General features: G+C 43.1%; 1 protein-coding gene across 1 annotated transcript; it reads left to right on the plus strand.

Moving 5' to 3' along the window:
• Nucleotides 1-28,662: 28,662 nt before the first annotated feature.
• Nucleotides 28,663-42,288, plus strand: LOC126355428 (cuticle protein 19.8-like). Its single transcript, XM_050005735.1, has 2 exons — nt 28,663-28,739; nt 41,301-42,288. The coding sequence occupies exons 1-2, from the start codon at nt 28,725-28,727 to the stop codon at nt 42,132-42,134; spliced, it is 849 nt and encodes a 282-aa protein (XP_049861692.1). The 5' UTR covers nt 28,663-28,724; the 3' UTR covers nt 42,135-42,288.
• Nucleotides 42,289-72,089: the final 29,801 nt, after the last annotated feature.

The following is a 72,089-nucleotide window of genomic DNA, read 5'->3' on the forward strand; positions in this document are numbered from 1 at the left end:
AGCACCTTATTGCTTCCTACTGTTGAAGAGCAATTCGGGTCTGGCGATTGCATCTTTCAACACGACCGAGCACCAGTTCATAATGCACGGCCTGTGGCGGAGTGGTTACACGACAATAACATCCATGTAATGGACTGGCCTGCATAGAGTCCTGATCTGAATTCTATAGAACAGCTTTGGGGTGTATTGGAACCCCGACTTCATCCCAGGCCTCACCGACCGACATCGATACCTCCCCTCAGTGCACCACTCTGTGAAGAATGGGCTGTTATTCCCCAAGAAACCTTCCAGCACCTAATTGAACATATGCCTGCGAGAGTGGAAGCTGTCATCAAGGCTAAGGGTGGGCCAACACCATAGTGAATTCCAGCATTACCGATGGAGGGCGCCACGTCATTTCAGCCAGGTGTCCGGATACTTTTTATCAAATAGTGTGCGTAACTGTCTCTTCATCGGATGATCCAAGCACGAATAGCCATTACTAACGCAGCAAAGAAAGTTTCGTAACATTCGCTGTAACTTGCTCGTCTCGTGCCGTTCTTTCATCCATTTGTTTCTCTCTCTATCTCTTATTGTTAATCTCAAAATACATCTTTCAAATTATCGTTAGAAAATTCTCCATTTTCGAAATGTTTGCTCATTTAACGTCCATGTTTCACTTTTGTTAAGTTAATGCTGGCACTATACAATGGCTATACTTTGGTTGTTACATTAATAACAATTACATTGAAATGTGTTGAGAGGTTTAACGATTATTACCATACTCTAAATAATTGTAATGCAAGTGTGATTATGTGTTCTAATAGAAAATCGCGAATCGAAATAAAAGCACTGGTGTAATTAATTGAGTAATGTACGTTAACTTCTTGCCTATCATATACGAAAACTGAATGTCAACAAATCTGGTGCACCAATGAATACTGATAATTCAATGAAAATGAAGAATTAGTGCGATTGATAAAATAAAATATACACACTACTCCGGAGGAGTAACTGCTCAAGAAGTAGTAACCATAAAACAAATGAATCGTTAGAACTGCTACAGACAGTACAGAGTCTCACACGATATATCACTACATTAGATGAATATGGCAAATGAAACACATCATACAGTGAACAAAAAGAATAACGATGGATTTACTGAGGCAAAATCTTCCATTCATCCGCAGTGTACCGCTGGGCACTGCAGATGGATATCTGTTCCTTAAATTGCCTGGACTGCAGTTTTCCGTGGCCAACTGCCAGAATAGGCCCTAAACTAATTTACTTTAATTCTTCTTCTCAGCAAGACCGTATAAAAATATGCAGCGCTACTTTACATATAGTTACCAATCCCGTAATAACTCATATGTAGGCAGAGTCGGCACGAGATAGTCGTAAATGCGACCACAATAGATCTCGCAGTTGCTTGTTCATACGCGTGATGTAAGCTCCCTCAAGTCTGTGTTTGTGAATTCAACAAGAAGCTGTACGACTCCAGCTGAAACTTGGAGAACATTTGTGTAATTCTTCGAGATATTGGAAAGAGCACATGATTTTATACGTCTGATGTGGAGACAAACCATTTATACAGCTCAGGAACGATAGAATGGACGATGTCTATTAAAATTTCGCCCCAGTTCCATATGAGTGCCGCTAGCAGCGCCAATTTGAGGATGCACACCAGCTTTGCTTAAATACACGTTGGGTTGTGAGCTTCAGTCGCTTTGGAGACTGGACATCGTGAGTTTGACGTTAGTCAAGAATGTTTTTAAGGTTACAAAGATGCGTTATTTACACCTCACTTAGTTTGAATGAGGTCGTGTGATAGGACTACGAGAAGCGGGATGCTGCTTCTGCGAAACTGCAGAAAGACTTGGCAGGCAAGGTGAGGTCTTATGGGACCAAACTGCTGAGCTCATCGGTCACTTGGCAGGGATGTAGCCACTGTACACGAGTAATGGCAGCGGTGGTCACGAGAACGCAGGCTCACAAGAAAACCGTGCTCTGGATGGGAACATGGGACTACCGCAGGAAAGACCATCGTGTTCGGAGTATGGCTCTTGCACCTTGCACTGCATCTGCATCAGCAATTTGAGCGACATGACTCAAGGAACCGTTACAAATGGGTTACTTCAAGAACAGCTCCTAGCCAGAAGCCCTGTACCATGCATTCCACTGACCCCCAAACCACTGCCATGTGTGACATCAGTGGTGTGAAGCGAGAGCTCGTTGGGTAGCAGGGTGGGCGTCTGTTGTGTTTACCGATGGAAACTGGCTATGCCTCGGTGTCAGTGATAGCCGTGTGTTGGTTAGAAGGAGCCCAGTTGAGGACCTACACCCAACCTGTTTGCGTGCATGACCCACTGGATGTACAAGTGGAGTTATGGTCAGTGGTGCGATTTTGTATGACTACAGCAGCACTCTAATGGTTATGCTACGCTCCCTGACTGCTAAATTGTACGTCAAATTGGGAATTCGACCTTTTGTGCTGCCATTCATGAACAGTGTTTCAGGGAGTGTTTTCCAACAGGATATTGCGGTTGTAACACAACATGCTCTACTGAGTATCGACATGTTGTCTTGGCCTGCTCGATCAGCACATCTGTCTCCAATCGAGCACATGCGGGACATGATCGGAAGACAATTCCAGCGTCATCCACAAACAGCACCAACAGTCCCTGTACTGACGATCCAAGTGCGGCAGGCACGGGACTCCATTCTACAACTGACCTCTCGCATCTAGGCATACACATTTACATGCTTGCAGTCAACTTTCTGGCGGTTTCATCTGTCATTAATGCACCAGAATTTCACATCTATAATGGCTTATCTCGGGTGACCTTCCACTGTTAATCACTAAAATATGTTACCTAGAAAAATGTATTCTCCTAAATTTCATTACTGTACATTAATTAGTTTATGGTGTTGCGATTTTTTTCCGACAATGTATTCTGAATATTTGGATCCCGTCGGGTATCCACCAAAACGTACTAAAATTTGTTATTTTATACTTTAACTCGTTATATCTTTAATATTTAGAATAAACTTAATGATTTAAAATCAAAATTTGTACATTTAAGTTTAGTTAAACAATAACCAGTCAATATCTTTGACCATTATTTAAGCAACTTTGCTTTAAGTGTTATGGTTCTTCTCTGTGAATACTTGGCGGTAAGTTGTGGGGTAATGGAGTGAATTCATTTGTGTCATGAGGTAGAAAGCAGACAATGTAATTGAGACTGATAACTCATGAAAGCGTTTGAACGTTATATTTTGTTATTCCGTCGTTTGAAGAGGTAAAACACAAATACTATAAGTGCAGATGATTTTTCATTCCTTAGTTAGTGTTACACCAGGTTTTCAGAATCCCATCATCAGTGGACAGCCTTTGTGTAACGCAAATCTGCGGTATTATCCTACGTCTACAGAAACACAACGAAGCCAACTTCAGGACAATGAGCTAAGTAAAAACTATATTTTAGTAACATTATTCTACCCTTCAATGAAACTCCACCCAGAATAACAAACGTCTGATCGATGGACAAGTCGTCGTGTAACCAGTTATGAGTCAGCATGTTACAGGCTTCTTTTGGTGTTGGTGGCGATGTTGAGGTTTGAATAACATACAGAAACTTTACGGAATGTATGCGTATTTTTCACTTACAACACAAAGCAAACAGAAGCCTTCAGTGGTGGCGCCGTACCGTTGCTCATACATAGCGCCGTCAGAAGCGACACGCTTGCTGTCGATGTTCTGCCTCTCAGTCCACACCACAACCTGAAGTGGATAGTGACGTCACTGTTAAGGCATCATCAAAACTAAATATAAAAATAACAATATGTCTTTCAGTTCAAATTATCTTTCGTGTAATTTGAAATGGCGCTGAAAATAAAAGTCGCAGATCCTCGCAGAGTGCTGTTTCAGTCCGCAAGCAAATTGCATTGTGTTGACTGACTCGAGTTGACGTAAGGACACAAGGGCTAAAAACATGTGAAAACAAAACTCACTACAAATTTTTTAAAATTAAAACCGTAGCATTTTATTCATTGGGTTTGATTAGGAGAGTACAAATGTGAAATAGGATTTTTGTAAGGCTGTGAGTTTTGAGAGTTATCGATGCATTTTTACTAGTGTTTTGGTTAATTGTAGTTACCTGACACTGTCACCGTAGATACAGCGATCTGTTATTTCAGTGAATACAAAATTGTTAAGGCTTTCGTGGCCACTTGTTGACAAACTGCCTGTTGGCTTCTGTCTCGGGTTCTTCGGCCGACGTCCATCTGATGATTTTACTGACGTTTCGTCAGCACGAGTGGCTGGCATTGTCAGAGCTTCAGCCTCCATTGCCGGTGGTGAACTGGAGGCGAGCTCGCGGCCGCAGACTATATGTACCTGGCGCATGTGATAGTGCTTTTCTACAGCCAGAGCTTCCGTGTCAGCGAATTTCAGTAAATGTTGATTCTTCGTAAAATCTTTATTCCCCAAACTCCCATACAGGATAATAAGTAGTTTCAACCGTTTCTGGTCAACTTCAGTTCAGAATATAAAAAGCAGCGTCTAAGATAAGAGATCACTTAGCGTTATTAATAACCAATTAAGAAAAAGCCCTCTTATACTCTGAACTGAAGATGGTTGGACACAGCAGAAACTAGTTATCTATTATCTTACATGCGATCTTGGCTAGTAATTACCCTCTAAGACAAAAAAAGCAGCGAAGGAATTATTCGAAAGGGACGGAAATCGGTATATGTGTGTGCATGTGCAGCAAACGAATGGTTACAGTTTCAGAAAGAACTTAATGGTTTGTTCAAGACAAAGAGCTTCACAAATTGAGTTGGTCCTCTCATGCTGGCGCAAGCAGTTATTCGGCTTAGCATTAATTGAAAGAGTTGTTGGCTCTCCTGCTGAGGTTTATCGAGCCACATTCTGTCGAATTGGCACGTTAGATCTAACGTTAGTTGGACAAAATGTGGCTCGATATCCCCCAGGAGAGCATACAACTCTTTCAATCAATGCCAAGCCGAATAACTTCTGGCGTAAAGGTCAGAGGTAGACCAACGCGCTGATGAATTTCTTAGTTTGTGAGCCTCTTTTTCTCGAATAAATCACCCAATTCTTCTGAAATTGTAATAATTTTTTTTTCTTTACATTTACATCACATCTACCGATTTCTTCCCATTCGTATAATTCCTTCGTGATGTGTCTTTTTCCTCTTAGAGTGTATTTTACAAAAAAGTCAAGATTTATTGCAATTAATGTTAGTAAATGTATCGTCTTTTACATAAAATTAATAATTTCGCGTGGCTCAGTCGACGAGTGCAAGTCATTCAATAAGAAGGTCCTTCGACGGCTTGCGTGTCAGTAAACTACCCACATATCCAACCGGGAAAGGGGACCCAAAGTTTAACGAGGAATCCGAACCACACGTCGTTACAGGCGACTCTTCACATCGTTGAGAGGTGAACGCTACATTAACTCTAGACTGAAAATCTGCGCCGTCTGCCCGGTATTCGAAACCGCGACGTCTCGGTTTCTAGGCTAGCCCTTTTTCGGCAGACATTTTTTAGATGAAACTACTTATCAGAACCGAAGTATGTTGTTCTCGTACTTAGGTTGTGATGCCTCAGTTGCCTGAAAAATATTTTTTAAATGAAAGTCTTAAATATGAGGTGCAGAGTACTCTCGTTTCAGGCTTGGTGGGATTGTTTCATGGAAGAGATTATTCACAAAAGCTATCTACACTACCAAATATATATATATATATATATATATATATATATATATATATATATATATATATCCTGTAGTGTATATGGAATAGATGAAGTGATTGCATTTACAGATAAATAGCACAAGCCTTTCCGAGGTACCAGGTATCAATGATGACGATAATGATGATGATGATGTTTGGTGTGTGGGACGCTCAACTGCGCGGTTATCAGCGCCCGAACAAATTCCCAACCATTGCTCAGTCCAAACTCGCCACTTTCATGAATGATGATGAAATGATGAGGACAACAGAAACACCCAGTCATCTCGAGGCAGGTGAAAATCCCTGACCCTCACCGGGACCCCGTGCTCGGGAAGCGTGAACGCGACCGCGAGACCACGAGCTGCGGACTCGACCCATGCTGAAACACCCGTATTAGTACTTGGTTTAGCCTCCAAGGGCGGCACTGCAGTCGCTGACATCTAGTCAGACGCACAAATGAAGAATACTGCCCTGGGATACGATGTGTTACAACTGTTCGACTTCTTCCCGTAGCTCTGTAAGAGCTGTTGGTTGATGAGTCGCAGGAGTCATTTCTCGTCCCATAATATCTCTCACATGCTCGATTGAAGACAAGTCCGGAGATCGTCAGCACGTTTCATGGTCAGTGTGTGGACGAACGTTATCTTGTTGGAACAACACACCAAGTTCCTGTTGCAAGAACGGCAAAAGAACGGGTCTAACAACATACCGAGCCCTGCTAAGCTTTCCCTTCAGAAACGCCAAAGGTGAAAGAGGGTCCTTACCGCATCCCAGACCATAAGGTCTGGGGTAGACTAAGGCACTCTACGAGACAGCGCTCTCCAGGTCTAAGTCTTACACGCAAGCGACCATCACTTACGTGCAGGCAGAATCTGCTTTCATTGCTGAAGACCATCGCGCGCCATTCCATGTTTCAAGTGATCCTATGACTACACCTGGCGAGCTTTACACGTCGATACTGTGTGGCATGACAAGAAGACGGGCTTTCAGGTGTGCATTCCCGTAGTCCCACTGCTAATAACCGGTTCCCAACAGTTTATGTTGACATCTCTGGACTGACCATCCGTCTTATGCTTGCTGTCGTATCTGTACGGTCTGCCACTGCTGCCCTTACAATATGACGATCATGGGGGGCGTCTGTGCTGCGTGGACGTCCAGAATCTACGGGTGTGAGAATGTTCACGTGACCACTGATATCAGCATCGTTACGTAAGTGACGCAGCAGGTGTGACTTGTGTGACATTTCTCCGAAAGGATTATCGCGCCAATCGGAAGGCCACCATATGATACTTTTCAACCTCGCTCAGTTGTTTGTAGGAAGTACAAGTGCGTCTCTGTGGCATGGTTTCCTGCTACCTTCACACGTTTCCACCACACTGAGCCTTCCGGCTGCGAATATTCCGTATTACAGGGTGGACACAGGTGGCGCTCTGGTAGCTGTGCCACTACGGAATCTGTTGGGAGACGGCGTTGAAGTCGTCATCAGATCCGTACCCAAAGACTGGAAAGTTGCACAGATATCCAAGAAAGGTAGTAGGAGTAATCCACTAAATTACAGACCCATATAGTTTATGTCGATATGCAGCATGGTTTTAGAACATATATTTTGTTCGAAAAATATGAATTACCTCGAAGGAAACGGTCTATTGGCACACAGTCAACATAGGTTTAGAAAACGTAGTTCCTGCGAAACACAACTAGCTCTTTATTCACATGGAGGGCTGAGTGCTACTGACAAGGGATTTCAGATCGATTCCGTATTCCTGGATCTCTGGAAGGCTTTTCACACTGTACCACACAACCGGCTCGTAGTAAAATTGCGTGCTTATGTCAAATCGTCTCAGTTATGTGACTGGATTTGCGATTTCCTGTCAGAGAGGTTACTATTCGTAGTAATTGACGGAAAGTCATAGAGTGAAACACAAGTGATTTCAGGCGTTCCGCAAGGTAGTGTTATAGGGCCGTTGCTGTTCCTTATCTATATAAACGATTTGGGAGACAATCTGAGCAGCCGTCTTCGGTTGTTTGCAGATGACGCTGTCGTTTATCGACTAATACAGTCATCAAAAGATCAAAAGAAACTGCAAAACGATTTATAAAAATATCTGAGTGGTGCGAAAAGTTGTAGTTGACCCTAAATAACGAAAAGTGTGAGGTCATCTACATGAGTGCTAAAAGGAACTAGTTCAACTTCGGCTGCACGATAAATCAGTCTAATCTAAAAGCCGGAAATTCAACTAAATACCTAGGTATTACAATTAAGAACAACATAAATTGGAATGAACACATAGAAAATGTTGTGGGGAGGGCTAATCAAAGACTGCGTTTTATTGGCAGGACACTTAGAAAATGTAACAGACCTACTAAGGAGACTGCCTACACTACGCTTGTCCGTCCTCTTTTAGAATAGTACTGCGCGATGTGGGGTCCTTACCAGGTAGGACTGACGGAGTACATCGAGAAAGTTCAAAGAAAGGCAGCACGTTTTGTATTATCGCTAATATGAGAGAGAGTGTCACAGAAATGATACAGGATTTGGGCTGGAAATCATTAAAAGAAAGGCGTTTTTCGTTGCGACGGAATCTTTTCACCAAATTCCAATCACCAACTTTTTCCTCCGAATGCGAAAATATTTTGTTGACACCGTCATACATAGGGCGGAACGATCACCACGATAAAGTAAGGGAAATCAGAGCTCGTACGGAAAGATATAGGTGTTCATTCTTTTCCGCGCGCTATACGAGATTGGAATAATAGAGAATTGTGAAGGTGGTTCGATGAAGCCTCTGCCAGGCACTTAAATTTGATTTGCAGAGTATCCATGTAGATGTAGATGTAGATCAGTACATTTAGTATCCCACAGGTGCCATATGGCGCCATCGGATCGAAATCGACGTCGTCTCTCTAGGTGTACTAATTTTCTTTCCGGCAGTATATTATGATACTGCGGATGAGAGGCGGTTCTCACTTTCAATAGTGATACTAATGCTGGGTACAATATCTGAAAAGGGAAACAGAAGTGAAAACTTGGTGACAGGATGAAAGCTGATGGAGTAAGTGTAATTTTACAGTAGACGGATGTGTCTGTTCTCTTAAATCAGACCCAGCTTTTATTACGTAAACATTTTGTTGTTGTGATGAGTAAGTAATCAATTCAGTAGCTGTAAATGAGTCATGGAAATAGGTCTTCGATTTACGAGAAGCGGAGAATTCAACAGAAGTATACCTCAGTGCTCAAAACGAAAAATATGTCCTTGGACACTAAGGTAGAAGTAGGGAGCAGTAACTCGGCTTTATTCTTTACGGGACGCTAATTAATATTTCAGTGGTTTTTCAAGTAGCTGGCCGATGGTACCGATGATTTAAGAGTCACGTCGTCTGAGAGCCTCCCTAATGAAATTCTCGCTGCAGACTACGAAAGCGCCAACTGGTTTTACAGCCAAAAGAAAACACGGCCATCAATTCTAGAATTAAAGTGGCCGAAAGAGAGCGAAACTTTGGAGACAGCAGTTCGTTATCCAGAGGAGCAGCTGCCCCGACCGGTACGAAGCAGCTAACGGGTCCTGTCCCATGGAGGTTGCTTCGTCTGCCTGTATAACAAGTCGGGAAGTCCGTTGGCGAAATCTGTCTGGTCGCTAAATAATAGGCGTTCTCCTGAATGGTAAAGCGAGATATAGAAAGGAATACTGCAAGAAAGCAAGAAGAGACTACGTTCCAGCCGCAGTTCTGTTATCATTAGCAAATTAATCAAGATGAATGTGTCGCAGATAAAACGAGTGATAAGTTTTGAAGCCTTCTCGGTTATAGATACTTTCGTGGTTGTAGATACTTTCTCAGTTGTAGATACTTGATGATCATGACGAAGAAATGAAAAAAAATTAAAAATGAACCAGCAACAAATCAACAAAGACTGTTAAAAGTGAAAGGTTTTTGGAGTCCTAAGTCCCAGAAAATTACAAATAGTTTGCGTAGGACATCTAGCATGTATTACGAACAACTTCGATTAATCGAGTTTAAGAAAACTACTAAAATGTTTATTTTAAGAGGCAGTAGTATAATTACCTAAACATGTAAGAAAACATTTATTTGCTTATCGCTTCTACCACTTGTGGCCGAGTTCTATAATGATGGCCAGTGGCATATTCACGTCTTGACGATGGTTTTTATTTGCTCCTGGTCGGATGCCCGTTGTGTTGCTATGAATGCCATTTACCCTAAGTGGCTAAAGTGATGTTCGCTGTCTGCCTGTAACAGTAATAAATGTATTCTGTGTACATCTGCAACTTATATGTTAGTGTTTTGTTTCTAAAGTGATAACAGGGAACCAGCCCAGCTTTTCCGAGATGAGAGAGGAAATCACCTAAGCATCACGTTAAGGTACTGGACCGTCGCCTAATAATCCAGAGACCGTTTCTGATTTCGATCTGATTGACCCCCTGTCTAGAAGCCTAGGACGCGGCGCGTTATGATACATCAGCAGGTAATTACTAAATAAATGATAATTTATGTACTTTAGATTTTTTAACGTATTCCGCTTTAGTTTTTAAAAAGTCAGGGGGAAGGGCTTAGTGACAAAGATTTCTTTGCGATTCACTCACGCTCAAGCCTTTTTTATTCCAACAGCACATTCTGACACAACGTTTTTTTAAACAGTGTTACGCGTCACATCATTCCGTGCGTTTGTAACAAGCGTAGAACAATCCACATCTTTCTCCACGTACGTACTGAGTGATTAAAAGTCGTGGACGAAATGTTAATAGGCGTTCCTCAAAAAGTCTTCAAAACTGCAGTAACATGCTGAGGCAAGGGCTCTACGATGTACTGGAATGGTTCTGAAGAAAGACTGATCCAAGCGTCTCGCAAGTGTTATTGTGTACATTGTGCTGCGTTCAACGAACAAACGCGAGTATCGACTGCGTCCCATAAAAGCTCTACTGGGTTAAGGTAGGGAGAAAAAAATGAGTCAAATGGCTCTGAGCACTATGGGACATAACTTCTGAGGTCTTCACTCCCCTAGGACGTAGAACTACTTAAACCTAACTAACCTAAGGAATCACACACATCCATGCCCGAGGCAGGATTCGAACCTTCGACCGTAGCGGTCTCGCGGTTCCAGACTGTAGTGCCTAGAACCGCTCGGCCACCCCGGCCGACCTAAGGTGGGGTGATATGGGAGTCAAGACATGATCGGAAATTCACTGGAGTGTTTTCCAAGACACTTTCTTGCCACCAAACAGCGGTAACATATCGCGTTGTGCTGTTGAAATATAGCACCTCCGTCAGGGCACTCTAGTACGAGGAAGGGATAAAGCTCATTTGCAAAAATGCCCATATAACGTACTCATATCATTGGTCTCTGACGCCAGACAGTAGAACCTAATTGTAGCCACGTGAAGACAGCTCTGTCGTCTCGAATGATGTGTATACTCGTGGGAAATATGCCACATCCACGCGCTCTCTTCAGCTCGGTACAACTCAAATCGAGATTCATTGCACCAATGTACACGCCGCTATTGCTCCACGGTTCAGTGACGATGTTCACACGTCAATGTCAGTCGTTGAACTCTCTGTCGAACTGTCAACAATAGGTTGTCGGCTGATGTACCCTGTGCGCCTCATTTTTATCCCTACAGTCCTGGTAGGAATTGGTCCTGACACCTCACATTCTAATGGGCGGTGACTGACTCACAGTAAACCGTCGATCGCTCCACATGGCTATTGTCAAACATCTGAGTACATACTGTGCGGCGACGCTGGAATATTGTAGATCCACGCCGTAAACCCAAATTATAGGGCAATCTCCGATATGCTATGACCAACAGGTCTTGTATCACCAATCCACTATCAAAATCAGTTAACTCGCCACGTTCTGCTACGTTCACAACCCAACTGTCTGTAACAGACTGCTCAGATTTCGGGTCGATAGGCTTGTCATTCGCCACATCTATTTCCTACATTCGACCGTCATATACACTGATGAGCCAAAACATTGTGATCACCAACACCACGAGGTTGAATGCCTCTTGGTGGTGTTGGGGGAACATGACACTGTAGGGAAAGAATATAAGCGGAAGAGAGACGAATGGGCAGTCATTGTAGCGAAGATAATGGACCCAAATGCAGAAATCCGCTGATATAAGCGGCTTTGACAAAGGGAACATTGTCCCCTGAGGTTCATCTCTGCTCAAATGAACCGCTGGCTATGAAGACAATATTTTGACACAGACAACGAGCCGCAGTCCAGATTAGAAAATTGTCGAAAAACGGTGGCGGCTGTCTTCTATAACGAGGGAATTGGAAAGCTGGTACAACGCTACGACAGATGTCTAAGTCTGAGAGGCGACTATGTAGAGAAGTAGCAGGAAGGTGTAGCTAACTGTTGCAAATAAAACAGTTTTGATTTTCACTGTGGTTTCCATTTCGCGACCTACCGTTGCTTACTTTCAGAACAGCCCTCGTAACTACCCGGTGTGCTCAGATTTGGACGAGTACAATCAGACGGACATGATCTCAGCAACCAAGAACGAAATTTAACAGGAGCGCATTGAGCATGTCCATGACTGCTCGGACGCTAATGAATCAGGGGATTCTATGGCAGAGTATGAATTTCTCATTAATTAGTAATTTTCCCTAGAAATAATAGCGAGATGGAAGAGTGTGAGCTTATCTTTTCAAAACTGTTACTTCATCGATCTGGCCTTTTATTCCTTTTAAAGTGAGGTCGAAACTAACCTTATCAGAAAAAGTTATCCACGTCTTGAAGTATTCTTGTTGTAGGACACAAGGTAGTTTATTGGTGTATAAAATCTAGAAAGCTTTGATCAATGCAGTGAACAAATTTCCGTCATATAGAAAAACTTTTCGTTCTACTCTGAGGTGGCAACAGTCATGGGCTAGCGATGTGTACATAAACAGATGGTGGTAGTACCGCGTACGCAAACTATAAGAGGGTACTGCATTGACGGAGCTATCATTTGTACTCACGTGATTCTGGCCGCACGATGGGAATTAACAGATTTTGAACGCACCGTGATAGTTGTAGCTAGGAAATTCGGTATTTCGAAATCCAAAGTGTCAAGAGTGTACCCAGAATACCATATTTACCTCTCACCATGGCCAACGCAATGGCAGACGGCCTTCACTTAACGACCGAGAGATACCAGTGCAATCAGACAATCACCACTGCCTGCAGTAACAGCAGAAATCGAAGTGAAAAGTAGGAGGTTACGCCAGTGGAACGAAATTTGACGTTTACGGGCTACAGCAGCAGGACTGGCGCGAGTTGCCTGCAGCGCCTCTCCTGGGCTCGGGACCTTATCGGTTGGACCATAGACGATTGAAAACCGTGGCCTGCTCGGATGACTCCAGATTTCAGTTGGTAAGAGCTAATGGTTGAATTCGAGTTCGGCGCAGACCTCACGAAGTCATCGACCCAAGTTGTCAACAAGGTACTGTGCAAGTTGATGGTGGCTCCATAATGGTGTGGGCTGTGTTTGCATGGCATGGAGTAGGTCCGTTGGTCTAACTGAAGCGATTATTGTCTGGATATGGTCATGTTCGGCTACTTACAGCCATTCATGGACGTCAGTTGGTTAGTTAGTTAGTTGGTTGCGTGTTCCATTGAGCAATCACACGGTATGGTAGCAGTTATGATGTGGAACGTGTCAAGTGCACATGAAATGCATATATGAAACAAGATTTTATATATATATATATATATATATATATATATATATATATATATATATATATATATATATATATAACAATACAGAGTTAAAAATTAATATTTCCATTATTTACCCCATTCCCTTAAATGGCACAAAATGCATATACTATATTTATAGATTTATTTATTCCTATTAAGGAATTCATCTATGGTATAGATGGAGTTGTCAAGGAGATATGATTTCAATTTATTTTTGAAGCTATTACTACTGTCTGTCAGACATTTCATTTCAACTGGTAATTTGTCGAAAATTTTTATAGCAGCATAGTTTACCCCTTTCTGTGCCAAATATGGGTTGAGTAAAGGACAGGGTAAGTCTTTCAATTTTCTGGCGTTATAATGATGAATTTCACTGTTGTTTTCAAACTGGTCCATGTTGTTGAGAGCAAATTTCATTAGTGAGTAAATGTACTGTGACGCTGTTGTAAGAATTCCCAATCTTTTAAAAAGATGCCAACAAGATGTGCCATTATGAACCGCACACACTATTCTAACCACTTTCTTTTGAGCAGTGAATACTCTTTGTCTAAATGTTGAGTTACCCCAAAATATTATCCCATATGACATCAGAGAGCGGAAGTATTCTATATGTGCACCCAAAAACTTAGTATGCTCTACCTTGTCTACTGACTTCTGTTGATTTGTTATATTTTTGAAGGAACTGCACTTTTTGCAGCAGAAAATTGGATGTACTGTGTTTTTTCAAAGATTAGAGCAAGACCATTTGCAGAAAACCAATTAATGACTTTTCAAAAGACCTTATTTGTATCATTTTCAATTAGAGTTTCTTTTACTGGATTAACAATGATGCTTGTATCATCAGCAAACAGTGTCAGTCAGCTTCCTTTTTCAGATAGGAAGGCAGGTCGTTCACATATTTCCAGAACAGAATGGGACCCATGATTGAAACCTGTGGAACACCTAATGTAATTTCACCCCAGTTAGATGAAGTGGCAAACTTATTTAAATCACTTGACCCACATAAAGAAACGTTTTGCTTCATGTTCTGTAGGTATGACTTAAACACTCCATTTATACCATAGAAATGTAATTTCTGTGACATAATGTCATGGTTCACACAATCAAATGCTTTGGACAAGTCATAGAAAATTCCTATTGGTGACATTTTACTATTTAAAGACTTTATTATGTGGACAGTGAAATTGTATATTGCTGTCTCAGTGGAACAGCATTTTTGAAAGCAGAACTGTGATTTACTAAGTATCCCATTACTGTTGAGATGGCTAACCACTCTTGAGTACATTACTTTCTCGAAGATTTTTGAAAATGCTGTAAGCAAGGATACTGGCCGGTAATTTTTGACATCTCTGGTGTCCCTCTTTTTGTAAAGAGGCCTGATAATGACATAATTTAACCTGTCTGGGAAAATACCTTCAGTTGGTGATGCATTACATATGTGACTCAGAATATCAGCTGTAATTGTTCCACATTGTTTTAATATCTTATTAGAGATGTCGTCTACTCCAACAGAACATTTGTTTTTCAAAGACTTCATAATTTTGCTTATATAACAAGCGGTTGTTAGGTGAAACTTAATATGACTATTTTTTTTTCAAAACAGACTCTTCCATGTACTGCCTGCTTTTTCGTTTGAACTGTTCTCGCCAATTTTTTCTTCATCACTTAAGAAATGGTAGTCAAATACAGTAGCTACTTGAGTACTGTTGGTTAGCATGGTCTCGTTCTCTTTAATAGTAATACCCCAGTGGTTACTTGTCCTGTCTCCCTTCTAACAACATTCGATATTGATTTTATTTCACTGTCGGAGTTGTTAATTTCTTCTCTGATATACATATTTATTGATTTCCTTACAGCTTTTTTCAGTATGTTACAATAATTTTTACTGTGTATGACTACTTCTGGAGCTTTACTAGGTCTTGTTGTTTTATACAGTTTTCTTTTTCTGTCTGAAGACACTTTAGTACTTGTAGTAATCCAAGATTTCTTTGAAAAGTGTGTGGCATTACATTTAGCAATTTTATTTGGGAAACAATGTTCAAAAATGGATGTAAATTTATCAAGAAATATGTTGCACTTATCATTAGCATTTGGCTTATTATATACACGTCCCTTATTAACACTTCCTAAGCTTTCTCTGAAGTGTTATATAGATACCGGGTTGAGCGACCTCACACTTTTACTTAATGGTTTCCGAACTGTATACCCTGTTAGGTTTTGTAAGTTAACCCGTTGTGCATCATGGTCTGACAATACATTTACCACAGGGAAAGCATGTGTTTGTTTTATATCCTCTTTCTGTACAAATACATTTTCTATTAGAGTGCTACTGTCTTGAGCTATAAGTGTAGGGAAATTGATCACTGATGTTCCCAAACAACGATTGAATTTGTATGGATGACAATACACCATGTCACAGGGCCACAAATGTTTGCGAGTGATCTGGGAAATTCGGGCGAATGATTGGGCCAACTAGATCGCCCGAATGATTCTCTTCGAACTTTTATGGGATATAATCAAGAGGTCAGTTATTGCACAAATTCTTGCACTGGAAAACGTTTGCAATTAGGAACGGCTATGGAGGTAGGGTGGTCCAGTATTCCTGCAAAGCACTTCCAACGACTTGTTGAGTCCATGCTACTTCGAGCTGTTGCACCAGGCCGGGATAAAGGAAGTCCGACACGATATTAGGAGCCATTGCATGACTTTTGCCAGCCCAGTATTTACACAATTAAAATATTTAATGTGATACATACTTTCAAAGGCATCGCTCATGGTGTTGCTTAGTAACATGATACTTTGCTAATTACGTTGTTACAGAATATCTGAATTTGATGAACTTCTTGTCCCAACTGTTGTCGTAAGAGGCGCCCTACGATCATTTGACGTCACTGATGATCATAAATTTTCCAGTTTGTTCATGTCGTGAGGCGGTACTGATCTCAGGTATGAGATACGAATGGCCTTCTAAGAGCTCCCTCGGGTGGTCATTTGCACGCCTGTAATCGACCTATTTAGAGGCAGTCCTCGACTCTCGCAATCGACTTGTTTACAAGCACTCTGCGTTTTAATCCGGCGATCAGGCACAGTTTCGGCCCACCCAGAGTGCAGCGGATTGTGTATTTTGCATGAATAAGTATTTGCCAATTAACTACAGCGACAGCATCATTGGCAGAAAGCCAAATAATAAGAGAATCAGCCCGATTTTTTCCTTCCATTCTACGGCAAAACTACTGTGTATATATCAAGTGCCTCACTATATAAAAGAATGAAATATTGTTCTAATGCCAGAAAAATCAGTGCAAATAACACAGTGCTTTCCTTTGTTATCATTGAATGAAATATCGCCCCATAATCGAATATATCAGACAGAAACCGATCACTTAAGCTGGACGTGTGGCAAATGCAAAGGTTCATAGTTGTGTGGCCGCAAACAAACGCATAATGGTCTAAATGGTTCAAATGGCTCTGAGCGTTATGGAACTTAACATCTGAGATCATCAGTCCCCTAGAACGTAGAACTACTTAAACATAACCAATCTAAGAACATCACACACATCCATGCCCGAGGCAGGATTCGAACCTGCGACCGTACCGCTCGGCCACAGCAACCGGCCACAATGATCTAAAAGCAGAAGCAGTTTCGTTTGTGTAAAACAACTAATTTTAAATGTTGTAGACGTGTCATTATTAAAAACATATCACGATCTTAACTTTATACACATAGTTTAGTCGCTTCTATCTGAACGACTTGAAGCACTAAAAAGAGACGGTGGTGCAGTCAGAGACGGCGGGGTAGTTAAATGGTTCATTGATGGTATCCTGCGAGAAAAGGTCTTATGTGTACCCTCTTACTGAAATAAGTCATTGTTGATTTCATGGGATTCACGTATATCTACTTATACCTTCTGAAGATGAGCCAAGATCTCAACTAGTCGAGGAAATAAGCCGCGTCAGTAGCATCTTTGCTGCGTATAAATGTTTCATCCATACACTGCATCGTTCATCCTAAAGAAATGCGCCAGTGCGTTTCTAAAGCAATTTTGAGTTGGGTGCAGTCAAGCTACCCAAGCACGACGAAAGGCAAATGTCCCGAGTTCGAGTCTCGGTGCGGCACACAGTTTTAATCTGCCAGGAAGTTTCATATCAGCGCACACTCCGCTGCAGAGTGAAAATTTCATTCTGGAAACATCACCCAGGCTGTGGCTAAGCCATGTCTCCGCAGTGTCCTTTCTTCCAGGAGTGCTAGTTCTGCAAGGTTCGCAGAAGAGCTTCTGTGAAGTTCGGAAGGTAGGATACAAGGTACTGGAAGAATTGAAACTGTGAGGACGGGTCGTGAGTCGTGCTTGGGTAGCTCAGATGGCAGAGCACTTGCCCACCAAAGGCAAAGGTACCGAGCTAAAGTGTCGGTCCGGCACAGTTTTAATCTGCCAGGAAGTTTGACATGTTGGATTGTGTGGGCAAATTCTATAATGTTCTTCCTCCGTTACTATGTTTCCCATCTAGTTCACTCATCTATATTTTGTAGTCTAGTCCCCATCACAAAATGCATACACCAGGCTTTTTGTATGCATTAAAAGAAATGCACATCATCACTTTTATGAAAACCTTGCGAAACGGAAACTTTTGCGATCGAAGTAAAAAACCGGATAATTTTTAGACAGGCTCATATTGTGTTCTGACTTACTGGCTGTACGGCAAAGCAATGTTACTGAATGTTAGGACGCCACATCTAGTATATAATAATGATACTGTTGTAGGGGTCAGTTATATCCCGGTGTGGATTGATATCTACAGTCTGAGCAAGGTGAAGCCGTGTCTCGAATGCAAGACGTATCCGATGTTCTACGGAAAAGCATGTTTTGGTAAAACTACGTTTTGTCTGTCTTGAGTTTAATTTCAGTAAGTGTGCCAGTACCCAGTGTGACCATTCCTTTAGCAGACTTCATGTGACCATTTCTCATTCGTTTATAAAGTAATAAATAAAAGTCTTATAACTTAAGCAAAAAGTTATAGATATGTGATGGGTCGGTGGTCTTTGATTTGGTTACTGACAATGAAACTGTTTATCGTTAGATGCAATTTCACTACTATTATACAAGTAAGTAATTTATTGGACCCAAACTGGTCATCATGAGGAGGATAAATTATTGTAGCTGTCGGAAGTCGTATTTGGCACACCAAATAAGACAGCAGAACGAAGAGCATCTGTCATATCAGCTAATTTTCACATTTAGCACAAACCAGTTCTAGTGTGTGGGATTTAAGAAATCTATATTAAGTATGTTTTCTTTGAATATTAATGCAATTTTGAAGGAAGGAATAGAGTTTAAACAACTCTGTGGAATAAGAGATAATCAGTAAGTCACTTTCCCAGACTTGTCTAATTAGCATTATGTCAGTCTGAACGAGGTTGTTAATGCTGCGTAATCTTCATTGAAGGTTACTTATTTGATATCATTTACCTCTGAAATGAGAGAGCAATTGGTAGTCACAGAGAAGAATCAAGATTACAGTTCTGTCAATCGTGCCGCTGTTCCGCGCTCTGGTATTCATAAAACTCTGCCACTTAAAAATATAAGAAAGAAAAGTAACGCTTGGCAGATTAACTAAAAGTAGCAAGAACATGAATAACAGTCAGTTAAGGAGAAAAATTACGAAAGGTGTGGTACGAGAAGCCAAAAACATCTGCGTTCAAGGAAACGAGATTAGGAAGTTATTCGAGAGAAAGAATATGCAAAATACAACAAATTCGTGTGAAGAAAAGTTTCTTCCGAAGATAGGTTTCTGATACACATCCTAAAATTTATAAATGTTTCTGAAACTGTAGATCTGATTTACTGCAGCACAGTGTGGAACTGAAAAGTGTTGAGTGGGAAGGCTGCGAGATAAAAAAAGCGGAACAACCTGAAGAAAGGAAGGAATCAGTATAGGACTTAACTGTTGTCAACGACAATGTCATTAGAGGCGGACAGAAACCTTGAAAAGAGTAGGAATGGGGGAGGAATTCGGCCTCCTACGTTTTAAAGGCATTCGCCTGAGTCGGTAAGATTCAGGGAGATCACCTGAAACTTGATCTAGTTCAGAGCGTGAATCATTGATCGATGGAGACATTTAGAAACGGATGTTGCAGAAGGAAATAACTATTAGCGGTCAGGTGAAATATGACTCGAAGAAGAAACTACGTCGAAAGCTGTTACTGGAGAACTGCACTAGTTCATTAGAGATAAGCGAGTAGGCCGGGTACAATTTCTATCTGGTAATGGAGGAACCGGTGACAAGCAATAACTGTAAACAACAATAAAAACTGAGTTTGTGTGTGACGTAAGGAGACCACAGAGTGGAATTCCACCGGACAAGAATCTTTAATGCTCTTTGAAATGATAAAATTCTAATTAAAAATGAGCTTCAAATTCTCAAACAGCAACTCATTTGCTGTACGTGACTTCGAGCATCATTCAGAGGGGCATCAAATGTTTCTTTAATCTAATTTTTCTTCTTATTTTCAGAGAAATCTGTTCAAAATCATTTGACTGTTTTTAACTTATTTTTTGTTCAGAAAGTGTCACATGTAATATGTTTAAATATCGATAGGTGTTCTAGCATTATTATGTGTATATGAATGAAGCCGAACGCTGTTGGCAGGCGGGGTGCACTCAGCCCTTGTGAGTCAAACTGAGGAGCAACTTGATTGAGAAGTAGCGGCTCCGGTCTCGTAAATTGGCATATGGTTGGGAGAGCAGTGTGCTGACGGCTTGCCCCTCCATATCAGCATACAGTGAAGCCTATCGGTGGACACGGCGGTCGGTCGGTACCGTCGGGCCTTCCGAACACCCGTTCGGAGGAAATTTTATATGATTAAAGAAGAGCAGTTCCTATTTACGGTGTGGTTTGATATTTTTTGACACTTCATTAACATAGCTGGCAGCTATAAATTTTTCCTGAAATAACGAATGCAGTTTTCCTTATCAGACTCACTAATTCCACTCAGTTATATGTTGTTCAGGATGATCTATTTGTTCATTTGTCCATTACACACTCCTCGTTTGGCTATGAAAATTCAGAAAAAATTCGACACAATTTACAGGGAACCTTGTTTTCTCGCTGCTCTAACATTTGACCAAATACAGCTTCCACAGTTTAACGGGAGGATAATTTTTCGTCTTCCTAACTATGAAATGTATCAGCAATTAATGATGGTGGGTTGTGGTAGATATACAGATATGAAGACACTTGTAGAGAAACCAAAGACATGTAAGGCTGAATGATAGCAGACGGAAGAATAATGCCATGCATAGCAGCTCCAAAAATATGGGGACTCTGAACGAGCCCTGCACTCTCTGTCCGCTTATCGAGGCGCGACTTAGAGTACTGAGTGGGCGTTTTCGTGGGCAAGGGCGTTCCCCGGGTGAGGACACAAATCCCCGTGTACAGGCAAGCTTAGCAGCGCGCGTAAATCCTAGCGTTACAAAAGCGCCAGTAACAAATGGCGAGGACTCACACCTGGTCGAGCATTGTTGTGTGTCTGACGCAACTGTAGAGCTCACTGCAGGGGTCGCCATCATTCCGTCTCATGTGTGAGTTAGTGGGCGTCCGGACGTTCGCACACCTGGCACCGGAACAGCAAGTTCAAGGTCCGTTCTTCGCGTTGGTGCATATCAAATTTCAGTTTCGTTAGGGAAGCTGTTCTAGTACAGCACGTTCCTTGAATTAAAATAGCTACTATCGCGTTCCATACACTTCTCCGACTACGACAGTAGGGCACCAATGTACACTCCTGGAAATTGAAATAAGAACACCGTGAATTCATTGTCCCAGGAAGGGGAAACCTTATTGACACATTCCTGGGGTCAGATACATCACATGATCACACTGACAGAACCACAGGCACATAGACACAGGCAACAGAGCATGCACAATGTCGGCACTAGTACAGTGTATATCCACCTTTCGCAACAATGCAGGGTGCTATTCTCCCATGGAGACGATCGTAGAGATGCTGGATGTAGTCCTGTGGAACGGCTTGCCATGCCATTTCCACCTGGCGCCTCAGTTGGACCAGCGTTCGTGCTGGACGTGCTGACCGCGTGAGACGACGCTTCATCCAGTCCCAAACATGCTCAATGGGGGACAGATCCGGAGATCTTGCTGGCCAGGGTAGTTGACTTACACCTTCTAGAGCACGTTGGGTGGCACGGGATATATGCGGACGTGCATTGTCCTGTTGGAACAGCAAGTTCCCTTGCCGGTCTAGGAATGGTAGAACGATGGGTTCGATGTCGTTTTGGATGTACCGTGCACTATTCAGTGTCCCCTCGACGATCACCAGAGGTGTACGGCCAGTGTAGGAGATCGCTCCCCACACCATGATGCCGGGTGTTGGCCCTGTGTGCCTCGGTCGTGTGCAGTCCTGATTGTGGCACTCACCTGCACGGCGCCATACACGCATACGACTATCATTGGCACCAAGGCAGAAGCGACTCTCATCGCTGAAGACGACACGTCTCCATTCGTCCCTCCATTCACGGCTGTCGCGACACCACTGGAGGTGGGCTGCACGATGTTGGGGCGTGAGCGGAAGACGGCCTAACAGTGTGCGGGACCGTAGCCCAGCTTCATGGAGACGGTTGCGAATGGTCCTCGCCGATACCCCAGGAGCAACAGTGTCCCTAATTTGCTGGGAAGTGGCGGTGCGGTCCCCTACGGCACTGCGTAGGATCCTACGGTCTTGGCGTGCATCCGTGCGTCGCTGCGGTCCGGTCCCAGGTCGACGGGCACGTGCACCTTCCGCCGACCACTGGCGACAACATGGATGTACTGTGGAGACCTCACGCCCCACGTGTTGAGCAATTCGGCGGTACGTCCACTCGGCCTCCCGCATGCCCACTATACGCCCTCGCTCAAAGTCCGTCAACTGCACATACGGTTCACGTCCACGCTGTCGCGGCATGCTACCAGTGTTAAAGACTGCGATGGAGCTCCGTAGGCCACGGCAAACTGGCTGACACTGACGGCGGCGGTGCACAAATGCTGCGCAGCTAGCGCCATTCGACGGCCAACACCGCGGTTCCTGGTGTGTCCGCTGTGCCGTGCGTGTGATCATTGCTTGTACAGCCCTCTCGCAGTGTCCGGAGCAAGTATGGTGGGTCTGACACACCGGTGTCAATGTGTTCTTTTTTCCATTTCCAGGAGTGTAACTCCCTTGAGTCACATTTGTATCTCACCAGGAATGCTCTGTGTTAATCGAACGCGCATCGACACTAGTGTCAATACAGCTCTTTTTCAACTTGCAGTAATTGTCCTGAATATTCTCCTGGAGAAACACCCCTGGCAGGAAGGACATGACGACGAATAGCTTCACTGTGGCTCGCGTATTGTTTGGAGAAAGAATTTTCCTCTTTAGTGAAACTTTCTGTGTGCCAAACAGAGATCTGCGCCAGCGCATTTGGGATACTGGAATATTAAAGTCAGCTGCAACGTGCAATGTGGCGAGAAGTACGTTGCATGTTACGATTCAGGACGTAAAACTTATAGAAGGAGCCGCATAGTGTGTACCTGTAGGTTTTGGCCGGTTCTAAGTTATCACGTGACTTTGAGATACGATTCCAATTAAGCAACTTAGATAGCTAAAAAGTAACAACTCACAGCAACGATACACTGCAACTTCTAGAGGTCTGCATTTCTCTTGTTTATAAGAAAGAAAACTCGATAACAATAGCACTACACCAGACTATCTCCACATTTGTGTTTTCCTAGCCACCGCACGATATGTCGTGGTATAGGTGCACAGCGCTGTCCATGCAAGTAAAAAACGCTTGTAATTTGTGGTACAACTGACCACGTTACACCCTCATGCAACTAAGCATGAAGGAAGCACATTCTCAAAACGCGGAGTAAAAGCTGCAACCTGGCCATTGAAATTGCTACACCAAGATGAACTCAAGTCAGAAAGAGGCCAGTAGACGAAGGCAGTGTCTCTCTGATTTGCAACCTACCCACGGGCTTCGAAAAACAAAAGAGCAACATAGGGCGCCGAGGGCAAACTTCGGGTATAAACAGCAGCACGACACCGACAATACCAGGCAGTCTGGTTGACGCCCAGGCACTGAGTAGATATGATTGTACAACTCGTAGCGTCTTGAATAAACAACGCAGGTGAGCAGCTGAAAGCACTTACTGCAGTTGCACCCACACTCGCAAACTTCAGCGAGGGCGAAATGATGATAATTGTAAAAGGAAGGTAACCGCGAAGAAACCTTGGGTACCAAAAGAAATACTTCAATTGATCGACTAAAGAAGGAAGTACAGAAATGTTCAGATAAATTCTAAAGTACTGATATATAACTCACTTTGGAATGAAATAAATAGGAAGTACAGAGAAGCCTAGGCGAAATGGCTGCGCCGCGCGGAGTGACCGCGCGGTTTGAGGCGTCATGTCACGGATTGCACGGCCCCTCCCGCCGGAGGTCCGAGTCCATCCTCGGGCATGGTCATGTGTCTTGTTCTTAGCATAAGTTAGTTTAAGCAGTGTGCAAGTCTAGGGTCCGATGACCTCAGCAGTTTGGTCCCTTAGGAATTCACGCACATCTGAACATTTTTGAAATGGCTGCAGAAAAGTGTGAAGATATCGAAAAGGAAACGATTGTCTGAATGACCGATTCAGCATAAACGAATTTCGTGGTATCCCTGAATTACTTCTATGTCTTCGTCCACATCCAAAACCCGTATCCGAATGTGAAGTCCTTGGCGGAGTGTACTTGGTACTGTACAACGCATTACGGTTTCTGCTCGCTCCATTCGCGTGTACACCGCGGTAAGTGTGAGTAGTTAAATCTCTCAGTGCACACCGTAATTAGTCTGCTTACGCCTTAGAGATCTCTGTAGTAGAGATACGTAAGAGGCTCTAGAGAATTACTAGATTCCTCACTGAAAGTGCTTGATACTTTGTAAGCCGACTTTCACGGGACAGTTTGCATCTATCTTTGCCAGCTGAGGTTTTTCAGCATCTATGTGACGCTCTCCCGTCGATCAAACAAAACCGATGACCATTCTTACTGCCCTTCTTTGCAATGCGCTCAAGTATGCACTGTTGGTCCAATATAATATGGTTTTCACACATATGAGCAATATTGTAAGATGAAGAACAGAACTGTTACTCGTATTTATTTGTATGAGTTCACTTATTCCAACTGCGAGTCATTGATGTTGTTGTCATACGTTTCTTGCGATTTGTGAGTTGCAGATTTTACCCCACATTTTAAAGGAAGTTGTCGGTGTTTACATTACTTTGACAGACGGTACTTCAGTATACATAAGTGCATTACCTGCAATAAAGTATGAAGTCGTCTGAATTTACTTCTGCATCTGTCGATGACGCTGCATCCAAGACAACATGATGTATCGCACCTGCCAAGACATCCTCAATCCACTCAAAAATTTCATTTCATACGCTATATCTTGGTTGTTGATAAACGTAGGTCTGATACCTAATCAAATTCTTTTCGGAAGTCAACGAATAATGCATCCACCTAACTGCCTCCATCTATGGCCTCAGGAAATCATGAGAGAAATGCGCTTGTTGGTATTGGATGACTGGTTTTTTCGTAATTCGTGTTGTTTGATATGTAGGCGTCATCCAGTTCCAGAGCTTAGACTATGTTCTAAGACTCTCCAACAGACAAATGTCAGTGATACTGAAAGGTAAATTTGTGTGTATTACTTCTGTTACCCTTCTTTAGAAAGGTCGCCCCTGTGCTTCAATTACTGCGCAAAATAGTAGTTGGATGTATCCACAGAACATTACGGGTACAAGAGAACTGAGAAGTATGATATGTATAGAATCTGGTAAGGATTCAATGAGGCTCTGGAACTATGTTGAGTTTGAGTGATATCGGCTATTCTCAGTGCCGCCGGCACCATCTGTGTCACTAGTCTTTTCAGTGACGGAGCAGTGAAGTTGGGGCAGTACACCTGGATTTACGTTCGCTATCATTAAGTTCAGTATTTCTGATTTTGTTTTTCTGGCCTCACTTTCAATTATCATGTCTTCCATGAGTGTCTGGACACTAAATTTGGTACTTCTGAGGAATTCTGTGGCGTTTTCTGTATCGATAACGCTACCACCGATTTCTTACCCCCATCCGCCTACACTGAGCTAGAAACCAGTCTCTAATGACTTCGGCACCGACTTAAGGTTAATGTTACGGAATAAATCGATGGGGGCCTATCTGGAGCTCAATGTGGTATACTTCTGAAGTGATTTAGGCGAAAGTACCAGAATGCGATCTCTCGACATCGTGATATTAGCTGTTTTTGGCTTCATTAAAACAGCAAATAGTTAGCACTTTCAGCCAAAAGGCAAATACTTGTTTATAAAGAATAATTAATGTATAATAAGATGGCGCATAGTGACGGTGGAATATTCTAAATCATGTAATTCGTTGTCTTTGGACGGCAATATAAACAGAAGAATACGGATCGATATGCGATCCTTCACTATTTTGTTTTTTCTTAAGTAAGATGACGCAGATTTATGGCAGTCTGATCTAATTTTTTACTAAATGTATAAAAACGTGTTCCGTCTAAGTTTGAGTGAAGTTTACAAAGAAAAAATGTTATAACTTATCGTGACGACACACGGGCGACTCAAGAGGACAATGGCTATATAAAAGAGCGCTCAATGGAGATGAAACGGACATAAAAATCTACCGTCATTGTAGTACTAAGCATAAGGTACGATATATGTTTTAGTTGTAATAAATATTTGTTCTGGAAATATTGAATCATTTAGCAGTGCTGAATCCTATCATCTCCTCAGTATAATTTTCATTTTAATTAAGCATTTTGCTAAGATTACAAAGATCAGCAGTCCAATGTGCGTGCTACATTGACAAAAAGAAAACTGTTTTTTCATCGTTCTTGCATCAGATTTAATAACTAATTTCCATTTTGTGTGATGTTACAGATGTTCTTGCGCCCTTAAGAACTTCCTGGTCTCTTGGCAAATTTGGTTTGTCGTAACAATCGGGACAGGTTTCATCAGACTGGACGAAAGCAGTAATCATACCAATCTTTAAACATGGAAACAGAAAAGATTGTAACAACTACAGAGGTATCTCTTTAATCAGCGGTGTGCGTAAAATCTTCTAAGGTATTGTTGAAAGGAAAGTGCGAGTATTAGTTGAGGACAAATTGGATGAAAATCAGTGTGGGTTTAGGGCTCTTAGAGGTTGTCAGGACCAGATGTTTAGCTTCCGGCAAATAATGGAGAAGTGTTACGAGTGGAACAAGGAATTGTATCTATTCTTTATAGATCTAGAAAAGGCATATGACCGGGTTCCTAGGAGGAAGGTATTGTCTGTTCTACGAGATTATGGAATAGGAGGCAAACTTTTGCAAGCAGTTAAAGGTCATTACATAGATAGTCAGGCAGCAGTTAAAGTTGATGGTTAATTGAGTTCATGGTTCAGAGTAGTTTCAGGGATAAGACAAGGCTGCAACCTTTCTCCGCTGTTGTTCATACCATTTATGGATCATATGTTGAAAACAACAGACTGGCTGAGTGAGATTAAGATATGTGAACACAAAATAAGCAGTCTCGCATATGCAGATGACTTAGTTGTGATGGCAGATTCGATTGAAAGTTTGTAAAGTAATATTTCAGAGCTAGATCAGAAAAGTAAGGACTATGGTGTGAAGATTAGCATCTCCAAAGCGAAAGTAATGACAGTGGGAAAGAGATATAAACGGATTGAGTGCCCAATAGGAGGAACAAAGTTAGAACAGGTGGACGGTTTCAAGTACTTAGGATGCATATTCTCACAGGATGGCAACATAGTGAAAGAACTGGAAGCAAAGTGTAGCAAAGCCAATGCAGTGAGCGCTCAGCTACGATCTACTCTCTTCTGCAAGAAGGAAGTCAGTACCAAGACTAAGTTGTCTGTGCACCGTTCAATCTGTCGACCAACATTGTTGTATGGGACCGAAAGCTGGGTGGATTCAGGTTACCTTATTAGTAAGGTTGAGGTTACGGATATGAAAGTAGCTAGGATGATTGCAGGTGCTAGTAGGTGGGAACAATGGCAGGAGGGTGTCCACAATGAGGAAATCAAAGAAAAACTGGGAATGAACTCTATAGATGTAGCAGTCAGGGCGAACAGGCTTAGATGGTGGGGTCATGTTACACGCATGGGAGAAGCAAGGTTCCCCCTAGACTCATGGGTTCAGCAGTAGAGGGTAGGGGGAGTCGGGGTAGGCCAAGGACAAGATACCTAGATTCGGTTAAGAATGATTTTGAAGTAATAGGCTTAACTTGAGAAGAGGCACCAATGTTAGCACTGAGTAGGGGATCATGGAGGAATTTTATAAGGGGGACTCCAGACTGAACACTGAAAGGCATAATTAGTTTTAATTGATGATGATGATGATGATAACAATAACTTCACGACCGGGTATGATCGTATCTACGATCATGAAGTAATTAGAAAGACGATAATGCTATTTCTTAATCAATAGCACGCTAGCTGTGACTGCTTCAAACTGCGCGAAACTGCAAGTAAAGACTATTCACATTTCATAATGCAATATTTTATGACAGTGGTCAATCTATGATTCTTACACCAATTGTGATTGATAAAACAGTAAGAGAAATGTCAAATTCCAACTTTTCCAGTGAATAACAAGATCATTTTTATTTTGTTACATCACAACATGGACCTGAACTCGCTAGTCCCGAATTTCATGCCGATTGCATCATATCGCATACTACAATAGCGAGCGACTTTGTGCCACAAAGGAGATGCTTGCTCTGGGAAGAGACAATGTCTCGTAGGGTCACTGACTTCAGAGGGAGAGTAAGCTACACCGTCCTTTGGCTTTGTGCTGCCACGGGTTGGTGACGGTCAGCTTATCGAATTACGAAGCCCGGAAGCTCGAGGTTTATGCACGGTAAACCGATCAAAGTATATTTATGCAGCCAGTTTATAATCCGTTGAGGCCATCCTCGAGCTGGAGGACACCGCCTGCGGCTAGTGGGCCGATCCGGAGAAATTGATGCCAAAAGTTGGTGTGTGCGGTCGGAGGCGGCGACCTTGGCGGCGGCGGCGGCGGCGGCTGTGGGGACGGCGCTCCACGCTCCGCCCTGCAGACCGCCGCATCCCGAGCCCGCGTCCCGCCGGCGCCGCCCCAGACTATAAAAGGGGCGGTCCGGCTCTGGGACGGCACTCTTCCGCAGCAGCGAGTACTGGGACGGTCTCAGCAGCGCCGCTCACATCACCTCACACATGGCCAAGCTCCTGGTGAGTCGTCTCTTCCAGCTGGACAGCGCCTTTGGCTTGACACCACAATGTCTCTTTGGACATGTTTCGGCTCCAAAATTTCATCATCAGCACAGTAACAGAATGAGCCTGACTCACTATCATTTTTTACATCCATTAGTATTTATCGATGTTCGATGCCATTCTGCTACTCTACCTATCTTTTATTTTACTGATTCACTTAGCCACTGCACTCAGAATTTCAGATACAATCTTTGCTGCTTCTACTATTTTCTGATACTCTACCTATCTTTTATTTTACTGATTCACTTACCCACTGCACTCAGAATTTCATATACAATCTTTGCTGCTTCTACTATTTTCTGCTACTCTACCTATCTTTTATTTTACTGCTTCAGTTACCCACTGCACTCAGAATTTCATATACAATCTTTGCTGCTTCTGTTATTTTCTGCTACTCTACCTATCTTTTATTTTACTGATTCACTTACCCACTGCACTCAGAATTTCATATACAATCTTTGCTGCCTCTACTATTTTGTAATTCTACGACCTTTACTGTACCAAGGAACTGCTCTTACTACTCTACGTATCTTGTAGCGATTCACTTACCCACAGCACTCAGAATTTCATATACAATCTTTGCTGCCTCTACAATTTTGTAATTCTACGTCCTCTACTGTACCAAATAACTGTTCTTACTGCTCTATATTTCTTGTACTGATCCACTTACTCATTGGACTCCAAATTTCATATACAATCTTTGCCGCCTCTACAATTTTGCAATTCTACGACCTTCACTGTACCAAGTAAATATTCTTGACTACCTCAAAAGGTCTCACTAAAGTCTTCTGATGATGATTGCTCAGAACCTCTTCATTTGATACTTCTCATTAATTTTAAACATGTTTCTACAACTACGTCTACTCTCCTCAAGCCACCTTATGGAGTGTATGCTACCACTATCTTTTCCCTGCAGGCCCGAGTGACCGTGCGGTTCTAGGCGCTACAGTCTGGAGCCGAGCGACCGCTACGGTCGTAGGTTCGAATTCTGCCTCGGGCATGGATGTGTGTGATGTCCTTAGGTTAGTTAGGTTTAATTAGATCTAAGTTCTAGACAACTGATGACCTCAGACGTTAAGTTGCGTAGTGCTCAGAGCCATTTGAACTATCTTTTCCTCACTTTGCTGTTCCATTGGGGACAGACCCGAGTGGAGGAAGACTGTCTCTACAGCTCGGCCTGAGCTCTGTTTTCTCTATTCTGGCCACGATCATTTCGTGAGATGTATTCGGGCGGAAGTATGTGTTGTCTGGCTCTTCTTAGAACGTACGTTCTCGAAATTTCATCAGTAAACACTCCGTTGATGCACAACGACTCTCTTGGAGTGTCCGCCATTGGAGTTTGTTGAGCCGGCCGTTGTGGCGGAGGGGTTCTAGGCGCTTCAGTCCGGAACCACGCTGCTGCTACGGTCGCAGGTTCCAATCCTGCCTCGGGCATGGATATGTTATGTCCTTAGGTTAGATAAGTTTAAGTACTTCTAAGTTCTAGGAGACTGATGACCTCAGAAATTAAGTCCCTCAGTGCTCAGAGCCATTTGAACCATTTGAGTTTGTTGAGCATCTCCGTAACGCCCTCGCACCGACTACACGATCACTGACGGAAGGCGCCACTCTTCTCTCCCTATCTTTACCATTAATCGAATTTGGTAACGCTCCCAGACTGATGAATAATACTCAACAATCGGTCGAACGAGTGTTTGATAAGGCATCTCTTTCGTGGATTACTTACATTTTCCAAAAGAATCTCAGTATGGCACCTGTCGACTGTTTACGAGCAGTACATTTATAATTTACCTTACATTTACGATTATTTATATTTCTGTCACATCAAGTTTAAAATTTTCCCCGGTTTCTTGTGCTCTACCTGTGCCCCGAATATACTTGAGCCGGACGCTGTGGCCGAGCGGTTCTAGGCGCTTCAGTCCGGAACCGCGCTGCTGCTACGGTCGCACGTTCGAATCCTGCCTCGGGCATGGATGTGTGTGATGTCCTTAGGTTAGTCAGGTTTAAGTGGTTCTACGTTCTAGGGGACTGATGACCTCAGATGTTAAGTCCCATAGTGCTCAGAGCCATATGAACCGAGTTTACTTTTTCAGAAACATCTTCCCCAATTCAATGCAATATTTTATTGAAGGAGGATACAGAGCAGGATAGTTTACAGTTCATCTTCCATTCGAATTCAAAGTCCGTTACAGACTGAGCACAACGTCTGATTGGACAGACACCAGAACTGAAATTGGCTGAAACTTTAATTCACATCGAGAAGTTTCGTAAAACCTGGGGAAATATTGTCAAGATGAAAGGAGGCATTTTAACAGCAGCAATACATCGCTAAGTTCGCGTTCTGACCCCTAATGTGAAATCTTTGTTCACGGACGAAAAACGTATACCTGATCTATAGGCTTCTAGCATTTCTTTCTACCGCACTAACATAACAATTTCATGCGCAGTTACCAAATATGATTTATTGTGTCGTTCGTCCTACGATGTGTCGAATGTTGTTGTGTCATACGATACAGAGTTGTGGAAGAAGTACCTGCCTTCCTTTTGCTCAGATTTGCGTCTATGTACTCCTCACAATCAGTGTGTATATTAATGCAGCAAACTTAGTAGTTTCATTAAGAAAAACTTCCTGCTTACTTGATTCGGAGATAATAAACTGATGGGTGAGCTCCCTCCATTTTTCGAAAAGGTATCAACAGACTCGTCGGGGACTTGTTCGTTTTCTAATATAGGTTTTTTCAAATTATCCAGTAGTTTTTAAAATCTCTAAGTAAAGTACAGTAAATAGGGCAAAGTGCATCTATGGATCAGTGTTATACCATAATTTCTCCTTTGCATTCACTTTCGTTGCATTCGCCAGCTCACACCAAATTATCACTTTCCAGCATAACCTACACATCGGGCTACGCTACAGATCAGGATTAAATGGGGCGCCAGTATCACACTCTAGCAGATAATGGTCAGGTGTAACACTAAAGGAGTTTCATGACCTGAGCTTACATGTTATATATCCATATACTCTTCGTAGCCTATGAAAGATCTTTAAGTTCGGTAGGGAAAAATAGTTTCGTAGGTTCCTAGCATTCAACGGCAGATGTAATGACAGAAGAACGTCTTGTAACAATGAGGCCAGTGTAATTCCATATACGAGCTATCACTGGATCGCAAATGAAACCATTTTCTTTCGAGAAGTTTTATTTTCCAAGAAATGGATGTTATCAATCCCAGTAAGGTGGTGTAGTAAATAACGACAACGTGCTGTTTATTTGGTGATGCTGACTACTAACTAGCTTCACAACCGGCATACATTGATCTCAGGTGCCTGACGATTGAAACCAAGCTATCTTTGTCGGTTACTGGATACAAGTTTATTCAAGCTGTATGCACTAAGTAGATTCTTCAGCTTTTAAGTTTAAGGTAACATTGTCAGCAAATCGAAGGTTGGTTTGAAAATAATAGTGATTTCGTAGGCATTGTCCTATTGGACGTGATATGCCGTTGTCTTGCTGGGACGTTTGAACCGATTAGCAGAGCCAGTTATAGCGAGGTTCAAAAAATGGTTCAAATGGCTCTGAGCACTATGGTAATCAACTGCTGTGGTCATCTGTCCCCTAGAACTTAGAACTACTTAAACCTAACTAACCTAAGGACATCACGCACATCCATGCCCGAGGCAGGATTCGAACCTGCGACCGTAGCAGTCGCACGGTTCCTTCCGGACTGCGCGCCTAGAACCGCGAGACCACCGCGGCCGGCGTTATAGAGAGATCCTACAGTTTAACATGGACTCTGAAATACAGTAGCATTCAAATATGTTCTGACTGTTTCATATACTCAACTTCTATAATTTATACTAGCAATTTATACTGTCTTGCTGCGTCACATCAAGATTACCATTATTTTTTCTGTCGCCCTCTGTAAAATTTTGAAATACTGGGTGATCCGGTTGTGCTCGTGATCATTAATCGACCGTTTTGAGTTACAGGAACCATCTGTACTTTTCTTTATTAACGCGTATGTGTATTATTCACCTAAGAAAATTATTTTTTGGCTGGATATCGGGAAAGGACTTTTTTGTGAAAAGGAGATAATAGGGAACCGTGTAAAAGTCCACTATAGCAGACTCATTTGGGGACACTCAAGATACCCGATTCAGCATTCGCCCACATTAATATAGATCATGGATAGCTACACCGTAATGTATTTGTTACGCAATCGTGGGCGAAGATCTGAATACATCCTTGCACTCAATACACGGGTTAAAAACCAGGCAAGGTTGACTACAGTAGTCGGTGCTCCAGTGAAGGACGTCTGAACACATATTTAGTTGTTTTTCTGTAGGTGGGGCTAAGCTCCACTGCAGACGTGCCAGAGGATCTTTCAAGAAATTTATCGCTGCATGAGTCATGGCCGTCAGCCATTCTGGAACGTATTTTAGATGAGGAATTCGCCCATTATAAATATTGTACTGACAGGTCAGCCAGTCCATTAAGGAAAAGTTTGATTATTATTACAGTTGTGGAACGCGTTCTTCTGCGTGGTACAAGGTAGTCGGCTGGTATTCGTAAGCATAGTTTAGAAAGTTACAATAAATATCCAAGTAACAAAAACATCTGTAACGTTCGCTGTCACAACATTAGAAGATGGTTAGTTTTCTATGACAGTGTAATACTCATTCACATTTAGCGTCTGACAAAGTTATTCTTGATAGAGGCAGCCAATTGGGGAATCGAATGATACTCCTGAATGGAGAAGACAAGACTGTAGTGTTTTTGATAGCCTCATGTGGTTTATCGAGTTTTCTAAATTGGTTTATGGGGAACAAATTGTTAGGTTTTCTCTATTATTCTTATTTGTATGTTATACCACAGTAGTCGTGGAAAAAACTGTGAATCTCTGCAACTACTGCCAAAGTGTATATCATCCGTAGGAGTAGCAATTCAACCTGAGTACACTAATGAATTTGCTTTTGGAACTTTACTCACAAGAAGAAAATGTTTTGCAATTTACACAGTAGAGTAAATTTTCCAGATTTGAATTACCTCTGAGGCGTCATAGGTACAACAGGTAAATAAAAATATTAAAGCTTCTGAACATAAGTAAGGGGCTTCTGAAGTAGGGGCGGTTGAAAATGGTTCCTTCATGAAACAGAAATTTAGATGTTCAGTGTTAAGAGACTTATTGTACTTTCTGTGCAGCGCTAATTTCACTACTTCTACGTTATGAAACAAAAACTTCTTCATTTTCCAGAAGTAGGAAATATGAGAACTATGTGCAGACACTTTGCAAGAGTTGACTTCACAAAGGCTGCTCTAAGCAATTGACATCAATCGGCATGTGACGAGCAAGAAGTCTACGACGGATCAAGCTTGCAGTTAACGCAGAGAAGCCATGACACGAAGTCTTCTTCTCGCTGGAATAGAGAGCATGATAGAGGCTACGGAGTATTCTCACAGCGGCCATTAGAGACGGTTCACAAAATCAGCTGGATAAATTCAGGGAGTCAGTTCTTGGTGAAGATATCAACACAGTATTCGCTTTCACTTATTTACTGAAAACACCGAAAATGTGTTATATGTAAAGGGGTAAGAAGGTAAACTCGTTCTTTTTGAAAACATGTAGACTTTGTCGTCCTCTGTACGTACGCTCCAGCCCAAGTCCAAAATTGTATCTGTACTTTTTTTGATGCAGCTGGTTGGGCAGAGTTGACAGATAAAATAGTAAAAAAAAACAGAAAGGTGTTCTTTTATTAAAAGAAATGGTACTTTGTTTTCCCGTCAATGGGTTTCCACGGATACCGATGTACTTGAAATGCTTGGGTGAAGGTTTAAAAAAATCGGAAGTACATAACGCAGATTCAATAGTGCTAGAACGTGCCTAAGCTGCCAACACACTAGTATCTAGAATGAAATTTTCACTCTACAGCGGAGTGTGCGCTTTAAAGTTTGTAAGGTAGGAGACGAGGTACTGGCGAAATTAAAGCTGTGAGGACGGGGCGTGAGCCGTGCTTGGGTAGTTCAGTCGGTAGAGCACTTGCCCGCGAAAGGCAAAGGTCCCGAGTTCGAGTCTCGGTCCGGCGCACAGTTTTAATCTGCCAGGAAGTTTCACACTAGTATCTGATTCAAAATTGTCTCAATGTAGAAAAACCGTGATAGCTACCGAAAGAAGAGGTGTGCGGTGTGGTGGAGGGAGACAAGTGGGTGGAGGGAGCGGGGACCCAGACCTGCAGACAGCCGTGGTTCGCTGGAGCGTGTCGTCGCCTTTGCCGGGCGGTCGGGGCTATTTCTGCCGCTCCCGCTGTAACGGAGCAGGGCGGCTGCGACCGCTCGGGTGGCCGGCCGTCTCCCTTCGCGTCCCGGTAGCTCCGAGAAGTCGTAACGCGATTCTGTGTTACGGAAGCGCCTGCGTCTCCGCTTCAAGGTCGCGGCGTCAGCGGTGTCCGAGGCTACCTTGCGGACAGTGGCATTGTCGCCTTACTCGCGTTATCCCATATCTCACCTAAAGCGTGTTTCTCCACTCTGCCAAAATTCAATTATTTTTACATTTCAAAGATAGTATTGAATTTGCAGTTAAGGGTTCGCCTTTTTAATTTTCTTCAATTTTGTTGCACAATCAAGAACCAAAACCAGCTTTTCTTCCCGAAGGGCGAACAATTCCAATGTAGGAATAAAAATGGTTCCCGGAAGCACGGAACGCTTGTGTTCATCCTAAGATCCAAAAGGCTGTACATGGCAGAACTCAGACTGATATCGCGTCTCTTGACTTCCAGAACCTTCCGATACAATTCCAAACCGCCGCTGATGATTCCCCAAAAGGGCTAATCGCGTCATTTCCTGTAAATAAAAAAGATTTTGCAATCGAGACTGTCTTATTTCAAGTGAACCCTTTTAGTTCTGATCGTACCAGTTTCTCGCAGCCGTTAGGGCATGTGATCTATTTAATTACAACAGTGACTGACGAAAGCGTCTTATTATCGTTTTAGTGTGTGCATCGTGAAGCCAGAGATCTGAAACAGATTCGATCTTCAAGCTTATTTTATATCCAAACGGTGCATTTCCCGTCATGAGTTCCTTGTCCAAACATCACGTAGTAAGTACCTTGTAGAACGGGTAGAAGCCTATAATAGGAATTACAAAAATCCTGTATATTCCACATTAGTATGAATGTGGAAACATTGTCTGTGGAATACTAAAGCTCCACCCCAGATACTGCTGACATTGGAATCCCGAATTACTGTGTGGTCTCCAGTACGCCATGACCTATGCGTTTTCCAGCGATTACCACTCCACGTCCAAAGTCGGTTAACTCGCCATGTACAGTCATGTTCACTAAAAAGCTGTCAGTAACAGACCGCTCAGACATCGCGTGTACGCAGTGCCGTAAGCTGCACCAAACATTCGCGCGTCACACACAGCACATTTCAAAAGGGACAACCCTGCGAGTGACCTTTGCAAAATGTGCACTGATGTGATGTCTTTAAACATCTACATCTACGTGATTACCCTGTTATTCACAATTAAGTGTCTGGCAGAGGGTTCAATGAACCACCTTCAAGCTGTCTCTCTACGGATCCACTCTCGAACGGCACGCGGGAAAAACGAGCACTTAAATTTTTCTGTGCGAGCCCTGATTTCTCTTATTTTATTCTGATGATCATTTCTCCCTATGCAGGTGGGTGCCATCACAATGTTTTCGCAATCGGAGGAGAGAACTGTTTTAATGATTGCCACTCCAATTCACGGATCATGTCTGTGCCACTATCTCCCACACTTAACGATAGTATAAAACGAGATCCCCTTCTTTGCACTTTTACGATGTCATCTGTCAGTCCCATTTGATGCGAATCCCACACCGCACAGCAGTACTCCAGAATAGGGAGGTCAAGTGTGGTGTGAGCAGTCTCTTTAGTAGATTTGTTGCATCTTTTAAGTGTTTGCTCTACCCACAACATTATATTTGTGATCGTTCCAATTTAGGGTATTTGTAATTGTAATCCCTAAGTTTTTAATTGAATTTAAAGCCTTCAGATTTGTGTGACTTATCGAGTAATCGAAATTTAGCTGATTTCTTTTAGTAGCCATGTGAATAACTTCACACTTTTCTTTATTCAGGGTCAACTTCCACTTTTAGCACCACACAGATATCTTAACTAAATCATTTTGCAATTCGTTTTGGTCATGTGATGACTTTACAAGACGGTAAATGACAGCATCATCTGCAAACAATCCAAGACGGCTACTGAGATCTTCCCCTATGTCGTTAATATGGATCAGGAACAATAGAGGCACTACAACACTTCATTGGGGAACTTCTGGTTCTACTCCATAACTTTCCGTTTATTACTACGTACTGTGACCTTTCTGACAGGAAATCACGAATCCAATCGCACAACTGAGGCGATATTCCGAAGGCACACAACTTGGTTAGAAGACGCTTGTCAGGAACGGTGTCGTAAGGCTTCTGGAAATCTAAAAATATGGACCCAATTTGACATCTCCTGCCTATAGCACTTATTACTTCATGAATATAAAGAGCTAGTTATGTTTCGCAAGAACGATATTTTCTGAATCGGTGCTGACTAAGTGTCAATAAATCGTTTTCTTCGAGGTCCTTCATAATGTTCGAATACAGAAAATGTTCCAAAACACTATTGGAAATAGACGTTAGTAATATGGGCCTGTAATTCAACGGATTACTCCTATTCCCCTTTTAGGGTATTGGTGTTACTTGAGCAGTTTGCCAGCCTTTAAGTACGGTTGTATATAACTGCTAATTATGGAGCTATTGCATCAGCATACCTTGAAACGAACCTGACTGGTATACAGTTTGGACCGGCGGCCTTGACTTTATTAAGTGATTTAAGCTACTTTGCTACACCGAGCATATCTACTTCTATGTTTCTAATTTTCGCAGTTGTTCTTGATTGGAATTCGGGAATATTTACTTCGTCTTCTTTGGTGAAGGAGTTTCTGAAAACCATGTTCCATAAATCTGCTTTAGTGGCATTGTCGTTTCTAAGTGCACAGAGACTCGCACGTGATCAGATCTTGGTTCAAAGACGGTTGACAGACTTTAAACGTTAAAAAAAAATGTAGCATAACGCGCGTAATGAGACGAAAAGAACAGCGATTGTAATGTCTCATCTTTTAAGAATGCACGAGTATCTGTCTTTAGAGACAATGTGTAATGAGCACGTAAATCTTGAAGGCAGATGCCCGATTCAGCACCGTTAGGAAAGCGATTTTTTTAAAACATTTTGTGAAACATCAGTCTCCTGTCCTGTACTAACCTTTTCATCTCAGAGTACCAATTACAACCTGCGCCCTCCATTATTTGTTGGACATATTCTTGTCTCTGTTTCCCATGCAGTTGTTACCTGCTACAACTCCTTCTAGTACGAACGAGGATAATCCTTGACTTCAGAGATGTCCTATCATCCTGTCCATTCTTCTTGTCTGTGTTGTCCGTGTATTCCTTTCCTCACTGATTCTGCAGAGAAGCTCCTCATTCTTTACCTTATCAGTCCACTTAATTTCCAACAGTCATCTGTATCACCCCGTCTCAAATGCTTCGATTCTCTTCTGTTCCGGTCATCCCATAGTCCATCTTTTGCTACTATACAAAGCCGGGTTGAAAACGTACATTTTCAGAAACTTCTTTCCCAAATTAAGGCCTGCGTTTGATAATACTAGACTTTTATTGGACAGGAATGCCCTTTTTGCCAGTGCTAGTTTGTTTTTGGTGTTCTTCTTGCTCCTTCCGTCATTGGTTATTTTTCTGCCTAGGTAGCAGCTTGCCTTAACTTTGTCCACTTCGGGACCACCAATTCTGATGTTCTCATTTCTGCTACGTCTCATCACTTCCGTCTTTCATTTTCGCACTCATTAGACTGTTCATTCCACTCAGCAGATTCTGTAATTCTTTCTCGCGTCCATTGAGGATAGCAATATCATCAGCGAATTTTGTCATTGATATCCTTTCACTTTGAATTTTTATTCTACTCTTGAACCGTTCTTTTATTTGTGTCATTTCTTCTTCCATATATAGATTGAACAGAAGGAACAAAAGACTGCATCCCTGTCTTACACCCTTTTTAATCCGAGAACATCATTCTGGGTCTTCCAGTCTTATTGTTACCACCTGGTTCTTGTACATATTAGATATTACTCGGCTTCCACTATGGTGTACCCCTATGTTTCTCAGACTTTCGAACAGTTGCACCATTTGACATTCTCGAACGCTGAACGCTTTTTCGAGATCGACGAAACCTATGAACGTGTTCTGATTTTTATCCAATTTTGGTTCCATTATCAACCACACCACAAAACCTTCATCTTAACTGACTCTGGCCTCGGGTGGCTATGCAGTTATACAATTCTTGATAGTTTCTCGTCTTACCAAGCGAAGTAACAAAAAGAGACAGAAAAGATTTCAATAACAGCGGCACGGTTCGTCAAGGGACGTGTTTGACTAGTACGAGAGGTTCACAGAGATCCTCACAGACTGCACTAAAAATATTCAACGCTGCAGGCAGCACTCGTCTTATTTTCTTCACTCTTCCGGCGAACTGACATAAAAATCGCGAGTTTACAGTTAGAGTTTCGATAAGTGGTTTGTGTTGAGAAGCCCCAGGGAAACCCTAAAATGGAAGGAAAGCTTTTGGGAACTCACGTTTTCTATGACTTTCAAGCACGGATTCCGTGTCTACGTTAACTAGTTAGGTGATGACTGACCTGGTGGTCGTCTGTTTCAGTCAGTTGCCAGTATTTGGACTGATAAATGAGAAGTGATGATGTATAGTTTGTAATCGCTATACTGTATGTCAGTATGGCAGGTTAGCTCTCCAACCCCTGCGTAGTATCTCACATTACGAGAGCATATGACAGTAATCATTGATTATTCAGAGGAGTATCTTTCTCTCGGGTGCTCCAATGGCGAACACATTACTTGTTGGAACTGAGCTTCACCCTCTCCGTTCTTTTGATCCATTGTCATCTAGGGAGCTTGGTGGCGCAGTGATTACACCACTGAGCTCTTACTTGAGAGGAGCAGGATTCCAATCCACGTCACATGCAAATTTAACTTTTCTATGGTTTCCCTAACTCACCAACCAAAATGTAGGGTAGTTATTGTCATGAGATAACAGTCGATTTATTTTGACAGTTCAGGTTTTATCGGCGATACTTTTTAGTGGTCTGCTTTCTGGTTTTCAGCCGAGTTGATGATCCTGTCCTTATTCACATTGTTTCTAACAAATGTCCACTCAGTGAGTGCAGATAACAATAAAGCTCGTAGTACCGTTCGACCGCTACGGTCGCAGCTTCTAATCCTGCCTCGGGCATCGATGTATGTGATGTCCTTAGCTTAGTTAGGTTTAAGTAGTTCTGAGTTCTAGGAGACTGATACCTCAGAAGTTGAGTCCCATAGTGCCCAGAGGCATTTGAACAATTTGAAGCACATGAAGAATACCTGTGGGTCAGTTCTAGAAAGGGTCGTCCGTCTCCGGTAGCTGAGTGGTCAGCGCGTCAGACTGTCAATCCTAAGGGCCCGGGTTCGATTCCCGGCTGGGTCGGAGATTTTCTCCGCTCAGGGACTGGATGTTGTGTTGTCCTAATCATCGTCATTTCATCCTCATTGACGCGCAAGTCGCCGAAGTGGCGTCAACTCGAAAGACTTGCACCTGGCGAGCAGTATACCCGACGGGAGGCCCTCGTCACACGCCATCATCATCATCTAGAAATGGTGGGCGTAAAGCTGGCATAAACAGCTCGGCTGAACAGCAGAAAACATATCATTACTAGATTTCTTTCCCCATTTTTGCCCAATCAGAGCTTCACTTGTGATCTTATTATCGACTGTATCTAAATCCTAGCCACCTTTCTACGTACTCATGTGCAACAACGCACTCACCGGTCGACAAGTTACACACTGAACAAACTAAATTGAAGAATGCTACCGTTTCAACACAATCCTCCGAACACTGTCGGACTGTAAGACAGTGTTTACCTGCTTTTTTAAAAAAAATCTTTATTTCCAAATCTTAATAATTGTACAATTTTAACCCACTACCTTATATGATTAGTGGGTCCATATGATGATACAATGGTTACAATTGCAGCTAAAGCCTGAGTTATATTTAAGTAACTAGTTAGTAAAGTGAGCTATGGGATAACTGCAATGGGCAAAGTTAGTTGATTTTGATTGTATGTGACTTACTTAATTAACTAGTTACTAATGCCTACAGCGTTACATACGTGTCAGTCAAATGTATAAACCTACTTATAGAGCCTTGCACTGGGATGGCCAAGATGTTAGTCACTGCAGGTTCCTAGAAATAGTAACTAATCTAAGTCGTACAACCAATCCTATCCTAAAGTCAAGTTCGGTGCTTGTCCATGATCGGTAATGGTGCACCCCACTCCCCATAAGTCCCTAACGCGGCGGATTTCCAGACTGTTTTGTGTAAACGTTCAGCCTCAAGTTGTCCAGTCGGTACGTGTGTTCGTTCTCCGGTCGCAGGTTGTACTCAGCGCCCTGGTGGCCGTGGCGGTGGCGAGGCCCGGCTTCCTGCACGGCGCCCTGCCCTACTCGGCCATCCACGCCCCCATCGCCTACGCCGCCGCCCCCGTCGCGCTGACGTCGCAGTACCACGCGCAGGACGAGCTGGGCCAGTACAGCTACGGCTACCACGGCGGCCTCTCCGCCAAGTCGGAGGCGCGCGCCTTCGACGGCTCCGTCGCCGGCGGCTACTCGTACGTGGACGAGAAGGGCGAGCTGCAGAGCGTGCGCTACACGGCCGACGCCGTCAACGGCTTCCGCGTCGCCGCCTCCAACCTGCCCGTCGCCCCCGCCGCCCCCGAGGCCCCCGCCCTCGAGGCCCCCAAGCCCGTCGAAGACACCCCCGAGGTGGCCGAGGCTAAGGCCGCCCACGCCGCCGCCGTGGCCGACGCCGCCGCGCGCGCCGCCGCCGCCCCCGAGGAGCCCGAGCCCGCCCCCGTGGCCGTGCCCGCCGCCCCCGCCGTCATCCCCGCCGCGCCGGCCGCCACCGTCGCCTACTCCGCCCCCGCCGTGGTGGCCGTCAACCCGGCCAAGTCGTTCGCCTACTCGACGGTGGCCGCCGCCCCCTTCGGCCACCTGGCGCCCATCAGCTACGGCTACCACGCCGTGGCTGCCGGCCCCGCCATCAGCTACTCGGTGGGCGCCGCCGCCCCCGTCGCCATCGCCGCCGCCCCCGCTGAGGCCAACATCGTCATCAACGACAAGGGCGTGCCCGAGTACACACCCGAGGTGGCCGCCGCGCGCGCCGCCGACGCCATTGCCCACCTGCAGGCCAAAGCCCGCATCTTCGGCTGAGCCCCCACCACCGCCACTCTGCTGCTAGTCCCGCGATCGCCACGGCTCACCATACCTACAACGGACCAGGCATCATAATACTCCTGGCGACATTCTAGCCGCCGACTTACTCTGTACAAAGTTAGGCAGATTAAATTTATTTTCGCAAACACAATCACAGTTTCGTTATTTCTGCATCGATCCTTCCTTCTGACTTAAGTGTTGAAATAAATGAAATGATCATATGGCATTTAATGGCCGGGGTATCCCCTGCGGGGTTCGGCCGCAGTATTGCAAGTTCTTTTAGTTCACGCCACTTCGGCGACTTGCGTGTCAACGATGATGAAAATGATGATGGGCACACAACACCCAGTCCTCTGCTGGGAATCGAACCTGGTGACCCCTTCATGTGATACACTGTAAGGCTACCGCTGCGCTACGCAGGTGGACGAGTTAAGTGTTTATACAGGGTTATTCGTATGTACCTCCAGTGTTTCAGAAGATGACTTCGCGACAACTACAAGACATAAAAACAAATAGAAACATACGAAGGGTGTCCAGAAAGTCCCTATTGGTCGCGAAATTAAAAACACAGTGAAAATCCGATGAAGCTTGGTAGATCTACATCTACATCTGCTTATATACTCCACAAGCCACCCAACGGTGTGGCGGAGGGCACTTTACGTGCCACTGTCATTGCCTCCCTTTTCTGTTCCAGTCGCGTATGGTTCGCGGGAAGAACGACTGTCTGAAAGCCTCCGTGCGCTTTCGAATCTCTCTAATTTTACATTCGTGATCTCCTCGGGAGGTATAAGTAGGGGGAAGTAATATATTCGATACCTCATCCAGAAACGCGCCCTCTCGAAACCTGAACAGCAAGCTACAACGCGATGCAGAGCGCCTCTCTTGCAGAGTCTGCCACTTGAGTTTCCTAAACATCTCCGTAACGCTATCACGGTTACCAAATAGCCCTGTGACGAAAGGCACCCCTCTTCTTTGGATCTTCTCTATCTCCTCTGTCAACCCGGTCTGGTACGGATCCCACACTGATGAGCAATACTCAAGTATAGGTCGAACGTGTGTTTTGTAAGCCACCTCCTTTGTTGAAGGACTACATTTTCTAAGGACTCTCCCAATGAATCTCAACCTGGTACCCGCCTTTCCCAACAATTAATTTTATATGATCATTCCATTTCAAATCGTTCCGCACGCATACACCCAGATATTTTACAGAAGTAACTGCTACCAGTGTTTGTTCCGCTATCATATAATCATACAATAAAGGATCCTTCTTTCTGTGTATTCGCAATACCTTACATTTCTCTATGTTAAGGGTCAGTTGCCACTCCCTACACCAAGTGACTATCCGCTGCAGATCTTCCTGTATTTCGCTACAATTTTCTAATGTTGCAACTTCTCTGTATACTACAGCATCATCCGCGAAAAGTCACATGGATCTTCCGACACTATCTACTAGGTCATTTAGATATATTGTGAAAAGCAATGGTCCCATAACACTCCCCTGTGGCACGCCAGAGGTTACTTTAACGTCTGTAGACGTCTCTCCATTGATAAAAACATGCTGTGTTCTGTTTGCTAAAAACTCTTTAATCCAGCCAGGCGACAGTGCGGAACTGTTTCGAACGCCTTCCGGAAGTCAAGGAAAATAGCCTCTACTTGGGAGCCTGTATCTAATATTTTCTGGGTCTCATGAACAAATAAAGCGAGTTGGGTCTCACACGATCGCTGTTTCCGGAATCCATGTTGATTCCTACAGAGTAGATGACACGCGAGCAAAAAACATGTACTATAATTCTACAACAGATCGACGTCAGAGATATAGGTCTATAGTTTTGCGCATCTTCTCGACTACCCTTCTTGAACACTGGGACTACCTGTGCTCTATTCCAATCATTTGGAACCTTCCGTTCCTCTAGAGACTTGCGGTACACGGATGTTAGAAGGGGGGCAAGTTCATTCGCGTACTCTGTGTAGAATAAAATTGGTATCTCGTCAGGTCCAGTGGACTTTGTTGAGTGATTCCAGTTGCTTTTCTATTCCTTGGACACTTATATCGATGTCAGCCATTTTTTCGTTTGTGCGAGGATTTAGAGAAGGGACTGCAGTGCGGTCTTCCTCTGTGAAGCAGCTTTGGAAAAACGTGATTAGTATTTCAGCTTTACTCGTGTCATCCTCTGTTTCAATGCCATCATCATCCCGGAGTGTCTGGATATGCTGTTTCGAGCCACTTACTAGGATTTTCTGTCAAGTTGGTACATAGAATTTTACTCTCGAATTCACTGAACGCTTCACGCATAGCCCTCCTTACGGTAACTTTGACATCGTTTAGCTTCTGTTTGTCTGAGAGGTTTTGGCTGCGTTTACACTTGGAGTGAAGCTCTCTTTGCTTTCGCAGTAGTTTCCTAACTTTGTTGTTGAACTACGGTGGTTTTTTCCCGTCCCTCACAGTTTTAATAGGGGCATACCTGTCTAAAACGCATTTTACAATTGCCTTGAACTTTCTCCATAAACGCTCAACATTGTCAGTGTCGGAACAGAAATTTTCGTTTCTTCTGTTAGGTAGTCTGAAATGTGCCTTCTATTACTCTTGCTAAACAGATAAATCTTCCTCCCTTTTTATATTCCTATTAACTTCCATATTCAGGGAAGCTGCAAGGGCCTTATGATCACTGATTCCCTGTTCTGCGCTTACAGAGTCGAAAAGTTTGGGTCTGTTTGTTATCAGTAGGTCCAAGATGTTATATCCACGAGTCGGTTCTCTGTTTAATTGCTCGAGGTAATTTTCGGATAGTGCACTCAGTATAACGTCACTCGATGCTCTGTCCCTACCACCCATCCTAAACATCTGAGTGTCCCAGTCTATATCTGGTAAATTGAAATCTCCACCTAAGACTATAACATGCTGAGAAAATTTATGTGAAATGTATTCCAAATTTTCTCTCAGTTGTTCTGCCACTAATGCTGCTGAGTCGGGAGGTCGGTAAAAGGAGCCAATTACTAACCTAGCTCGGTTGTTGAGTGTAACCTCCACCCATAATAATTCACAGGAACTATCCACTTCTACTTCACTACAGGATAAACTACTACTAACAGCGACAAACACGCCACCACCGGTTGCATGCAATCTATCCTTTCTAAACACCGTTTGTGCCTTTGTAAAAATTTCGGCAGAATTTATCTCTGGCTTCAGCCAGCTTTCTGTACCTATAACGATTTCAGCTTCGGTGCTTTCTATCAGCGCTTGAAGTTCCGGTACTTTACCAATGCAGCTTCGACAGTTTACAATTACAATACCGATTGCTGCTTGGTCCCCGCATGTCCTGACTTTGCCCCGCACCCTTTGAGGCTGTTGCCCTTTCTGTACTTGCCCGAGGCCATCTAACCTAAAAAAAACGCCCAGTCCACGCCACAAAACTCCTGCTACCCGTGTAGCCGCTTGCTGCGTGTAGTGGACTCCTGACCTATCCAGCGGAACAAGAAACCCTACCACCCTATGGCGTAAGTCGAGGAATCTGCAGCCCACAGGTCGCAGAACCGTCTCAGCCTCTGATTCAGACCCTCCACTCGGCTCTGTACCAAAGGTCCGCAGTCAGTCTTGTCGACGATGCTGCAGATGGTGAGCTCTGCTTTCATCCCGCTAGCGAGACTGGCAGGCTTCACCAAATCAGATAGGCGCCGGAAGCCAGAGAGGATTTCCTCCGATCCATAGCGACACACATCACTGGTGCCGACATGAGCGACCGTCTGCAGATGGATGCACCCTGTACCCTTCATGGCTTCTGGAAGGACCCTTTCCACATCTGGAATGACTCCCCCCGGTATGCACGCGGAGTGCACATTGGTTTTCTTCCCCTCTCTTGCTGCCATATCCCTAAGGGGCCCCATTACGCTCCTGACTTGGAGCTCCCAATTAGCAGTAAGCCCACCCTCTGCGACCGCCCGGATCTTGCAGACTGAGGGGCAACCTCTGGAACAGGACAAGCAGCCATGTCCGGCCGAAGATCGGTATCAGCCTGAGACAAAGCCTAAAACCGGTTCGTCAGACAAACTGGAGAGGCCTTCCGTTCAGCCCTCTGGAATGTCTTTCGCCCCCTGCCACACCTCGAGGCGACCTCCCACTCTACCACAGGTGAGGGATCAGCCTCATTGTGGGCAGTATCCCGGGCAGCCACAGTAGTAGTCCGATCGGGGGATGCGTGGGACGAGCTGGCCGTCCCCGACAAACCCCCAATCCGGACCCCCACAGTGATGCCCATTGGCAACAGCCTCAAGCTGTGTGACTGAAGCCAACACTGCATGAAGCTGGGAGCAAAGGGATGCCAACTCAGCCTGCATCCGCACACAGCAGTTGCAGTCCCTATCCATGCTAAAAACGCACGTCAACAGAGAGCACAATTATTTCGACACAAAATTTAAACGTCATTAAAATACAAGATTTTACACTATTCAGGTACTGAAATGCGATGTTGCAACTCTCAAATACTATAATACGACCGAAATTTATGAATTAAACAATGCAAATACCAAAAAACACGCAAAGAAATTAAGAGTTAAACTATGTAACATATAAGTGAGCTAAGAGTATACGACTTGCTGCTGCAGCTGCTTATCCAACGGCGTCAGGGAGCAGATATTTTGGGCTGTGTTTCTAGTATGCCCCTCGAACGCGTCACGTCGCTCTTTGCAGTTCTGAGCGCACAGAACCACGAGAGACAATATATATCGTCTCCCGTAAAGTATGTGTACTTGCAAGAGATTTCCATTGATTTCATACATCTACATCTGCATGATTAAACTGCAGTTCACAATTAACGGCCTAGCGGAGAGTTTATGCAACCACCGTCGCCGGCCGCTGTGGCCGAGCGGTTCTGGGCGCTTCAGTCCGAAACCGCGGGACGGCTACGGTCGCAGGTTCGAATCCTGCCTCGGACATGGATGTTTGCGATGTCCTTAGGTTAGTTAGGTTTAAATAGTTCTAAGTTCTAGGGGACTGATGGCCTCAGATGTTAAGTCCCAAAGCGCTCAGAGCCATTTGAACCATTTGAACCACCGTCAAGTTATTTATCTAGTGTTGCGCTCTCTCACGCCGTGTAGCAAAAACGAACACTTAAATTTTTCTGTCCGAGCTCTGATTTCTCTAACTTCAGTACGATGATCATTTCTCCATATGTACGTAGGTGCCAACAGAATATTTTCACAATCGGAGGAGAAAGTTGGTAATTGAAACTTCACCAGAAGACCCTGCCGCATAGATGAACACCTTTATTTTAATGATTGCAACCCAGTTCAAGTATCATGTTCGTAGTATTCTCTCAGCTATTTTGCGATACATAGCTAACACTTGGTTTAAGAATCATGAAAGAAGGTTGTATACGTGGAAGAACCCTGGAGATACTAAAAGGTATCAGATAGATTATATAATGGTAAGACAGAGATTTAGGAACCAGGTTTTAAGTTGTAAGGGATTTCCAGGGGCAGATGTGGACTCTGACCACAATCTATTGGTTATGACCTGTAGATTAAAACTGAAGAAACTGCAAAAATGTGAGAAATTAAGGAGATGTGACCTGGATAAACTGAAAGAACCAGAGGTTGTACAGAGTTTCAGAGAGAGCATAAGGGAACAATTGACAGGAATAGGGAAAAGAAATACAGTAGAAGAAGAATGGGTAACTCTGAGGGATGTAGTAGTGAAGGCAGCAGAGGATAAAGTAGGTACAAAGACGAGGGCTGCTAGAAATCCTTGGGTAACAGAAGAAATATTGAATTTAATTGATGAAAGGAGAAAATATAAAAATGCAGTAAATGAAGCAGGCGAAAAGGAATACAAACGTCTCAAAAATGAGATCGACAGGAAGTGCAAAATGGCTAAACAGGGATGGCTAGAGGACAAATGTAAGGATGTAGAAGCTTATCTCACTAGGGGTAAGATAGATACTGCCTACAGGAAAATTAGAGAGACCTTTGGAGAGAAGAGAACCACGTGTATGAATATCAAGAGCTCAGATGGCAGCCCAGTTCTAAGCAAAGAATGGAAGGCAGAAAGGTGGAAGGAGTATATAGAAGGTTTATACAAGGGCGATGTACTTGAGGACAATATTATGGAAATAGAAGAGGATGTAGATGAAGACGAAATGGGAGATACGATACTGCGTGAAGAGTTTGACAGAGCACTGAAAGACCTGAGTCGAAACAAGGCCTTCGGAGTAGACAACATTCCATTAGAACTACTGACGGCCTTGGGAGAGCCAGTCATGACAAAACTCTACCAGCTGGTGAGCAAGATGTATGAGACAGGCGAAATACCCTCAGATTTCAAGAAGAATATAATAATTCCAATCCCAAAGAAAGCAGGTGCTGACAGATGTGAAAATTACCGAACTATCAGTTTAATAAGCCACGGCTGCAAAATACTAACGCGAATTCTTTACAGACGAATGGAAAAACTGGTAGATGCAGACCTCGGGGAGGATCAGTTTGGATTCCGTCGAAATGTTGGAACACGTGAGGCAATACTGACCTTACGACTTATCTTAGAAGAAAGATTAAGAAAAGGCAAACCTACGTTTCTAGCATTTGTAGACTTAGAGAAAGCTTTTGACAATATTGACTTGAATACTCTTTTTCAAATTCTGAAGGTGGCAGGGGTAAAATACATGGAGCGAAAGGCTATTTGCAATTTGTACAGAAACCAGATGGCAGTTATAAGAGTCGAGGGGTATGAAAGGGAAGCAGTAGTTGGGAAGGGAGTGAGACAGGGCTGTAGTCTCTCCCCGATTTTATTCAATCTGTATATTGAGCAAGCAGTGAAGGAAACAAAAGAAAAATTTGGAGAAGAAATAAAAACTTTGAGGTTCGCCGATGACATTGTAATTCTGTCAGAGACAGCAAAGGACTTGGAAGAGCAGTTGAATGGAATGGATAGTGTCTTGAAAGGAGGATATAAAATGAACATCAACAAAAGCAAAACGAGGATAATGGAATGTAGTCGAATTAAGTCGGGTGATGCTGAGGGAATTAGATTAGGAAGCGAGACACATAAAGTAGTAAGGGATCGGGTGATGCTGAGGGAATTAGATTAGGAAGCGAGACACATAAAGTAGTAAGGGAGTTTTGCTATTTGGGGAGCAAAATAACTGATGATGGTCGAAGTAGAGAGGATATAAAATGTAGACTGGCAATGGCAAGGAAAGCGTTTCTGAAGAAGAGAAATTTGTTAACATCGAGTATAGATTTAAGTGTCAGGAAGTCATTTCTGAAAGTATTTGTATGGAGTGTAGCCATGTATGGAAGTGAATCATGGACGATTACTAGTTTGGACAAGAAGAGAATAGAAGCTTTCGAAATGTGGTGCTACAGAAGAATGCTGAAGATTAGATGGGTAGATCACATAACTAATGAGGAAGTATTGAATCGGATTGGGGAGAAGAGAAGTTTGTGGCACAACTTGACCAGAAGAAGAGATCGGTTGGTAGGACATGTTCTGAGGCATCAAGGGATCACAAATTTAGCATTGGAGGGCAGCGTGGAGGGTAAAAATCGTAGAGGGAGACCGAGAGATGAGTACACTAAGCAGATTCAGAAGGATGTAGGTTGCAGTAGGTACTGGGAGATGAAGCAGCTTGCACAGGATAGAGTAGCATGGAGAGCTGCATCAAACCAGTCTCAGGACTGAAGACAACAACAACAACAAAAAGTGTTGCGCTTCTTTGATTTCTTTCAATGTCCTCCGTCAGTCCCATCGGATTCGGACCCCACACTGCACTGCAATACACCAGAAGAGGGAGGACAAGAGTGGTTTGAGCATATTCCTTAGTAGATCTGTTTTAGTTTCTAAGTACTCTGCCAATAAATCGTTCTCTTGCTCTGCATTATCTATGTGATCGCTCCGATTTCAAATACTCGTAATTGTACTCCCAAAGTATTTACAGCGTTTAGATTTTTGTGATTTATCGTGTAACCGACATTCACCGGATTTCCTTTAGTATTCATCTGCATGACTTCACACGTTTCATTATTTAGAGTCAGCTTTCGCTTTTCGCACTGTACGTACATGTTATCTAAATCGTTTTTTAGTTGGATATGATCATTTGACGACTTTACAAGACGATAAATTACAACATCTGCAAACAATCGAATGGCGCTCAGTTTGTCACCCATGTTGTTTATGTACAGCAGGAACAGCAGATCGCCTATAACAAAATGGTTCAAATGGCTCTGGCCACTATGGGACTTAACTTCTGACGTCATCAGTCCCCTAGAACTTAGAACTACTTAAACCTAACTAACCTAACGACACCACACACATCCATGCCCGAGGCTGAATTCGAGCTTGCGACCGTGGCGGTTGCGCGGTTCCAGACTGTAGCGCCTAGAACCGCTCGGCCACTCCTGCCGGCACGCCTACAACAGTTTCTTGGCGAACACTAGATATTTTTTCTGTTTTACGCCATGACTTTTCGCCATTTACTACGAACTGTGACTCTTCTGAGAGGAACCCTCGTATCCAGTCGCAAAAGTGATGCAATACTCTATAGGTACTCAATTTGATTACAAGAAGTTTGTGTAGAACAGTGTCAACAGCCCCTAGAAATCTCAAAATATGGAATCTATTTGACGTCTCCTGTCGATAGCACTCATTACTTCTCGAGAACAAAGGGATAGTTGTATTTAAAGACAATGTTTTCAGAATCCGTGTTGACTATTAATAAATCGTTTTCTTCGAAGTAATTCATAATGTTCGCCTACCGTGTATGTTCCAAAATCCCACTGCAAACTTATCTTCTGTATTTCGCAGTGTCCTGAAAGAGTGCTGACAAGGAGTATTCTTTGATGTCACTTGTTATACTCCTTGAGCTACAAGTCTACTACCTTGCGTTCAACTATTTATCTTGAAACTAATTGATTCTATTTCAAATGCTTCAAATGGCTCTGATCTCTATGGGACTTAACATCTATGGTCATCAGTCCCTAGAACTTAGAACTACTTAAACCTAACTAACCTAAGGACATCACACAACACCCAGTCATCACGAGGCAGAGAAAATCCCTGACCTCGCCGGGAATCGAACATGGGAACCCGGGCAAATCCCACTGCAAATCAACAACAATGCAGCGCAACCACACATAATGTAACTGGCATGCGTTTCCTTCTTCGTGGCAGTTCTCAGCTGCGCACTGCAGGGGAAATTATAGCGACCCTACGGCGTTTTCAAATAGAAGTGTTTGACCACCCACCATACAACCCAGTCGTGGTTATGAAGGCAACATTTTAGCACAGACAACGATGGGCTGCGTAGAGCATTGGTACAAAGCAGTGGCTGCTGCCTTCTCTGTCGAGGGTATGGGAATGTTAGTACAACGCTACGACGAATACCTTAGGCCGTATCTTGCATAAGCGACGGAAGCGACCGACAGCAAACGACTTCTGGATTCGCGACACTCCAGTGACAAGCAGCAGGATCGGGCGAAAAGCTCGGGTGTCCTGCGTGCGAGCGACCATGTCGCGCTACAAGATGGCTGCTTAGAGCCAACCATCTGTTTTTATAAAACGGCGTCCTTAACCTGTAGAATAGTGTAGGTGGAGAGTAAGGCTACACAATTAGGTTTAGTTAAGAAAATAAAGCGAAAAGAAATGTGTGCATGAAATTTACAAAGGGAGGAATCTCCATGGAGAATTTCATAAATATCACCAACTACGAAGATCACCAGACAAAATCTTCCAATACACATGAATGAGCAGAGGAGCATTCGACTATCTCATCAATAAATTAAAGACGAATGTTTTCTACATGATCAAGAACTTTTAACAGCCGATAAATGTGGAGGAATGACTGACTACATAACTGACTACTCTAAATACACAGATATACACATTACCAATGGTAAACAATAGTTAGCTGTGCTGTAACTGTAGCGTTACACTTTGAGATTACAGCTTCAAAAATGTCCCGGTTCGATGCCAGGTTCCTATATTTTAACTGACTCAGTTACAATTATGTATACTAAGTTTTATGTCTACTGTTTACACTGCATCGCTAAGTACATTTTAAAGGTCTTTCCAAAGAACTTGATCTTTAAGTATATACACACTTATCCCAGTATATCACCCACACTAAATTCCTAATAAATTACAATGAATCATGAAATTTTAAAGATATTTGGTGTTGTGAACGTAATTCGTCAGCAGTCAGTGTTAAGGCCAAGCGTTTTAATTAACCTAAATAGTCTGTAAAAGTAAAGCGTACAAAATTTTTGAAAAGAAAGTACACATTTTTTGAAGTGATTTATCTAAAAGTATGAAATAAAAAAATATTAGGGAAACCTTTGGTGCATCTCATTTTCTGTTCATGATTTCGATAATCATTCATTTGCTGATCTACTTACTTCTTTTACACAAATCATTTCATAAAATATTTGACCAATTTCTTTCATTTTTCATTTTCAAGATTTATTCAGAAAGCATGATCCTACTGACTCCTCGTTTTGCCTTCCTAACGTACTTGATTCGAAGGAAGCCTTTTTGACATTAAAATACCGCACCAATGTATCTTTTTATGTGCAAAATAGCTAGCCTTTGAAATCATGAAATTTTTGACACTTCATTTACATAGCTTGGCAGCAGCTTTTCGTGAACTATATCAATTTTTCCTCAACTCGTTAATTAAATTTCCGTTAATTACCCTGATGACTTTCAAACAGTTAAATATTTTCATACAAAACTAGATCTCACGCTGGTAAGTTTTATACCCCATTTAAATGTTTCTCTCTCTTTGTTTGGTTATGAAAATTTGGACAAAACCTCATGGTGTAATTTATAGGGATTCTTGTTTCCTCTCTGCTCACGCGTTTACAAAAACCATATAGAGTGTTAATCATACGATAAAATACTCCTTTCTGCATGGTGTCATTTCCAAAAATCATCGTTTCGATATCTTGGACTGTTTATGAGATACGACGATTTTTACGACCACTCGATACCTGAAGCGCATGAAAGGTTCGGACGCGCCTCGAGGGATCCGTCCGCGGATATAACAACCAATATTTCAAAAACAAAATGATATATCATTCCGCTCTCAACTTTAAATAGAATTGAGGTCATACAGGGTGTTTCAAAAAGTATCTACGTATTACAAAGTATTATTTTGTCCAAAGTATCGATCGCTGCGCGTCGGCTCGGCTGTTGGAGAAACGAATACAGAGTCTAATTTATATTAATAGCCGCTAAATGTCAGTTGTCTTCTGTTTTGTTTGGTTACCGTCATATGTTTCAAATGGCTACTCCGCAGCAGCAGTTACTTTGTGCTTCCGAGTTCGCGAGGTGCATTTCTGTGATTATAGTGCAAAGACGTTTCAGGTTGAGGTACCAAATTGATCCTCCGAATTAGTGGAACATTCGCAGATGGTATCGACAGTTTCTAGCTACAGGATGTGTATGTAAAGGAAAGAGTTGTGGCCGCCCGCGTGTTCCTGAAGGAAATGTTGCAGGAATTCAAACTGCTTTCCATCGTAGTCCTTCAAAATCAACTCATCGTGCCAGTAGAGAGTTACAACTGCCTGCAACAACAGTTTGGCGTGGTTTGAGCCGTAGGTTGGTTATGAAGCGTACAACTTACAGCCGTTAAAAGCTGTACAAACACAAACGTATGGCATTTTCTAACAAAAGTCTTTCGCACAAAGCATTGTGTTCAGTGATGAAGTGACTTTCCATGTTAGTGGTCAGGTAGACAAACACAATGTTCGAATTTGGTGCCTTCAGAACCCATATGCAGCCATTGAAAATGTACGAGATTCACCTAAAGTCAATGTGTTTTGTGCGATATCCCGATCATCTGTTTACAGCCTATTCTTCTTTGATAGAAACACGGTTAACGATCGGCAGTATCTGGCTATGTTACAAAACTGGTTGTTTCCGAGGCTGCACGAAGACAACTTCATCCTTCAACAAGACGGGGCGCCCCCTCAATGGAGTCACCAAGTGCGTGAATATGTGAATGAAACTCCACCGAACCGTTGGATTGGTCGTCAAGGAGCTGGCGACTCAGCATGACTCAGCTGGGCTCCACGGTCACCGAATTTGACACCCTCTGACTTCTTACTGCGGGGGTTTCGTTAAAAACGACGTTTGTATAGCACCACTCCCACAGAATCTGGAAGAGTTGAAGAACTGGATCCGCCATAACATCAATGACGAAGGACATGCTTGCTCGAGTATGAGAAGAATTTGAGTATCGATGTGATATTGTTCGTGTCGCTGATGGAGGACATACTGAATATCTGTAATCTGAACTTGAGAAGTTAGTTAACATGTGTGTAAAGTTTCATATTCGTGTGTCTTAAAGTTTAGTAAATATGTGCATTCGAAATATGTAATTCTTTTTGAAACACCCTGTACTTCATACTCAGTGATGTATGGCTTTCAGTGACTACACGGAAAGTCTACACAATGTGATTTTACCTCTGCAAATTCTTAAAAATTTCGTGCAGCCATTTACTCAATTTCGTGCAGCACATTAAGTATGACGAATAACGATAATAAATTCTGGCCTTTATCGAGCAAAGATATGAAGCTGTAGGATGGGGAAGAATCAAAATTTTTTCACCGAATACTTTTCTTAAAATCGGATGATAAGTAATTCATAGCTGTCGTCGCGTCCGGTCCACTGCTTTGCCGTGAAGACACGTGGCTGCCAGTCTCTGTCGCGCATGCCGCAGCGACAAGATTCAAACGCGTTTGAATTCAAATTTCACCAGTTGCAGCGGAAGACAGGCAGCGACACAGATGTCGCTCACGTAGGACACTTCTGCAGCTATACCTACGGTTGTGTTTTGTCGCCTGAAGCTGTCTCACGCTGTCGGTCTCTTCTATCGCTTACGCAGGACGCGGCCTTAGTCGGAGCGGGGACTATGTACAGAAGAAGCTGGAAGATGTAGCTAATGGTCACAAATAGAACATTTCTGATTTTTACTGTGGTTTACATTTCGCTACCGATCAGAACAGACTTTCAGGGCAATCCTCGTACCATTGAATAGAGCATTTCCTAAGTATTATTTCACATTGCAGTTGCTCAATAGACGCCCCATTCGTGACGCAGCAAACGTTAATAAGCGCTCTGCAAACACACCACGTCGCACATTATGAACTGAAACTTGGAGAGATGCGGCATATACTGATATGTGTCTTTTTCGGTATATCTTGTTATTTCAGTACAGTCGTCTTCCGAAACCCCGGAGGTACTTACGGAAAACGTTGTATTGATAAGAAGATGAAATGGAAGTCACATAGTGCAGAGTTTCTTAAGCGTGTCAGGTTAGCAAATTCAGAGGTGTGAATAATATCAAATTTTGCACACTATAATATCAAACAGTTATTCAGGAATGTCTTGTGATGTGATATTCTGGAGAAATCGCCACTGAGGTAAAAAGCGTTTGTTGCACAGGAACTTGTAATAAGGGTAATATGTGGCGTCCACTCTAGAATCTCTTCTTAACAGTTCTCTAAACAGTTGTGTGTATCTGCAACAATCTCATAGTTCATTAAGTCTCTTATGTATTTGTTGTCAACCATGAATCATAGTTTGAAAACAACAGTATCAAGCATAAATTTAATAGCAGAAGGAGAAATGATTTATACTGCCCATCATCCGCTTTAGTGTAGCACAGAAAGGAGTGAGCATTTCAGCCATAAAAGTCTCAAACCACCTATACGGTAACATAAAGTATCTAATGGATAATATAATCAACTTCAAGCACATGGTGGTATCATATCTGCTTGACAACTCCTACTCAACAGAAGATTTTTTGAATGAGTGTGTGTGTTTAAGAGATGATGGAACAGACTGAACATACACTCCTGGAAATTGAAATAAGAACACCGTGAATTCATTGTCCCAGGAAGGGGAAACTTTATTGACACATTCCTGGGGTCAGATACATCACATGATCACACTGACAGAACCACAGGCACATAGACACAGGCAACAGAGCATGCACAATGTCGGCACTAGTACAGTGTATATCCACCTTTCGCAGCAATGCAGGCTGCTATTCTCCCATGGAGACGATCGTAGAGATGCTGGATGTAGTCCTGTGGAACGGCTTGCCATGCCATTTCCACCTGGCGCCTCAGTTGGACCAGCGTTCGTGCTGGACGTGCAGACCGCGTGAGACGACGCTTCATCCAGTCCCAAATATGCTCAATGGGGCACAGGTCCGGAGATCTTGCTGGCCAGGGTAGTTGACTTACACCTTCTAGAGCACGTTGGGTGGCACGGGATACATGCGGACGTGCATTGTCCTGTTGGAACAGCAAGTTCCCTTGCCGGTCTAGGAATGGTAGAACGATGGGTTCGATGACGGTTTGGATGTACCGTGCACTATTCAGTGTCCCCTCGACGATCACCAGAGGTGTACGGCCAGTGTAGGAGATCGCTCCCCACACCATGATGCCGGGTGTTGGCCCTGTGTGTCTCGATTGTATGCAGTCCTGATTGTGGCGCTCACCTGCACGGCGCCAAACACGCATACGATCATCATTGGCACCAAGGCAGAAGCGACTCTCATCGCTGAAGACGACACGTCTCCATTCGTCCCTCCATTCACGCCTGTCGCGACACCACTGGAGGCGGGCTGCACGATGTTGGGGCGTGAGCGGAAGACGGCCTAACGGTGTGCGGGACCGTAGCCCAGCTTCATGGAGACGGTTGCGAATGGTCCTCGCCGATACCCCAGGAGCAACAGTGTCCCTAATTTTCTGGGAAGTGGCGGTGCAGTCCCCTACGGCACTGCGTAGGATCCTACGGTCTTGGCGTGCATCCGTGCGTCGCTGCGGTCCGGTCCCAGGTCGGCGGGCACGTGCACCTTCCGCCGACCACTGGCGACAACATCGATGTACTGTGGAGACCTCACGCCCCACGTGTTGAGCAATTCAGCGGTACGTCCACCCGGCCTCCCGCAGTCCCACTATACGCCCTCGCTCAAAGTTTGTCAACTGCACATACGGTTCACGTCCACGCTGTCGCGGCATACTACCAGTGTTAAAGACTGCGATGGAGCTCCGTAGGCCACGGCAAACTGGCTGACACTGACGGCGGCGGTGCACAAATGCTGCGCAGCTAGCGCCATTCGACGGCCAACACCGCGGTTCCTGGTGTGTCCGCTGTGCCGTGCGTGTGATCATTGCTTGTACAGCCCTCTCGCAGTGTCCGGAGCAAGTATGGTGGGTCTGACACACCGGTGTCAATGTGTTCTTTTTTCCATTTCCAGGAGTGTATTTAGCTGTCTCACTCTATGCATGTAAAAAATACTACTTAGGAAGTCACGTAAATGTTAACATGTTGAACATTTCTCACTGAGATAATGTAGTATGATGGTAAAGCCAGACTACATTGCTTTGTCGAAACTTAGGGACGAGATAAACTAAGGTGACATGTTAACTACCAGGCGGATATGAAAGAAAGCGCGGTGTTATGTTGCCAGAAGTCTCCCAGGTGTGCATAGAAAGTTTGACGTCGTATGACAAGACACTGTAGCGCCAAATGGGCCTGTCCCCGAAACTTGAGGAGGAAACGGGAAAGACAGTGCTTTTCTATTAGCGAGCAGTTGCGGTACGTTATGGTGATGTTCTTCATTACAACATGGACCGTAGAAAACATCTAGATAACTCCAAACATGCAAGAATCATCGGGTATCTGGAAGAGGGACCAAATGTGACGAGCTTAACCTGCGAGTTTGATGTGTGACAGCAACATTGTGCTACAGGTGAAAAGGAACCCACAGCAAACAGCGAGTGCAGTTGTAGCCTCGTTAAACAGGATTGAAAGGCACGCAATCTCGTACTCCATAGTGGCACGAGGACTACATAGGAGTGGTTCAAAATGGTTCAAATGGCTCTGAGCTCTATGGGGTTTAACTTCTGAGGTCATCACTCCCCTAGAACTTAGAACTACTTAAACCTACCTAAGGACATTACACACATCCATGACCGAGGAAGGATTCGAACCTGCGACCGTAGCGGTCGCGCGGTTCCAGACTGTAGCGCCTACATGGGAGTGGTCTCTTTATTTAACGACGAGCACGTTGTGTTCCATTGACACTCGCACATCGGCACCATCGTTTGCAATGGTGCCAAAAGGAGAGAGAAGTGCTGTTCTCGCATGAGATCAGATTCTGCCTGAGTAGTTATTCAGGTACCCTCATATGGCGAGAGGTTGGGACGCATGATGCACCCAGGAACATTGTCGAACATAATTGTTTGGTTGTACAGGTGTTATGGTGTGGTGAGGTGTAATATTGAGCCGGTCGTGGTGACCGAGCGGTTCTAGGTGCTACATTCTGGAACCGCGCGACTGCTACTGTCGCAGGTTCGAGTCCTGCCTCGGGCATGGATGTGTGTGATGTTCTTAGGTTAGTTAGGTTTACGTAGTTCTAAGTTCTAGGGGACTGATGACCACAGCAGTTGAGTCCCACAGTGCTCAGAGCCATTTGAACCATTTTGTAATATTGAGTGGGCGTACTGACCCCCAACTCTCTGAACACGTTACATTGACTAGTCAACGTTATTGCGACATTGTACTCCTACCTTATGTGCATCTTTTCTGGGGCGCGTTTTGGTGTGACTTAATTTTATGGATAACAATACGCGACCACGTCGAAGAGCGAAGGTGGAGGAGTTCTTGGAACGACAGGATGCTCGGCGAATGGAGTGGCCTACTCTCCCCCCCCCCCCCCCCCCCTCCCTCTGCCGTTTTTAATCTCATCGAGCACGTCTGGGATGCTTTGGGGTGACGTAACACAGCACGCCCCGCTCCACGAACGACCATCCAGGACTCGTTAGCCACGCTGGTGGAGAAATGGAAAACCCTGCCACGAGAACTCTCCATCAACCTTGTGGCCAGCGTCGGAGCACTTTTCAGAGCATCCTCTGACGTTTGAGGTGATCGCGCACTGTATGAAGAACCATGCCATGCCCTTTATAATGTCCAAGGGACCATCATAAATTGCGATGACTTCATTGTGATTATTGTCTCTGAATAAGAGCTCATTTCTGTTCGACTTGAATGCGTATTTCTTTCATTTTTCTTCGTTGCTCTACTGTAGCAGTTCTTCCCATTTATGCTCGAAGTTTCATCGAGCTATATTACCTGGCAGTGACACATCATGAGAAAGTTACTGTCGTGCTTACGCTTTGCGCACCCAGTATAGCTTAACATCGTCCGCCCCCGGTAGCTGAGGGGTCAGCGCGACAGAATGTCAATCCTAAGGGCTCGGGTTCGTTTCCCGGCTAGATCAGAGACTTTCTCCGCTCAGGGAGTAGGTGTTGTCCTAATGACAATGAAGTGGCGTCCAATCGAAACACTTACACCTGGCGAACGGTCTACCCGACGGGAGGCCGGAGACCCTAGTCACACGACGAGGGAGCCGTAGAAGGTAAAAAATAGGAGGAACACTGAGATTGAAATACGTCAAGCAAATAATTGAGGACGTAGGTTGCAAGCGCTATTCGAAGATGAAGAGGTTATCACAGGAGAGGAATTCGTGGGGGGCTGCATCAAAACAGCCAGAAGACTGATGACACCCCCCCCCCCAAAAAAAAAGGCTGAAGAGGTAGACAGCATTCCTAGAGATGTCTATTTCCATTCAACTGAATTGGTTGCTGAAGCGTTCATTATAACAGTATCTGTAGCTTTAGAGAACCTGAAATTCATCTCATCATTCCTCTGTATTTCTGTATTCCACTTCTTTACGCAATGGTTCCTCTGAATAGTCTCTGACATTGGGAACAATGGCGACAAACTAAGACAGAAGGGATAGAGTGCACTGTTTCGGAATTTCGGAAGGAGGGGGGGGGGGGGGGGGAGTGGGGAGAGTGTCAACCATGCGACATGCGGCTTTTCAACTTGGTGTGTAGAATGTATGAGTCTGTGGTACGTAGGGTCTGCGGCACACTTGAAATCTACTGTCAGCTCTTACCACTTGAGTCTACCAGGGGTATGTGAGTCAGCCGTTCGGAGTAAACGTTTTCCACACAATCACTAGGATAGAAATGACAGATAAATGCGAGAACTATCGCACGTTCGGATTAACGTTTTCTGCATTAAAGATTTTAACAAGACTAATGCACAGTACAGTGAAAAAAAATTGAGGATGTGTTAGATGATGATCAGTTTAGCTTTAGGAGAGGGAAAAGCACCAGAGAGGCGTTTCTGACATTGCGCTTGGTAATGGAAGCAAGACTTTAGAAAAATCAAGACATGTTCACGGGATTTGTCAAGCAGGAAAAAGCGTTAGGCGATATAAGATAGTGCAAGATGTTCTAAATTCTAAGAAAAACAGAAGCAACCTACAGCGAATGATGGATAATATGCAATACCCTAAGATGACAAAAGTCATGGGATACCTCCTGATATCATGTCTAACTTCCTTCTGCCCGGAGTAATGCACCAACGCGACGTGCCATGGTCTCAACAAGTCGTTGGAAGTTCCATGCAGCAAAAATGAGCGATGCTGCCTCTATAGTCGTCCACAACTGCGAAAGTGTTGCCGCCGCAGGATTTTGTTGTGCATAAACTGACGTCTCGCTTATATCCCACAAATTTTCGATGCCATTTATATCGGACGATCTGGATAGCCGAACCGTTCGTTCGAACTATCCAGAATGCTCTCAAAACCAATCGCGGACAATATTCTGGCCCACTGACATGGCACACTGTCATCCATAAAAATTCCGTTGTTGTTTGGGAAAATGAAGTTAATGAACAGTCTCCAAGTAACCAATGATGGGTTCAGTTGGACTAGAGGACCTCTCCGATTCCATGTAAACGCAGCCTACAACTTGTGGGGCCACGACCAGCTCTCACAGTGCTCTGTTAACAACTTGGGCCCATGGCTTCGCGCGATCTGTGCCACACTTGAAATCTACCAGCAGCTCGTACCAACTGAAATCAGGATTCATTTGACCAGACTATTGTCCAACTGATAAGGCCACGAACCCAGGAGAGGCGCTGCAGTCACTGTTAACAAGCGCACTCCTGTCGGTCGTCTGGTACCATAGCCAATTAACGCCATATTTCTCCGCACTGTCCTAAGGAATACGTTCTTCCTACGTCCCCGATTGATTTTTTCTGCTTTTTCTCGCAGTTTTGCTTGTCTATTAGCGCCGACAACAACCCCCGCTGATCTCGATAGTTAAGCGAACGCTGTCGGCCACTGCGTTATCCGTGATGAGAGGCAACGCCTGAAATTTGGTATTCTCAGCATATTCTTGACACTGTGGATCTCGGAATATCGAATTCTCTAACGTTAACTGAATCTTCCGTCGGTTTTTGATAAAACAACATTATAATAAATGACAAGCACTAGTTTGCTATTGTTCTGCATTAAAACAAATGAAAAAAATTATTTTAATTCCCTAACGATTCCTTAAATGGAATATCTCACGTGTCTAGCTGCAAATAACACTCCGTATTCAAAGTCTGTCAATTCCCGTCGAGCGGTCACAATCACGTCGGAAAATTTTTCACATTAATTACTTGAATACAAATGACAACTCCGCCAATGCACTCCCCTTTTTTACCTTGTGTACGCTATACTACTGAGATCGGTATATGTGCATATGCTGTCCTATGACCAAGAAGGAATAACACGAATAGAACACTAAGAACACAGTGCTCGGATCAAAAAGGGGGTAACACAATTTTATAGTCTTTTGCTCCTACTGTTCAATCGTTATAACGAAGAAGCAATGATTGAAATACAGAAAAGGTTGAAGAATGGGATTAAAATTCAGAGTGAGAAGATATGAATGATAAGTTTCGCTGATGACATAGCTACCCTCAGTGAAACTGTAGAACAATGATAGAACGTGTTGAATAGAATGAACGGTCTTCAGTGTAAACCGAAATCAGACGACAGTAATGAGGTGTAGGAAAATGGAGATTAGTGATAAACATGACATAAAAATTGGTGACCGCGATCTAGACGAGGCTAACGAATTCTCCTGCCTTGGAAAAGTAAATGAATTCTTCTACCTTGGCAACAAAATAACAGTAACAAGCGAAACAAGGACATAAAAAGCAGACTGGCATAGGCAAGGAGGGAATTTCCAAAACAGAAATCTGTTACTATGAAACATCGTCCATAATCTGAGGGCGACATTTGTGAGAATGTACATTTAAAGCGCAGCATTTCATAGTTGAGAACGGTGGTCTGTGTGAAAACAGCTAAAGAAGGGAATACAAGCTTTTGAGATGCGATGCTGTAGCAGGATGTTGAAAATTAGCTGGACTGATAACACACGAATGAGGAGGCAGGAGGGTAGGAGATGTGTTGGGGCAGCAGAGAATAACTTTCTGGTATTAGAGGTAGAAGGAGTTGTAGGGGGTAAAAATTGTAGAGGAAGATAGAGATTGGAATATGTCCAATTAATAATGGAGGACTTAGAGTGAAATGAAGTTAGCACAAGAAAGAAATTCGTAGCAGGTCGCATCAGATCAGACAGAAGACTAATGACACAAAAAAGTCGACCAAAAGCTTTAGTCGTACCTACCTTTGACGTGTTGCTATACTAAGATTCACTGCTGGTACTTCAGAGTGTTCGAAAAATTCAGTGTCAGAATCCTAAAGTGAGTTTTCTGATAAGGTAATCCAATGGTCTGAAGTGGATATATCAGGTGGCACGACATATTGTATGAGTAAACGCATATTGGGTAAGTATTTACAAACTGCTTGTTGTTGTTGTGGTCTTCAGTCCTGAGACTGGTTTGATGCAGCTCTCCATGCTACTCTCTCCTGTGCTAGCTTCTTCAACTCCCAGTACCTACTGCAACCTACATCCTTCTGAATCTGCTTAGTGTATTCATCTCTTGGTCTCCCTCTACGATTTTTACCCTCCAGGCCGCCCTCCAATACGAAATTGGTGATCCCTTGATGCCTCAGAACATGTCCTACCAACCGATCTCTTCTTCTGGTCAAGTTGTGCCACAAACTTCTCTTCTCCCCAATCCGATTCAATACTTCCTCATTAGTTATGTGATCTACCCATCTAATCTTCAGCATTCTTCTGTAGCACCACATTTCGAAAGCTTCTATTCTCTTCTTGTCCAAACTATTTATCGTCCATGATTCACTTCCATACATGGCTACACTCCATACAAATACTTTCAGAAATGACTTCCTGACACTTAAATCTATATTCGATGTTAACAAATTTCTCTTCTTCAGAAACGCTTTCCTTGCCATTGCCAGTCTACATTTTATATCCTCTCTACTTCGACCATCATCAGTTATTTTGCTCCCCAAATAGCAAAACTCCCTTACTACTTTATGTGTCTCGCTTCCTAATCTCATTCCCTCAGCATCACCCGACTTTATTCGACTACATTCCATTATCCTCGTTTTGCTTTTGTTGATGTTCATTTTATATCCTCCTTTCAAGACACTATCCATTCCATTCAACTGCTCTTCCAAGTCCTTTGCTGTCTCTGACAGAATTACGATGTCATAGGCGAACCTCAAAGTTTTTATTTCTTCTCCAAATTTTTCTTTTGTTTCCTTCACTGCTTGCTCAATATACAGATTGAATAAAATCGTGGAGAGACTACAGCCCTGTCTCACTCCCTTCCCAACTACTGCTTCCCTTTCATACCCCTCGACTCTTATAACTGCCATCTGGTTTCTGTACAAATTGCAAATAGCCTTTCGCTCCATGTATTTTACCCCTGCCACCTTCAGAATTTGAAAAAGAGTATTCAAGTCAATATTGTCAAAAGCTTTCTCTAAGTCTACAAATGCTAGAAACGTAGGTTGCCCTTCCTTAATCTAGCTTCTAAGATAAGTCGTAGGGTCAGTATTGCCTCACGTGTTCCAACATTTCTACGGAATCCAAATTGATCATCCCCGAGGTCGGCTTCTACTAGTTTTTCCATTCGTCTGTAAAGAATTCGCGTTAGTTTTTTGCAGCTGTGACTTGTTAAACTGATAGTTCGGTAATTTTCACATCTGTCAACACCTGCTTTCTTTGGAATTGGAATTATTATATTCTTCTTGAAGTCTGAGAGTATATCGCCTGTCTCATACATCTTGCTCACCAGATGGTAGAGTTTTGTCAGGACTGGCTCTCCCAAGGCCGTCAGTAGTTCCAATGGAATGTTCTCTACTCCGGGGGCCTTATTTCGACTCAGGTCTTTCAGTGCTCTGTCAAACTCTTCACGTAGTATCGTATCTCCCATTTCATCTTCATCTACATACTCTTCCATTTCCACAATATTGTCCTCAAGTACATCACCCTTGTATAGATCCTCTATATACTCCTTCCACCTTTCTGCTTTCCCTTCTTTGCTTAGAACTGGGTTTCCATCTGAGCACTTGATATTCATACTAGTGGTCCTCTTTTCTCCAAAGGTCTCTTTAATTTTCCTGTAGGCAGTATCTATCTTACCCCTAGTGAGATAAGCCTCTACATCCTTACATTTGTCCTCTAGCCATTCCTGCTTTGCCGTTTTGCACTTCCTGTCGATTCCTTTTTGCCTGCTTCATTTACTGCATTTTTATATTTTCTCCTTTCATCGATTAAATTCAGTATTTCTTCTGTTACCCAAGGATTTCTACTAGCCCTTGTCTTTTTACCTACTTGATCCTCTGCTGCCTTCACTACTTCATCCCTCAAAGCTACCCATTCTTCTTCTATTGTATTTCTTTCCCCCATTCTTGTCAACTGCTCCCTACAACCTCTGGTTCTTTTAGTTTAGCCAGGTCCCATCTCCTTAAATTCCCACCTTTTTGCAGTTTCTTCAGTTTTAATCTACAGGTCATAACCAATAGATTGTGGTCAGAGTCCACATCTGCCCCTGGAAATGTCTTACAATTTAAAACCTGGTTCCTAAATCTCTGTCGTACCATTATATAATCTATCTGAAACCTGTCAGTATCTCCAGGCTTCTTCCATGTATACAGCCTTCTTGTATGATTCTTGAACCAAGTGTTACCTATGATTAAATTGTGCTCTGTGCAAAATTCTACCAGGCGGCTTCCTCTTTCATTTCTTTGCCCCAGTCCGTATTCACCTACTACGTTTCCTTCTCTGCCTTTTCCTACTACCGAACTCCAGTCACCCATGATTATTAAATTTTCGTCACCCTTCACTATCTGAATAATTTCTTTTATTTGATCATACATTTCTTCAATTTCTTCGTCATCTGCAGAGCTAGTTGGCATATAAACTTGTACTACTGTAGTAGGTGTGGGCTTCGTATCTATCTTGGCCACAATAATGCGTTCACTATGCTGTTTGTGGTAGCTTACCCGCATTCCTATTTTCCTATTCATTATTAAACCTACTCCTGCATTACCCCTATTTTGATTTTGTGTTTATAACCCTGTAGTCACCTGACCAGAAGTCTTGTTCCTCCTGCCACCGAACTTCACTAATTCCCACTATATCTAACTTTAACCTATTCATTTCCCTTTTTAAATTTTCTAACCTACCTGCCCGATTAAGGGATCTGACATTCCACGCTCCGATCCGTAGAACGCCAGTTTTCTTTCTCCTGATAACGACATCCTCTTGAGTAGTCCCCGCCCGGAGATCCGAATGGGGGACTATTTTACCTCCGCAATATTTTACCCAAGCGGACGCCATCATCATTTAATCATACAGTAAAGCTGCATGTCCTCAGGAAAAATTACGGCTGTAGTTTCCCCTTGCTTTCAGCCGTTCGCAGTACCAGCACAGCAAGGCTGTTTTGGTTATTGTTACAAGGCCAGATCAGTCAATCATCCAGACTGTTGCCCCTGCAACTACTGAAAAGGCTGCTGCCCCTCTTCAGGAACCACGCGTTTGTCTGGCCTCTCAACAGATACCCCTCCGTTGTGGTTGCACCTACGGTACGGCTATCTGTATCGCTGAGGCACGCAAGCCTCCCCACCAACGGCAAGGTCCATGGTTCATGGGGGGACAAACTGCTTATGTATTGACAAACAACTGCCTACCACATCCGCATGGGTGGCTCTACTTGAGATAATAGTATACAATCGTCCACCTGGAATTCACTACTGATTACCACTGTTAATTGGTTGCCCATGATGCAGCAGTAGTTATTACAAGATGCAGCCTACGTACGATTCAGCGGGATGTGTGTCTGGAAAGCTGACAAATGTATAATGAAAAGTTTCGCAATGAAATTGGAGGAAATTTGTAAAGAACGCTATGACTCTCCTTCAAGCCAGAGAAGTCTGAACAGAGTTCTTGGGAAAGAATTATTCGAGAAGTGTAATTTGAGGAAACGGTTTTGGCTCTTTGTAATAAGATTTGTCAATACGAATCACTAACTTAACTGAACTGCACACGCTGAAGGTAGGCAAAGTACTGCAGGAGGAGCAGTCGCAACTCTTTCATAAAAATAGACAAAAAAAGATATTCACAAGTCATGCACTATTGATATTGCTGGTTTTGAGGGATAGTGATATAATTCAGTGAGTCGTACCTTTTAAGCAGTGCTGGTTCTCTGGAACATTCGAGGCTGAGCAAGTGTTTTCCCGCAGCAGCCACTGTCTCCCAGTTCTGTTCAGCAGTGTCCAAGCCCTACCGAGCACGCCCCTTTAAGCGAATAGTTTCGTGTAAAACCATAGTATACTGCCGAATCACACAAAACAGAATAAGCAGTTTTCAGATGTTGATAAAATATGATAAAATTAATATTTGTAAAGAAAAGAGACATCTTTCCGTGTAGGCAACACAGCCACGTTTCGTACAAAGCGTGCGCTTTATGTTGACAATACCTTTTCATGTGCCATCGCCGCAAAGAAGTCTGTTTCAGTTAAGAATTAGTACAATACCAGCAAAATCCAGGTTGTTTACATGATCAAACTCCATGTATAAAAGAGCTTCAATCGTCTGATTGCTCTACAAACGAATTGTGTTAAATATTTGACGTCAAGCATTAAGCTAAAAAAATTGGAAAAGGTCTGAAATTCAGCTTGAAGTTTGTTGGAAATCTGAAAAAGGTTTTTCATTATGAAACTCTGGATAAATATAGTCGATGATGGCACTCCGTTTTAAACAAAAGCAAGCTAGTTTTTGACGCATTTAAATATCTATGACGTCACATCTCCTGAACTGTGCGTCGTACGATGATATAATTTTGCAGAAACATCCAGTGGTATAAGTGGATTATGTCCGCGAACTACCTTGTGAATACGGTCTGTGGAAAAGTAGCAATAAACTAAAACTTCATGCCTGACGCTGAAGTTTTGCTGCAGGAAACGCAAAAACGCAGCAGGTGATAAACTTTCTTCCTTTCATCAGTTTGTGGGAGGCGTCAGGGATAAAAAGTTTCGTAAAACTTTGAAACTGTGTATATAGTTTGTTGGAAGCCGCTAAGTGCTGTAATTCTCAGATACTGGATGCAAAAAGACCGGGTATTTGTGCACCTTCATTTACGCAGCCTGAAGACAAACACACAGAATCTACTTTGCAGTGAACAGACAGTGTGTTGTGGGGCGATCACTCTGTTGTAGAAATAATTCGAAAGCCAAGATCGCTTAAGTACTGTTTACTGAATGACCAGTTTCAACATACTAAAGATCCGATGATGGCACCTTTAGTGTGTTGAAACTGGTCATCCAGTAAACAGTAATTAAGCGATCTTGGCTTTTGAGTTATTTGACACAAAATGTAACTCCAATACTTGTATTACCGTGATTGAAGTTTTTCATAGAAAGAAATGAGAAGGAGTGATCTATATGTAGTTTAACTGAATTTTTTATAGCTAAGATCGTGTTCAGAATGGTTTTTATAGAATATTTTCTAAGGTAAGATTGTCGTCTTCAGATCTTTAAAACCTTTTAACGACTGACAAGCATCAAGGGAGTGCTACATACGTAGACATGCTAAGTTCCACTAGGCCCATTCTAACTTTTATTATTTTTACTTGCGACAAACCTGTTCGTAATTTTATTTTTGACAAACCTGTATGGAATGTGGAACATACTTTCCACCGAAGCGTTAACAAGGCAAGAGTAATGAACATACAATGGAACGTTACAGACAACCAAACAAGCTCTTAAAGATCTAAGATGACAGTCTTACTTGTCGAAAACCGTCAATAGAAGGTCAACAAAAACAGTTTTGGACTCTTATCTTCGCTATAAAAAGTTTCTTTATTGTTTGTTGTGTTAAACTTCTAACATAACATCATTACTCTTAACGAGTAGATTATGAAAGCATTTAAAAATTTTAAATTAGTTCAATAATTGCGCGAAATATTGAAAATAATTCGTTTGTTGCCCCTGAAAGCCGTTACATATGCAATATTGCTTGAGATTGGTCTCGGGAAAACGGTTCAATAATGCAGGTAGTGAGTGACTGTTCAGGGTGGTCAGTTTGAACGATTGCTCTGAGTTTAAGTTGCTGGTATAAGGCAGGATTCCCCAAACTGTGTTCTACGGTACATTTGGGTTTCGGGGGAAGACAATAGTTGCTACTCGGAAAACTATCGATGACCTAGTATTGTTTATCTTTCGACGTTTTCATGTTGCTAATTATTTTAAAAAGTTATTACGATTTCTGTGTTATTGGTTTCTTTAAAATTGAAGTAATGACCTAAAAAAACAATTTTTCTCATTTTTTATAAACATTATTAATCTTCAAAATAAACAAATTGTTCTATCAAAGTACCAGGATTCCCAAAGTGTTCAGTCAGGGGAAAAGATTGGGAACCCCTGGTACAAGGTACAATTTGTTTATGTCAAGAAAGACCTAGTTATTCATTTCAGACCATTAATTTCTTACCACGAAAAGCCTACCGAGTCGGAATTCCCTACCTGTAATTTTTGACAATAAAGCATGTTGCACTCAATGTGCTTTGGAAGTCGGCGTTACGTAACTGCTGACGTTAGCGACAAATAAACTGTAATCAAAAGTTGGCGAAATCCACGATGTAGGAGGATCAGCAGGTCTAAGTTACAATTCACATTCGTTGCAATGTTGGTGGAAAGGTGGCGTATTCTGATGGTTTACGATGCTACTAAATTATACCTTGTCATCGGCAGAATTAATGTAAATATCACGGAAACTTGACGAAATACTAAAATAACAAATGTCAAAAATAATGTAATGTCCAACCGTAATGCATCTAAATGATGCCATTTGGGTAAGGATGACAGGGCGGTCGGACAGCTCTGTGTGGTCCTCTCGGCTTCAATGTTGACTTACATACACAAGTACATTTAAAATCAGTAAGGAACCATACGACTAATAAAAGGGTGTAGATGCTCATTGTAAAACTATGCTATCGTGTTATATAGATTTTTGGTGCGTATCGGGCTTTGTATTGGGGATAAAGTAGCCATGAATAATTAGGATGAAAAGAATGTAAATTAATGGGGTTGAGTAGGAAGAAAAATAAACTCGTAATATTCGGCTACAGTATTAGTATTGTCCTGTTTCACATACTGATGTCTTTTAAATATCTGTTCGTAACGTTGCAAGGCAGTTTGTAATGGAACAAGCATGTGACGAATGTGGTAGGGAAGGCGAATGGTCTATTGCGTTTTATTGAGAGAATTTTGCGAAAGGGAGGCTCATTTGTAAAGGAGACGGCTCATAGGGCTCTAGAGGGATCTGTTCTTGAGCACTGCTCGAGAGTTTTGGATCCACACCAGGTTGGATTAAAGGAAGACATAGAAGAAATACAGAGGTGGGCTCAAGATTTGTTACCGGTAGGTTTGAGAATACTCAAGTGTTACAGAGATTCTTCGGGAGCTTAAATGGGAAACCTGGAGGGAAGGCCACGTTCTCTTCGAGGAATACTCTTGAGGATATTTAGAGAAATTGCATCTGAAGCTGACGGCAGAACGATAGTACTGTTTCCAACGTACGTTTCGGCTAAGGACCACAAAGATAAGATAAGAGAAATGGCCGTCTTCCGGAGGGGTGTAGATAGTCGTTTTTCCCTCAGTATATCTGCGGGTGGAATAGCAAATGAAGCGGCTCGTAGCAGTACACCGTATGGTGGCTTGCTGAGTATGCATGCAGATGTAGATGTAGATGTTCCGTTCGATGGAACTCTAGATATGACTGGTGTCCGATAGAACAGAGAACACTGATATCGATAAAATACCAGGTTAGTGCCGACGATAGGTTTTTCCTAATCTGTGTTACTGCGTCCTTCTGTGAATTAGTTTATCATTACGTTCCCAGTCTTATCCAGTCAAGTGAGTTAAGAGACAGCGAATAAATTTAATTTTGTGGCCAGATTGTTTATTATTGCATGTCACGATGACCGTACAATACTATACGAAATAACACTGTAGCTACGGTTACCTCGCTTCTGAGAGCAATATTCATGTTGCGCCACCGACAATTTGTCTGTTTATTATGCGAGTCTTTGGTAACAAAGGAAGAGTGACGGCGGCGGGTCGGTTGCGTGCGGACTGCGGGAAGACCGTACGTCAGAGTGGAGTCTCATTAGCCAGCGCGCCTCATTGTCCAGTCTGCACACACGAACGGCCAGAGGGACACGCCGCTGACATATGGACGCGCGCCTCCATAAATAGCACGGCGTCGCGCCGAAACGTTAATGAGGAGAGGTTCCTACCTTCCAGTGTGTAACTGGATGAATAACTGCGGTCGCCCCAGTCTGATTTAGTAGCTCGCGCTGCTATGGAGATACATTTGCAAGCAGCAGTCAGTTAGTACTACTTTACCGGTGTGTGTTATGAATTCTGAAAGAAGCGTCTGCTTTTCCGTTAGTGTGAGAAGAACTCGAATAAAGTGGGTACGTGTTGGCGCTGTGGCATAAGATAAAAGGATACGACGGTGGATGCATGCACAAAGGTGTCGGTAAGTAACTGAAGATCTATATTTTCTTGTTCGCTTACTGTGATACCTAAATGTACGTGTTAAATGATAATACTCTGCATATTTGTGTGAAATTATTATTGATTCCCCTCCGTTGCCAAATTTTGGCTTTTATTACTTCTCCAAGCGGTAGCCGGAAATATCGAATCGTAATTACATATCACTGACACATAAAAAAATCAAACAAATAAAGAAATAGCGTAATTAAAAGAGTGCTGGTACATGAGTACACTGAGTCAGGAAAACTTACTCGACGTGCACGGACTCAAGCTTGCAGCTATCCAGCCACCACCATTTGGCCCGCAAATACAAAACTAGCGACAAGTAGTTTGTGGTACTATATGTTTAATGTTCATTCATCCTTGGAGAAACTAAAACATCAATCTTATATATTGATTCTCCACGCCACAGGTGTTATTTCTATGGTTTGTTATTGTGACTCCTTTAAAATAAGTGTAGTGGTTCGGAGATCTGATATAATGTGTTTAATTTGCATAACTATAATACAGTAGTTTGGATATCTGATGCCATAAATTTAATCTTGTTCGTTTTTCCTTGGGGAAGCTATAATTTCAATTGCGCATACTCATTCTTCACATTTTATGTACTAGTTCTACAGGTTTCTACATCTACATCTACGTCTATACTGTGCAAATCACAGGAAGTGCATGGCAGAGTCTACGTCCCATTGTACCAGTTATTAGTGTTTCTTCACATTCCTTTCACGTATGAAGCGCGGAAAAAATGATTGTTGAATGCCTCTGGGTGTCCTGTAATTGCTCTAATCTTATCCTCACGATCCCAATGTAAGCGATACGTAGGAGGTTGTAGTATATTCCTAGAGTCATCATTTAAAGCTGGTTCTTAAAACTTAGTTAACAGACTTTTTGGGGAAAATCTTCAAGACTATACCAGTTAAGTTTCTTCTGTAGCTCTGTGATACTTACGTACAGACCAAACAAATCTGTGAGCATTCGTGCCGCCCTTCTTTGTATACTTTCAATATCCCCTGTTAGTCCTATTTGGTACGGGTCCCACACACTTGGGAATTATTCTAGAACCGGTCGCCCGAGTGATTTGTAAAAGATATCCTTTGTACA

This window comes from Schistocerca gregaria, chromosome 3 (assembly GCF_023897955.1).
Source record: "Schistocerca gregaria isolate iqSchGreg1 chromosome 3, iqSchGreg1.2, whole genome shotgun sequence".
Lineage (NCBI taxonomy): Eukaryota > Metazoa > Arthropoda > Insecta > Orthoptera > Acrididae > Schistocerca > Schistocerca gregaria.